The sequence below is a fragment of the Notamacropus eugenii genome, chromosome Y (genome assembly GCF_028372415.1).
Source record: "Notamacropus eugenii isolate mMacEug1 chromosome Y, mMacEug1.pri_v2, whole genome shotgun sequence".
Taxonomy (NCBI): domain Eukaryota; kingdom Metazoa; phylum Chordata; class Mammalia; order Diprotodontia; family Macropodidae; genus Notamacropus; species Notamacropus eugenii.
This window is the reverse complement of record NC_092880.1, coordinates 1,803,544-1,875,632: the sequence shown is the minus strand read 5'-3', so window position 1 is coordinate 1,875,632 and position 72,089 is coordinate 1,803,544. Positions and strand designations below refer to the sequence as shown.

Below are 72,089 nucleotides of genomic sequence, written 5' to 3'. Positions count from 1 at the left end.
GGAAGAGGGAAGGGAGCAGAGAAGGAAAAGAAGAAAAATCTAAGATTTATGGAAGTGATTGGAGAAAACTGAACACATAAATCAATTTTTAAAAAAATCAGAACCGATAGAATTTTGACCTTTGACTGTATAAAAAGAAAGCTGTCCAAGATAGGAAATGGCTGGAAAGTTATGCTATGTTGTCTGCTGAAATTCATGAAATTCATTTATTTAAAATGTAAATAGGTGCAAAACAAGTTTGATTGATGGAATGTCAATTTCTTGAGAGTAGAAGTTGTTCCATGTCTGTATCCTCTGAACCCAGCACAGAGCCTGGTAGGTACTCGATAAATAGCTTGTTGATGGCTTGGATTGGTTGTATGGATGTTTACCATGATTATAATAAGTTATTTTTTAGATTGCTTTACAGTCAAGTGTCCCAGTACATGTTTGAATTCATTGGTACCAGAGGAAAATGAGCCTGGTGGATTCAACTTGAGTTCAGATATTTTGAACTAAAGCCCACCTGGTGTCCCAAGAGTCTAGCATCAATACGATGATCCCCCAGGAGGGGTTAGGGTGGGCTGCCTAAAGAGGGGCAAACTGACCCAGGCTGGAGGCAGCATAGCTTAAAACTTCCATGCCTGTTGGCAGTGGAGTAGGACTTTTTGCACTTTCAGCCTTGGAAAGAGACAAATCCAAGCTCAAAAATTTAAAACAATCCCACTCCCCACCCCAAATAACCTTCACAATGTTAAAGTTTTTTCTAGAATATCACAGCAAAAAAAGGGTTTAAATGGGGGTCAAAGGCACCCACATAAAACCTAATAAAGTGATCTTTAGAAATTGATCTTTGTGTGTACTTAAACAAATTATTTTGAATATTAGGATTGCCAGAGGATGTAGAAGCAGAAAAGTTTGCTTCTCTTCAAGCACACACACACAACCCCCCTCCACCCCACTGCCGAGCCTCATAGTACATGTTTCTATATATACACATTTAGATAAAACACTTTATTATTTTTTTGAAAGCAAAAAAGCTTTTAATGAAATAACAAGTCAGGAAAAATGACAAAGTTTCCCCCATGGACACAAGGGTAAACTCACCTACAATTTACTACTCTACAAAGACGGGGATGATGCATACATAGGAAACACATATAACAACTCAAACATCAGTATGTAGATGCTGCAGAGTTATTGATGTCCTCTACTGATGTCAATAGAATTGACTGATCAGAGGAACAGTTTTCTTGGCTACATTTTTACAATTTATTTAATATTTAATTTTTTCTGAATTACATATAAAAAGAATTTTTAACATTCTTTTTAAAAAAATTTTTTTGAGTTCCAAATTCTCTCCCTTCCTCTCCCTTCTCATTGAGAAGGCAAGCAATTTGATACAGATTGTACTAGTGCAGGCATGCAACATGTATTTTCATATTAGTCATATTGTGAAAGAAAATAGGCCCCCCCCAAAAGCAAAAAAAAAAAAATATTCTTTGTGGAGTTCAGAATCCAATTCTTTCTCTACAGATGGATAGCATATTTTTTCATTCTTTTTTATTTAATTAGTTTATTTGTTTTCAGATTTCAACAATCACTTCCATAAGTTTTAAATTTTCTCCTCCTCCCTTCCCCCTCCCTCCCCAAGATGGCATGCAATCTTATATGGTTCTACACATACATTCTTATTCAACACATTTTCATATTAGTCATGTTGCACAGAAAAAATAAAACTAATGGGAAAAACTATGAGAAAAACCAAACCAAAACACAATATAACACGAGAAAATAGTCTGCTTCATTCTGAATTCCGATTCAATAGTCCTTTCTCTGGATGTGGATGGCATTTTACCTCAAGTCCTTAGGGAATGTTTTAGGTCCTTGCATTGCTGTGAAGGGCCAAGAAGCAGGAACATATGATCAGTGCATGGAAAGTACATTTTCAAACAAACAAATTTTCAAAAATGGAATGGGTTACCTCAGGGGAGTGGTAACTTCCCATGCACTGGTCATATGTTCCTGCTTCTTGGGCCTAGTTAAAAGTCTCTCTTCCCAGAAACAGAATTTCAGATATTTGAAGATTATTATGATCCCTCTTCTCATGGAATCCCTAGTTTCCCTGTTTTTATTGTTTTTCAGTCATGTCCAACTCTTCATGATCCAGAGGACCATACTGTCCGTGGATTTTTCTTGTCAAAGATACTGGAGTGTTTTGGCATTTCCTTCTCCAGCTCACATTACAGAAGAGGAAACTGAGGCAAACAGGGTTAAGTGATTTGCTCAGGGTCACAAAGCTCGGGGGCTGAGGCTGGATTTGAACTCATGTCTTCCTGAATCCTGACCCAGGGTTTGATTTATTGAGCCCCCTAGCTGCCTAATTCCCTCAGATAGTCATAAAATCTTAGCATTCAAAGGGATTGTGGAGGTCGTCCATTTTGGTATTCTCCCAACTTTTTTGATCAAGCACACCCAATCAGTAGAAAATTTTTTGCATGTACCCTAATATGTTTGTATAACAAATTATATAATATACCACTATCCTAATAATTGTGTGTATTATAAAGCTTCTTCAAAATAGATATTTTTATATGGATGAGATGGAGATTAATAGTTGATCTTAGGGCCAGGAGGTGGTGCTGGAATTTATAGAGCAGATGGTCAGGACTGTGCTGTAGGAAAATCTCTTTGAAAGCTATGTGGATGATAGATTGGAGAGAGGGAAGACTGAAGCAGAGAGACTAATTGAGGGACTGTCACAATAGCTTCAGTGAGAAGTGATGGGGGCCTGAAGCTAAGATGGGTTGTGTTATGAGAGAAGGTAGAAGCATTTGAAAGAGGTGGAGGTAGAAGTAACAGGACTTGGAAGCTAGATATCAGGAGTAGAGAATGACTCTGAGGTTGTATACCTGGGTGGCTGAACTTATAGTCCCCCAAAACTCCTGGATTGTTTTACATAAACCATTATCTACCTGACATCCCATGAGATACTGCTAGTCTGTATTAATTCCATGAACTAAAGTATAAAAACTTGAATTTATACCAAGCAAAATTTCATCTTACAAGATTTGGGCCATTGTCTTAGCTTGTTGAGATCTTTTTGGATCTTGACTAATCATTCAAAATATTAGCCATTGCTTCATATTGCCTTCTTTGATATCTTCATACTTTGATGAGCATATCATCACTCAAGCAATGCCTTTATTCAAGTGAGTGGGCGCTGAACAGCTTAAGACCATGGATAGTTCCTTGGAGAGCTATGATAATCTCTCTCCCAGTTTATTTTTTTTATTTTTAATTTAGCTTTCTTTTTTCTTCTTTAATGTTTATTTATTTATTTTTACTTTGCAACATTCATATCCACAAAATTTTGAGACCCAAATTTCCTCCCCATCTCTTCCCTCCTCCCACCCCAAAAGGCGGTGCATTCTGATTACCCCTTGCCTCAATATGCCTTCCCTTCTATCACACCCCTCCCTTCCCTTACCCTATCTTCTCTCTTTTCTTGTAGGGCAAGATAGATTTCTATACCCCCTTACCTGTATTTCTTATTTCCCAGTTCCATGCAAAAACAATTCTCAACATTCATTCCTAAAACCTGGAGTTCCAACTTCTCTCCCTTCCTCCCTCTCCACCCATTTCCACTGAGAAGACAAGCAATTCGATATAGGCTATCTATAGATAGTTTTGCAAAACACTTCCATAATAGTCATGTTGTGTAAGACTAACTATATTTCCTTCCATCCTATCTTGTTCCTCATTTATTCTATTCTCTCTTTTGACCTTGTCCCTCCCCCAAAGAGTTTACTTCTAATTACTCCCTGCTCCCACTTGCTGTCCCTTCTATCATCCTCCCTCACACCACTTCTCCTCTTCTCCCCTACTTTCCTGTAGTGTAAGGCAGATTTTCATACCAAATTGAGTGTGCATGTTATTCCCTCCTTAAGCCAAACGTGATGAGAGTAAACTTCACTTTTTCCCTCTCACCTCCCTCCTTTTCTCTTCCATTAAAAAAAGCTTTTTCTTGTCTCTTTTATGAGAGATAATTTGCCCCATTCCATTTCTGCCTTTCTCCTCCCAATATATTCCTCTCACCCCTTAATTTTATTTTTTTAGATATTATCCCCATCTATTCAAATCGCCCTGTGCTCTCTGTCTATATATATATATATATGTGTATAATCCCTCCAACTACCCAAATACTAAGAAAAGTTTCAAGAGTTAACAATATTATCTTTCCATGTAGGAAGGTAAACAGTTCATCTTTAGTAAGTCCCTTAGGATTTCTCTTTCCTGTTTACCTTTTCGTGCTTCTCTTCATTCTTGTGTTTGAAAGTCAGATTTTCTTTTCATCTCTGGTCTTTTCATTAAAAATGCTTGAAAGTCCTCTATTTCATTGAATGACCATTTTTTCCCCTGAAGTATTATACTCAGTTTTGCTGGATAGGTGATTCTTGGTTTTAATCCTAGTTCTTTTGACTTCTGGAATATCCTATGCCATGCCCTTTGATCCCTTAATATAGAAGCTGCTAGATCTTGTGTTATCCTGATTGTATTTCCACAATACTTGAATTGTTTCTTTCTAACTGCTTGCAATATTTTCTCCTTGACCTGGGAACTCTGGAATTTGGCTACAATATTCCTAGGAGCTTCTCTTTTTGGATGTCTTTCAGGAGGTAATCAATGAATTCTTTCAATATTTATTTTACCCTCTCATTCTAGAATATTAGGGCAGTTTTCCTTGATAATTTCCATGAAAGATAATGTCTAGGCTGCTTTTTTGATCATGGCTTTCAGGTAGTCCCATAATTTTAAAATTGTCTCTCTAGGATTTATTTTCCAGGTCATTTATTTTTCCAATGAGATATTTCACATTATCTTCCATTTTTCATTTTTTGGTTTTGTTTTGTAATTTTTTGGTTTCTCATAAAGTCATTCGCTTCCATCTGTTCCATTCTAGTTTTTAAAAAAACTATTTTCTTCAATGAGCTTTTGAACCTCCTTTTCCACTTGGCTAATTCTGCTTTTTAAACCATTCTTCTCCTCATTGGTTTTTTGGATCTCTTTTGCCATTTGGGTTAGTTTATTTTTTAAAAGGTGTTATTTTCTTCAGCATTTTTTGGGTCTCCTTTAGCAAGCTGTTGACTTGCTTTTCATGATTTTCTTGCATCACTGTCATTTCTCTTCCTAGTTTTTCCTCCACCTCTCTTACTTGATTTTCAAAATCCTTTTTGAGCTCTTCCATGGCCTGAGATCATTGCATATTTATTTTGGAGGTTTTGGATGCAGAAGGCTTGACTTTTATGTCTTTCTCTGATGATATGCATTGTTCTTCCTCATCTGAAAGGATGGAAGAAAATACCTGTTCACCAAGAAAGTAGTCTTCTATAGTCTTATTTTGTTCCCCCTTTATTGGGCATTTTCCTAGCCAGTTACTTGACTTCTGAGTCCTTTGTCAAGAGGAAGGTATACTCTGGGGACCTGTAAGTTCTCAGTTCCTCCACGGTGGCACAATTAAGGGAGAGGAGTTTACTCCTCTCCTGGCCTGTGCTGTGGTATGGGAGCAACCACAAGCACTCTTCTGTCCAGGATCTGCGAGTAGGAATCCCTGTCCAGAACCTCCACCGCCAGCGCTCCTCCTCACCCCAGGACCACCACTCAGGGCTGAAACCCAGATCAACTGCTCAGTTCCCCCAGGGTCTTTAAGCCAAGGGCTCCAAAAATGGCTGCTGCTGGTGGGGCCAGGCCACATTCCCTTTTCCCCGAGATGAAAGAGTTTTCTCACTGACCTCTGAAGCTGTCTGTGGCGTTTGTGGGTTGAATAACATGGGAACCGCAGCTGCTGCTGCTGGGGATTCCACCCCTTGAGGCCTGCTCCAATCCTATTCCTGTTGGTGCCCTGCGGCCAAGGCTGGGCTGTGCCTGGTGCGATAGACCTTTCCTGTCTGCCTTCCAGGCTATCTTGGGCTGGAAATCTCTTTCGCTGTGTCATTTTGTGGCTTCTGCTGCTCTAGAATTTGTTTAGAATAATTTTTTACAGATATTTTATGGGCAATGGGGGGGAGCTTCTACAGGTTTGTTCTTCTACTCCACCATCTTGGCTCTTCCTCCTCTCTCCCATTTTGACACCAACCCATACACTACTTTTTGGGTCCAGCCATTCATTTCGTTCTGAAAATCCACCTTTTCTCTTCTAGACCACATATCTCTTCACTTTATAATAGGTAGCATATATATATACCTATATAGGTAGCTTATATATACCTCTTGTATATATAAGGATATTGTCAAATATTTTTCTGGGTCTCTACTGTATTCTGATTTATTAGACTAGTAACCATGTTTTTTAAAAATTTTGTTAAATTTGTGTGTGTCCAAGCTTTAATTTCTCCCAAGCTGGCTTGACATGTATTGCATGGCAGTTACAGTGCACAACTGGGCCCCCCTAAGGGGACCAGTTCAGAATTGGCTCAATTTGGGATTTAGGGATACAGATTGTATGCCCTTTGAGTAACCCTGTTTTTCAAAAAAGCAATATTGCCTTAGCATAACTGATTTATCGGTGAAGCCGCAGTGGCTCAGAGATCACTGCTTCTGTCACTAATATTTTAATAGTTCCAGCATCTCACAGATGAAAGTACTCACTCTTATCAATATAATGTGCAGCCAGCTCATTGTCCTTTTCCTTCCCCCATGGATACCCTACAAAAGATCCACCCCAACATGCCAAAGGTTCCCCTCCTAGGTTTTTTCACATTGTGTAAGGACCACTGTAGCACCTGGGCTGTTGATCTGCTCTCTTTGCATTCCAGGATCTCCCTCCCCTTTCTTTGCCCACCTCTTTCCTGGACATAGATTTCATGGGTATAGTTGTTGCCACCTATTTCACATAGGTCCATCAATGGATATGTACTACAGCCTACTTTCACCCATTATATTTCTCTCCAATGCTTTTTTGGATTACCTGCAATTTTTCCTTTTATATATGGTGGTCCAAGGTGTATATCCACAAAACATCTCCAGGAAAATACCACTTAAAAAAGATTGTTCCTTGTGTCAGGTTATCCGCTTGGGATCATTAAAAGCACTGCATTCATCTCCCAAATTTGATTTAACCTGCTCTTTTTCAATTTAATTCTGGGCATACAGTAGCTTATTATCTTGGGCTGTATATAATACAATGGTACCCTCAAGGGCTAAGGTAAATATTTCCAACTCATTGGCTTTTATACTTCATTGAATATAGATTTAGAGCTTGAAAATGCCTTTGAGGCCATCTACTCAAGCTTCTAAAGTTACAGAGAGAGCAAATAGCAGGGATGGGATTTGGTCCAAAGTCCTCTCACTCCAAATCCAGCGTCTTTCCAAAACACACTTCTGTTGTCCTTTTCTAATTCTTTTCCTTTTGGTATCTGTTTTACCTTCTAGATGCTAGGATGACTGTTATTACTTTTCTAATCTACTGTCTTCTTTTATTGTTGTTCAGTCATATTTGTCTCTTCATGACCCCATTTGAGGTTTTCTTGGCAAAGATACTGGAGTGGTTTGACATTTCCTTTTCCAGATGAGGAAACTGAGACAAAGAGGGTTAAATGACTTGCCCAGGGTCGTATAGCTATAGTGTCTGAGACTGTATTTGAACATGGGAAGATGGGTCTTTTTGACTCCAGGTCCAGCACTCCATCCACCATCCCTACCTTCCTGTCCTTTATACGTAAGTCTAAATCGATGAGCTTGGAAATCTCCCCACGGGCGCCCAAGTCCTTGGACTGAGCTGTCAGCCGTCTCTCAGAAAGGTCACAGATCCCGGACGAGCCCCCAAACTGTGTGGGATGGCTCAGGTCCCTACATAAATCAATTACTCAGAGGCCTCTCAAAGTGATGACAGAAAAGTGATTTATTCGATTTTCGAGAAGCGGGGCTCACCTGTAGGAGTAGGAAAGCCGAAGACAAAAATAAGGACAGTGATTTATAAACCCTAACGCAAGTGCCTCCTCCCCCCACTGACCATTATCCTCATTAGCTGAGGATATGGTCTTACATTCTAGACACGAAATTTAACCAATCCCTTTGAAATGGAGACATCGAGGAATTACGCACGTTTTGTCCAATCATTGAGACCCCAGTACACCACACAGTTTTATACCTTATATGGAACTATTCTATTCCAAAAACACTGCAGCCCCGAGCCTCCAGGCCCCACCTCATCCTTGGGAGAAAACCACAATCTGAGGAGTCTTCACCAAGTCTATCCCACTCACATACATTTTATGATTTAATTAATTAATCAATTCCCCATTAAACATAACGGTAACATAATGCATTATGGAGCCAGAAATGTTCTGGCTACCCAGTGCAGAAATCTTCTGGCTTATATACATTTTGCCGTGAGAAAGGAACTCTCCTAGTTGAACAAATCATAAATTTAGTAGGACAAGACAATTAACAAAGCAATGTCAATCAAATGGTGAGATTCCAAGCTGGGTAAACATATGTCTCGGTGACAAGGAAGGAAATCCCACCACAGATAACTGACACAGGAAGGGGCAAACAATGTTCAATAGAAATTATGACCTAAGATGTCTATATTTTCTTTACCATTAATATGCCATAACATAGTATGTGTCTATAGATAATAAGATACAAAGGAAAGACCCATTATTCAAGATGTGTCATAGGTTAAAGGTCTCCAAGGAATGCAGAGTCAGCTTTGGCTGGCTTTTGCTGACATAGGAAGAAACTCTCTGAGTTTGCTTCAGAGAGAAGAAAGGGATTATTCCAAAATTTTATATTAAACATTATCATTCCCTCCTTTTGGTCAAAGGCAAGCCGAAGGCTTCGCCTGTAGACCAACAAAGATATGAAAAAACCTCTAAATAACCAGTAGTGTGAGAGTTTTACTCTTCATGCAAGTCTGGTCCAGGCTCTTGGGACAGTTGTCTATGTCTGATGGCATCTTCTTCAGGCCTCTTCAAAATTGGAGGGCATGATCCACTCAGGAGCAGGAGCAACGGAGGTGACAGATGGATCCAAGAGTCTATACAGAAAACTTGACAAGGTCTCCCAGAAAACATGATTTGATAATTGAAATGAAACAATACAACATAGTTTACTTGGCTAAAGACACTTAGTTCAGTTTCCCAGCCATGCAGGGCTAGGTTCAAATAACACAATGAAGTTTTTTTTTACAGTTCACAAATTGCATTTTTACATTAAGTCAGGTACAGATTAAAACTTAGATGGCTCACAATAGACTAGTTTTGAAAGGGAGATTTACATGTCACCAATATAAACAAGAAAATTAAACATGAACCATACAAATCAATGCAATTATTATTTCAAAGTTAATTAACATTAAGTTCCTTGTATCCCAGTAATCCATTCTTAATTTTCATTTAAATTTGAATCCCAGATGTAGTTACTGTAGATATCTGTAGTTATCTGTAGATATCATGTAGTTATCTGATACCTAGATATCTTTTCTTTGACAATAGGTTTTATTCTTGGGACAATTCAAAAAGAGAATTGTGCCTTTCTGGTTCAAATCTAGAAGTTCCCAGATACTTCTGACAATATAAATTAGTACAATTACTTAAAATTTGTTCTCCATTTTTGAAGTTTCAGAAAATTTCAGTTTATCCTATTTGCTGTTTCTGTTTCTACCTAAATCTTCTACCTGGAATAAGAATCTTTTAAAATGTGAGGGTTCAACCATAAAATGAACTCATCTGCCTTTTAAATGATTGGACAGGTACTTTAACAGACAAGAAATAATTTTACCACTATCTTATACAATCTTGTGCAAAAATCCAGATTTGAGATCTTATTATCAAAAGCATGATAAATTTTAGAAGCCAATCATATACTCCTGTATATAATTCTTAGAGGAATCAGTCTGATCCTGTTGCTTTTCCTCAAAATTTGCTCTTATTACTTGGTCTAATCATTTCCTTGATATTATCTCTATATTATATTTATTTATTTGGCCAGGAATATAGGTTAAAGTTGTAAGCTATTCATTCCTGCACCCCATTAAAATAATTCAGAGATGCTCCAATTTCCATTTATTATTTGATAGACTTAGTACTGTACTTTCAGAACTTCTTGATTATAAAGATTTGCTATAAAAGAAAAAGAGGGACAATGTTAACAGAAGGAAAGGATCTCCTTAGTTCTGGTTGATTCCAGGAATAAGCCATTATCTGACATGTAATCATGAGGTTACCAGGTGCTGAAAGCAGGGCTTAGAGGTAATCAGGTGGGGAATTTCCTTTATCAGAAAGGAAATAGAACATTTGGGAAATAAAGTTAGGAAGATCCTACCTAGGCCGTGTCCAAGGTCGTCTTCAAAACCTTTCCAAGCATCCACCATTAGCCTGCAGCACATGTCAATTGGCTTTATGATAACTTAGACAAGTATTCCCGTAATCAGAGCTTCAAACAATAGTAAATTGCAGTCCCAGTCTTATATAGCAAATCAATATTGGCAGGTATCCCTCAGATAAAATACTTCCTCACTCTTTAAACCATCTGAAACTGACACAAAAGTATCCAGAACAACTATCTAGGACCAAGAGGGGTTTGGATAACCAATATTTATTCCCAAATCTTATCTACCTTTCATAGTTTCAATCAGAACTTAATTTATCTTTCCAAATCTCTCAATCCTATTCTCCCACTTGCTTTTACATTTTAACCATAAGACAAGATAGCTCACAAGTTATTACTTTTTGCTAGCATAACTGTACTGGAATCTCATTCCAGCTTAAACAAAACAAAGAGGTTAATGACTAAATTTATAGTTTGATGGAATTATGTCTTTGTTTCACAAGTTGTTATTCTTCCCTAATTATACTCACTCTGGAAGAATGAGATACTTCAGGAATTAAATCTTTTACATAATAAATTCAAAAGCAAACTTTAACTCTGACTTAGGCCATAGAATGACTACATATTCAGATCAAAACAGCTTAATTTAACAGTATATTATTTTGAAACTTTAGTAGGCCTTCTAAGAATCACACATGATTTTCCAAAACATTTTCTTCTAAAAGTATTTCCCTTCTTTGAAAACAGTTTAAAATTTACTCTGATGTTCACTAAACTCTTATGAAGAAAACTAGTTGGAAACTCTTAAAATGCTTGATATCTCTTTCTTTTTTTTCTTAAGCTAAAATAAACCTTTAAAACTGGAATTCATTAAAGCTGAGTTGTTACAAAAATGTTCTTAAGTAATATGAATTTCCAAAGTATTATAACAAACTGAATTCTTAATTATTACAGTATTCTTAGATACGAGACCGACTCACAGAAAAATGCTGTTGCTTTTAAAATCCTTTTAAACAATGAGAACATCTTAAGATGAGTCTTAAGTAGTTTACATAAACTTCTGGATATATTCTAATTTCAGATAAAAATAATATTAGATTTCCCATTAAGATTACACAAAAGGCTCACATGTTTTGCTGGTCACTTGTTATTGACCATAGAAATTGCTATAGAAGGAAAAAGCAGGGACATGTGACATATAAAATATGGCAGGATAAAACATCCCTTACTCTGTTTGAATTCAGATAGGAGTGAAATTCTCCAATCATGCAGTATCTGTTTCATAGCCAGGCTCAGGAATAGTCAGGTGAAAAACATTCCTTTTTAAAGGAACACAATAGGAAAACTGAGTCAGGGGGATCCCATCCTAGATTGAGTCTAGAACTGTCCCCTTGGTGTTTCCTTTCCAGATACAAACTTCACCTGTTAACAGTACAGGATCACATTCCCTCTGAGTAGCTTGTGGCATTTGTCTCAGACACTGATTTAATGCAGACAACTATACCCAAATTCAAACTCAAAACCAAAAATAGTTACGGTCCCAAATGCCTTTTACCTTAAACAGCAAGTCTCACCAATCACAACTTAGAATCAGATAACAGTTATTTCCACTCTCTTGGAGTTACAATAAACAATAAAGATTTACCAGAAAACACACACACATAAGGGATTCCATTTAATATCTTTCCTTCTCAGATTTAAAACTTTACTGATGTAAAAGCCAATTATTAAAAATTCTCTCTATCTATTACAACTTCTGAGCAAGTAATATTCATTGTTTAGAATTTGCATTAACCAACCAAATTCCTTTACTAAGACTGATGATCTTACCCACAGGAATGGGAGGACTGTTCTGAATGAACAGAAGGAATTTAAATAAAGCTTTCACTCCATTCCCTCCTTTCCATACATAGGAATCATTTAACAATTTTAGGTTTCAGCATTAAAACAATAATCCCAAATAGCTTAGTTAACAATCCTACAACTTCATAGAAGATAGCCAAATTCTTTAGCTTTAACTTTTTTTTTTTTTAACAGACAAGGGTGAAAATACCTGGTTTTTTAAATGACAGTTACAAAACATTAAAAGACAAAGTTAGCAGGAGTGATAAAGTAACAGAACTGATGTTACACAATTTTCCCAACATCTTTTAGTTTCAACAAAATTCATATTAAAAATTGTTCTAACACTATTTCTAGATTACAGTGGTCACTCAATTTTCACAATCTAAGAGAAATTCAGAAATACAATCCTAGAAATACAGTTTTAACACAACAATAACTGCAGATGGTATCATTTGCATTTCCAGAAATTATTGATCTTATTACTTTTAGCAATTAAAACCACTTTGAAGATAACAATTACCTTGGAGAGATAATAATGTAACATATACCAGTCATTATGTTAAGCATTTTACAATCATTTTATCATTTTGATCCCATAACAACAAGCACAATTATTTTTACAAATCAGAAAAATGGGTCAAACAGAGATAAAATACTTTTTGCAACTAGAACAAAGAAGTGAAGCTTACCAAGAGCAGAGAAACTGATGTCCCAGTGGCGACTTTCGCAGGCAGAGTTTAGAGAATGCTCGCTACAGGCCTGATTCGTCCACGTTTACCAATCCCCCCCACAGCAGCAGAATTTACTGAGCCCCTAAGGCGATATGCAGGTGCTGGGACAGGGTGGGCGGAATGTCTAGGACCTAGAAAGGTGGGCTACTCACAATCTTAGGAGTAATTTCAAATGATCAGTTCCCGAAATATTTCTGATTAATTTCACAACATACAAATCTGCTAAAATGCTTTTACCTAAGATGATCTAACTTTCCATTGTAATTCCAGGTTGGCCAGACCAGAACAACAAGGAAAAGTGTTAAAGTTTTGTTTGTTAATTTATTACCCTAGCTGCAGCCCTTGAAGTCTGGCTGCTTGCGTTTAAATCTTACAAGATAACACACTCATTCACAGCACACATGATATGGACAGGGACATACACCAACAGACAAACTGACAACAGGACAAATACAAACGTAGCTCACAAAAAACAACCCAGAGAGAGAAGGCAATTAGAAGCTTGCTAAAAATCCCCATCATGAATTGGCTATTATCATTCTGAGGAAAGGATGTTGCAAGAATCCAAGGGGAATCCTGCAGCCTTTGCTCAGAGCACCCCTGAAGTTGTTGGAGGGGTGGGGAGCCTTGGTGCCCCAAAGTTTCTGACTGTCTTAAACAGGCCCCATGGGAATAGGTTCAGGCCTCTAGCTCTTAGGTGGATTGTAACTGTCCTCTTCAGGACCAGAGCCCTTACGGGAAAGCGGGGAGGGGGAATGGGGAGGAGGGAGGCAACAGAGGCTTGAACAGAGGCTGCCTTTCTCAGGTCTAAGGTAGGGGAAAGAGAGGGGGAAAGATTGCATCTAGGTGCCGTCAGTTTCCCCAGATCAGAGGCCTTCAAGGGGAGGGGGAGGAAGGAAAGGGGTGAGGAATAGGATGGAGGGAGTGAAGGGAAGGACAGACTGGAGCCCTTGAAGAAGAAAGGATTTTTGCCAGGATACGGCTAGGTGCTGAAGCAGCTCCCAACCTTAGAGGGAAGAGGCTATCTGTCTTTTGTTCTCGCTCAGCCAAGTCAGCAAGCCCAGGATGAAACCTCCTCGCTGCTGGCTAGTTGTTTTGTTGGCCTTTCTTAATTTGGCTGTAAGATAAAGTAACTTTGACCGGTCCAAAAGAGCCCTGTGGTGGCCAACGTCATTTAGGGCTATTTTTAGTTGATTAACACTAGTGCTAGTAATACCTGTGATCATCAGGTTGGTAACGGCTTGACACACAAGAGGCATGGGTCTTGTCAGCCAGATTTCTACTTCTAGTTTTTGACTGACCCATAGCTAGCTGATTACCCAAGATCGATCTTCAGAGGAGACCTAATTAATACAGAGGCGTTTTCACGCAGAGTGGTCTCTGTCCTGCGGTTATCTTTAAAGGGAATTTTTGAGTCCTTTGGAAGCTGGGAATGGAAGGACTTACCCCGACCCGTCAAGGCCCAGGACTCTAGGAAAAACAGTTCCTACTGGCACCGGAGTCCTGGCGTTGGCGAGATGAGGCAATGCCCGTCCTGTTCCTCAGTTCCAATCCACGTTTGGGCGCCATAACTGTTGACCTAAAAACTTAAAAAGAAAGGCAACAGGCTGAATGCATACATTTTATGATTTAATTAATTAATCAATTCCCCATTAAAGATAACGGTAACATAATGCATTATGGAGCCAGAAATGTTCTGGCTACCCAGTGCAGAAATCTTCTGGCTTATATACATTTTGCCGTGAGAAAGGAACTCTCCTAGTTGAACAAATCATAAATTTAGTAGGACAAGACAATTAACAAAGCAATGTCAATCAAATGTTGAGATTCCAAGCTGGGTAAACATATGTCTCGGTGACAAGGAAGGAAATCCCACCACAGATAACTGACACAGGAAGGGGCAAACAATGTTCAATAGAAATTATGACCTAAGATGTCTATATTTTCTTTACCATTAATATGCCATAACATAGTATGTGTCTATAGATAATAAGATACAAAGGAAAGACCCATTATTCAAGATATGTCATAGGTTAAAGGTCTCCAAGGAATGCAGAGTCAGCTTTGGCTGGCTTTTGCTGACATAGGAAGAAACTCTCTGAGTTTGCTTCAGAGAGAACAAAGAGATTATTCCAAAATTTTATATTAAACATTATCAATTCCTATCCAGGATCCCTGGAAAGCTCATTGAGTTCTCAGGAAGGATTCTGACCTTGACTAGGGAGGAGCCCAAGCAAAGCTTTGTGGAAACTACACAAAAATAATATTTTTATCTCTTGATGTAGAACATGTTGACAAGGTGGGACATCTGAACTGAGTCAAATGACGTTTCTTTTTTCTCCTTAGGCTACAGTCCCTGGACATAAAACAATCCTAAAGCAAGTGACCATACCAGAGAACACGCAAAACTTCAGTGCACTCAGGGTGGACTTTCATTTTCCATTCCAAGTGAAATCAGATTATAATGTGATCACCCGGGTTTCATGTTCTGAGGTTCCTCTTTACATGTATCTTAGAAGCCATTCTGATAGACTGACGTCACATTTTATCCCCTTATTTTTATTGACTTTTGTATCTATCCTTCACGTAAAGTAAACCATCAGAACTTCGCTCCCCACCCTCCACCCCCATTCCAGGATGTGTAATGAACAAGCCAGGCCAGTTCAACTTTGCCCACTGTGTCTTGTCAGCTGCCTGGTCTCCATGGACTTTTCCCTAAGATGGGGGCATCTCTTTCCTACAGAACTGGATATTCCTGAATCACTCAAAGTATCTGGAAAAGCCTCAATAATATTTTAGACACCCATAAAATCATGCCAGAATCATGCCAATAATGAAGCTGCTCAGAAATTCCAAAATGGAATTTCAATTACCTGTTAAGGTGGATCAGAAAACTCTAGGTCTTTCCTCAACTTTCACCAACAGAACCTGATGGCTTCATCACAGCTAAGCAGGGTTTGGAGGAGACAAGAATCATCTCCTGGTCTATCAAACCTGCCAAATGAGGTCTTGACCATCTGTCATCTGGTCCAGCAAAGTGTATTTCCATCTTGTCACTTGGGAGCTCTGACCTCTGAATGACTTCTCATTCTTCAGCCTTTAGAACAGAACGTCTTAACTTAGGGTTGACACACTTGCATGTTTAGATTTCAGGAGGTCATAAACTTGAGATGGGGGGTGGGGAAAGGATTAAATATTTTCACTGAACTCTAACTGAAATTTAACATTTACTTCAATTAGTTTTAAAAATATATTATTCTGAGATGGGGTCTATAGATATCATTATGTAACATAAAAATGAATAAAAAGTAGTTCCTCTAAGGAAAAAAATGGAACCCACTTTGCCCAATAAAATGGAAATTCCTAAGTGAATTCATAAGAATGAGATCAAAATCAATCAATTAACATTTAAGGTTGCCTGCAAGGCCTTGGCCCAAGTGGTAGAGGCTGGTGGTACAGAGACTACAAAGATTGTTTTTAGGGTTTAGAGAAATCAATGCTAGAATTATTGGTCAAAATCTAAAGTTACATTGGCTGACAGGGCCAGGGTAAAATACAGAAACAGGTTTTGGCAAGATTACTAGTCCCTACGTCAGGGTAAGGTCAGATGCTGTCTCACCGAACTCAGAACAATGGATCGGTTTTTGTTTTTCTTTTCTTTTCTTTTCAATGACTAGCCAGTCTTTTCTCCTTTAGCTTTCCTTAGTGCTTACAGTAGAGTCTTCGTCTGTCCTCCCAGTTTGGACCTGCTTCTCAGACTGTTTGGCGTGCTAAAATTATAGAGGTCAGGAATTCTGGCAGAAGATGGAGAGGTCATATGAAGGGTGCAGACTGTAGAAAAATACCAAGGGCAAGCTGTCTAGGAATTAATGCCATTAGCGGTGCTATGAGGAATGTGGTAGATTCACCAATGAATTGACAAAGGGCCTACAGTACCAAATGGAGCCATAGGGGTAGGATTTTAGGAGCACAATACTACTGTAGGCCCCTACTGCGAAGCTATGTAGGATCCTGGAGCCATGCCATCTCCATTCACAAGCAACTCAGTTGCACAGTGTTCATATTTAAGTCAGTAAATAAATCTAAAAGCAATGGCTTTACTGAGCCAAACATTCTTACTGCTGTGTTGTTATTATTGGTGCTTGGAAAATAGTATGTTAACCGTAAGTACCATTGCAGCTGACTTTATCCTAAAGGATAGCTTTACAATAAGGGAAATCTCTGTTGTAATATTTCAAGCAATACTCAAAACACAACACAATATTAAGCACCAGAAAAGTATCGTTCTGAATCCAGGTTTGTATCAGACTTGGGTGTGGCCCCTAATGGATTGTGGCTTTTCATTGCACACCAGTGTATTTTCAAAGAAATCTCATTTCAGAGGTGTGGCCAGGGTGTTCGGATCAAGTTCCCTAGGGTTACCACCATAATGGAATTTGATCTCTGTAACAAATGAGAAAAATACCACCTACTTCTGGTGAGCCAAACATCTCTGAGAAACTCAACACAGAAGTGAATTCATTTCTTTAACTGTTCTTGTCACATTGAAAAATGCTCACAAGGCATGGAGACCATGTTGAGTCTATACGATTGTGCCTTGAAACTGGTGAGTGCTTAAAAGCACAGAAAAAGAAAAACAAAAAAGGGGGCCACGTAGAAAGGAGCCAAATGATCTAATCTCCTAAGAGAAGCAATTTGCTTTTTCTGCATAACTGTATTCTATATCACTACACTGTAAAGACAAATGAGTTATCATGGTTCACTAGGAGATAACTCATGAAGATTCAAGTTTTGTCCAACAGGGCTGATTTTCCCCAGCTTTTCCTACTGCTGTTAGCACTTGATTTGAGGGTACTCTATGGTAGTTAATTGGCATGGAGGGGCACCTGTTAATGTCTCCATTTTCCTCCCTTTCATTTAAAGCAATAGAATGAAAATACATGTAGCAAAAATTCTTAAATCTTCATATCTGTATTTACAATATAATGTTAAGTGTCAATGTACACAGTTTATAAAGTATTCTTATATGCTCTGGTTAAATTCATTAAATGTTTTGCTATTTTGTGTTTTTACATGTATCTTGAAAGCACATTACAGAAGAAAGTCCATGGTGATTAAATTAAATTGGCCTTGTAATTATATAACATATGTATCACTAAATTTTCATTTGAATGTTTTTAATTTCTGGTCACCTTAACTATCTACAATATAGACATGAACAGAGTTAGGAGTGGGGGGGAAGCCCACAGCTATAAGGAACATGACTTTCACAAAGCCAATGCATTTTATGTAAGCTGAGTCAAGGCCTCACTTCCAAGCTCATCGATTTAGACTTATGTATAAAGGACAGGAAGGTAGGGATGGTGGATGGAGTGCTGGACCTGGAGTCAAAAAGACCCATCTTCCCATGTTCAAATACAGTCTCAGACACTATAGCTATATGACCCTGGGCAAGTCATTTAACCCTCTTTGTCTCAGTTTCCTCATCTGGAAAAGGAAATGTCAAACCACTCTAGTATCTTTGCCAAGAAAACCTCAAATGGGGTCATGAAGAGACAAATATGACTGAACAACAATAAAAGAAGACAGTAGATTAGAAAAGTAATAACAGTCATCCTAGCATCTAGAAGGTAAAACAGATACCAAAAGGAAAAGAATTAGAAAAGGACAACAGAAGTGTGTTTTGGAAAGACGCTGGATTTGGAGTGAGAGGACTTTGGACCAAATCTCATCCTGCTATTTGCTCTCTCTGTAACTTTAGAAGCTTGAGGAGATGGCCTCAAAGGCATTTTCAAGCTCTAAATCTATATTCAATGAAGTATTAAAGCCAATGAGTTGGAAATAATTACCTTAGCCCTTGAGGGTACCATTGTATTATATTCAGCCCAAGATAATAAGCTACTGTATGCCCAGCATTAAATTGAAAAAGAGCAGGTTAAATCAAATTTGGGAGATGAATGCAGTGCTTTTAATGATCCCAAGCGGATAACCTGACACAAGGAACAATCTTTTTTAAGTGGTATTTTCCTGGAGATGTTTTGTGGATATACATTCTGGACCACCATATATAAAAGGAAAAATTGCAGGTAATCCAAAAAAGCATTGGAGAGAAATATAATGGGTGAAAGTAGGCTGTAGTACATATCCATTGATGGACCTATGTGAAATAGGTGGCAACAACTATACCCATGAAATCTATGTCCAGGAAAGAGGTGGGCAAAGAAAGGGGAGGGAGATCCTGGAATGCAAAGAGAGCAAATTAACAGCCCAGGTGCTACAGTGGTCCTTACACAATGTGACAAAACCTAGGAGGGGAACCTTTGGCATGTTGGGGTGGATCTTTTGTAGGGTATCCATGGGGGAAGGAAAAGGACAATGAGCTGGCTGCACATTATATTGATAAGAGTGAGTACTTTCATCTGTGAGATGCTGGAACTATTAAAATATTAGTGACAGAAGCAGTGATCTCTGAGCCACTGCGGCTTCACCGATAAATCAGTTATGCTAAGCCAATATTGCTTTTTTGAAAAACAGGGTTACTCAAAGGGCATACAATCTGTATCCCTAAATCCCAAATTGAGCCAATTCTGAACTGGTCCCCTTAGGGGGGCCCAGTTGTGCACTGTAACTGCCATGCAATACATGTCAAGCCAGCTTGGGAGAAATTAAAGCTTGGACACACACAAATTTAAAAAAATTTTTAAAAAACATGGTTACTAGTCTAATAAATCAGAATACAGGAGAGACCCAGAAAAATATTTGACAATATCCTTATATATACTAGAGGTATATATAAGCTATCTACATAGGTATATATAAGCTACCTATATAGGTATATATATATGTATATATATATGCTACCTATTATAAAGTGAAGAGATATGTGGTCTAGAAGAGAAAAGGTGGATTTTCAAAACCAACTGAATGGCTGGACCCAAAAAGTAGTGTATGGGTTGGTGTCAAAATGGGAGAGAGGAGGAAGAGCCAAGATGGTGGAGTAGAAGAACAAACCTGTAGAAGCTCCCCCCCATTGCCCATAAAATGTCTGTAAAAAATTATTCTAAACAAATTCTAGAGCAGCAGAAGCCACAAAATGACACAGCGAAAGAGATTTCCAGCCCAAGATAGTCTGGAAGGCTGACAGGAAAGGTCAATCGCACCAGGCACAGCCCAGCCTTGGCCGCAGGGCACCAACAGGAATAGGATTGGAGCAGGCCTCAAGGGGTGGAATCCCCAGCAGCAGCAGCTGCGGTTCCCATGTTATTCAACCCACAAACGCCACAGACAGCTTCAGAGGTCAGTGAGAAAACTCTTTCATCTCGGGGAAAAGGGAATGTGGCCTGGCCCCACCAGCAGCAGCCATTTTTGGAGCCCTTGGCTTAAAGACCCTGGGGGAACTGAGCAGTTGATCTGGGTTTCAGCCCTGAGTGGTGGTCCTGGGGTGAGGAGGAGCGCTGGCGGTGGAGGTTCTGGACAGGGATTCCTACTCGCAGATCCTGGACAGAAGAGTGCTTGTGGTTGCTCCCATACCACAGCACAGGCCAGGAGAGGAGTAACCTCCCCTCCCTTAATTGTGTCACCTTGAAGGAACTGAGAACTTACAGGTCCCCAGAGTATACCTTCCTCTTGACAAAGGACTCAGAAGTCAAGTAACTGGCTAGGAAAATGCCCAATAAAGGGAGAAAAAATAAGACTATAGAAGACTACTTTCTTGGTGAACAGGTATTTTCTTCCATCCTTTCAGATGAGGAAGAACAATGCATATCATCAGAGAAAGTCATAAAAGTCAAGCCTTCTGCATCCAAAACCTCCAAAATAAATATGCAATGATCTCAGGCCATGGAAGAGCTCAAAAAGGATTTTGAAAATCAAGTAAGAGAGGTGGAGGAAAAACTAGGAAGAGAAATGACAGTGATGCAAGAAAATCATGAAAAGCAAGTCAACAGCTTGCTAAAGGAGACCCAAAAAATGCTGAAGAAAATAACACCTTTTAAAAAATAAACTAACCCAAATGGCAAAAGAGGTCCAAAAAACCAATGAGGAGAAGAATGGTTTAAAAAGCAGAATTAGCCAAGTGGAAAAGGAGGTTCAAAAGCTCATTGAAGAAAATAGTTTTTTTAAAAACCAGAATGGAACAGATGGAAGCGAATGACTTTATGAGAAACCAAAAAATTAGAAAACAAAGCCAAAAAATGAAAAATGGAAGATAATGTGAAATATCTCATTGGAAAAATAAATGACCTGGAAAATAAATCCTAGAGAGACAATTTTAAAATTATGGGACTACCTGAAAGCCATGATCCAAAAAGCAGCATTATCTTTCATGAAATTATCAAGGAAAACTGCCCTAATATTCTAGAATGAGAGGGTAAAATAAATATTGAAAGAATTCACTGATTACCTCCTGAAAGACATCCAAAAAGGGGAACTCCTAGGAATATTGTAGCCAAATTCCAGAGTTCCCAGGTCAAGGAGAAAATATTGCAAGCAGTTAGAAAGAAACAATTCAAGTATTGTGGAAATACAATCAGGATAACACAAGATCTAGCAGCTTCTATATTAAGGGATCAAAGGGCATGGCATAGGATATTCCAGAAGTCAAAAGAACTAGGATTAAAACCAAGAATCACCTATCCAGCAAAACTGAGTATAATACTTCAGGGGAAAAAATGGTCATTCAATGAAATAGAGGACTTTCAAGCATTTTTGATGAAAAGACCAGAAATGAAAAGAAAATCTGACTTTCAAACACAAGAATGAAGAGAAGCACGAAAAGGTAAACAGGAAAGAGAAATCCTAAGGGACTTACTAAAGATGAACTGTTTACCTTCCTACATGGAAAGATAATATTTTTAACTCTTGAAACTTTTCTTAGTATTTGGGTAGTTGGAGGGATTATACACACATATATAGACAGAGAGCACAGGGCGAGTTGAATAGATGGGGATAATATCTAAAAAAATAAAATTAAGGGGTGAGAGGAATATATTGGGAGGAGAAAGGCAGAAATGGAAGGGGGCAAATTATCTCTCATAAAAGAGACAAGAAAAAGCTTTTTTTAATGGAAGAGAAAAGGAGGGAGGTGAGAGGGAAAAAGTGAAGTTTACTCTCATCACGTTTGGCTCAAGGAGCGAATAACATGCACACTCAATTTGGTATGAAAATCTGCCTTACACTACAGGAAAGTAGGGGAGAAGAGGAGAAGTGGTGTGAGGGAGAATGATAGAAGGGACAGCAAGTGGGAGCAGGGAGTAATTAGAAGTAAACTCTTTTGGGGAGGGACAAGGTCAAAAGAGAGAATAGAATAAATGAGGAACAGGATAGGATGGAAGGAAATATAGTTAGTCTTACACAACATGACTATTATGGAAGTGTTTTGCAAAACTATCTATAGATAGCCTATATCGAATTGCTTGTCTTCTCAGTGGAAATGGGTGGAGAGGGAGGAAGGGAGAGAAGTTGGAACTCCAAGTTTTAGGAATGAATGTTGAGAATTGTTTTTGCATGGAACTGGGAAATAAGAAATACAGGTAACGGGGTATAGAAATCTATCTTGCCCTACAAGAAAAGAGAGAAGATAGGATAAGGGAAGGGAGGGGTGTGATAGAAGGGAGGGCATATTGAGGGAAGGGGTAATCAGAATGCACCGCCTTTTGGGGTGGGAGGAGGGAAGAGATGGGGAGGAAATTTGGGTCTCAAAATTTTGTGGATATGAATGTTGCAAAGTAAAAATAAATAAATAAACATTAAAGAAGAAAAAAGAAAGCTAAATTAAAAATAAAAAAAATAAACTGGGAGAGAGATTATCATAGCTCTCCAAGGAACTATCCATGGTCTTATGCTGTTCAGCGCCCACTCACTTGAATAAAGGCATTGCTTGAGTGATGATATGCTCATCAAAGTATGAAGATATCAAAGAAGGCAATATGAAGCAATGGCTAATATTTTGAATGATTAGTCAAGATGCAAAAAGATCTCAACAAGCTAAGACAATGGCCCAAATCTTGTAAGATGAAATTTTGCTTGGTATAAATTCAAGTTTTTATACTTTAGTTCATGGAATTAATACAGACTAGCGGTATCTCATGGGATGTCAGGTAGATAATGGTTTATGTAAAACAATCCAGGAGTTTTGGGGGACTATAAGTTCAGCCACCCAGGTATACAACCTCAGAGTCATTCTCTATTCCTGATATCTAGCTTCCAAGTCCTGTTACTTCTACCTCCACCTCTTTCAAATGCTTCTACCTTCTCTCATAACACAACCCATCTTAGCTTCAGGCCCCCATCACTTCTCACTGAAGCTATTGTGACAGTCCCTCAATTAGTCTCTCTGCTTCAGTCTTCCCTCTCTCCAATCTATCATCCACATAGCTTTCAAAGAGATTTTCCTACAGCACAGTCCTGACCATCTGCTCTATAAATTCCAGCACCACCTCCTGGCCCTAAGATCAACTATTAATCTCCATCTCATCCATATAAAAATATCTATTTTGAAGAAGCTTTATAATACACACAATTATTAGGATAGTGGTATATTATATAATTTGTTATACAAACATATTAGGGTACATGCAAAAAATTTTCTACTGATTGGGTGTGCTTGATCAAAAAAGTTGGGAGAATACCAAAATGGACGACCTCCACAATCCCTTTTAATGCTAAGATTTTATGACTATCTGAGGGAATTAGGCAGCTAGGGGGCTCAATAAATCAAACCCTGGGTCAGGATTCAGGAAGACATGAGTTCAAATCCAGCCTCAGCCCCCGAGCTTTGTGACCCTGAGCAAATCACTTAACCCTGTTTGCCTCAGTTTCCTCTTCTGTAATGTGAGCTGGAGAAGGAAATGCCAAAACACTCCAGTGTCTTTGACAAGTAAAATGCACGGACAGTATGGTCCTCTGGATCATGAAGAATTGGACATGACTGAAAAACAATAAAAACAGGGAAACTAGGGATTCCATGAGAAGAGGGATCATAATAATCTTCAAATATCTGAAATTCTGTTTCTGGGAAGAGAGACTTTTAACTAGGCCCAAGAAGCAGGAACATATGACCAGTGCATGGGAAGTTACCACTCCCCTGAGGTAACCCATTCCATTTTTGAAAATTTGTTTGTTTTACAATGTACTTTCCATGCACTGGTCACATGTTCCTGCTTCTTGGCCCTTCACAGCAATGCAAGGACCTAAAACATTCCCTAAGGACTTGAGGTAAAATGCCATCCACATCCAGAGAAAGGACTATTGAATCGGAATTCAGAATGAAGCAGACTATTTTCTCGTGTTATATTGTGTTTTGGTTTGGTTTTTCTCATAGTTTTTCCCATTAGTTTTATTTTTTCTGTGCAACATGACTAATATGAAAATGTGTTGAATAAGAATGTATGTGTAGAACCATATAAGATTGCATGCCATCTTGGGGAGGGAGGGGGAAGGGAGGAGGAGAAAATTTAAAACTTATGGAAGTGATTGTTGAAATCTGAAAACAAATAAACTAATTAAATAAAAAAGAATGAAAAAAATATGCTATCCATCTGTAGAGAAAGAATTGGATTCTGAACTCCACAAAGAATATTTTTTTTTTTTTGCTTTTGGGGGGGGCCTATTTTCTTTCACAATATGACTAATATGAAAATACATGTTGCATGCCTGCACTAGTACAATCTGTATCAAATTGCTTGCCTTCTCAATGAGAAGGGAGAGGAAGGGAGAGAATTTGGAACTCAAAAAAATTTTTTTAAAAAGAATGTTAAAAATTCTTTTTATATGTAATTCAGAAAAAATTAAATATTAAATAAATTGTAAAAATGTAGCCAAGAAAACTGTTCCTCTGATCAGTCAATTCTATTGACATCAGTAGAGGACATCAATAACTCTGCAGCATCTACATACTGATGTTTGAGTTGTTATATGTGTTTCCTATGTATGCATCATCCCCGTCTTTGTAGAGTAGTAAATTGTAGGTGAGTTTACCCTTGTGTCCATGGGGGAAACTTTGTCATTTTTCCTGACTTGTTATTTCATTAAAAGCTTTTTTGCTTTCAAAAAAATAATAAAGTGTTTTATCTAAATGTGTCTATATAGAAACATGTATTATGAGGCTCGGCAGTGGGGTGGAGGGGGGTTGTGTGTGTGTGCTTGAAGAGAAGCAAACTTTTCTGCTTCTACATCCTCTGGCAATCCTAATATTCAAAATAATTTGTTTAAGTACACACAAAGATCAATTTCTAAAGATCACTTTATTAGGTTTTATGTGGGTGCCTTTGACCCCCATTTAAACCCTTTTTTTGCTGTGATATTCTAGAAAAAACTTTAACATTGTGAAGGTTATTTGGGGTGGGGAGTGGGATTGTTTTAAATTTTTGAGCTTGGATTTGTCTCTTTCCAAGGCTGAAAGTGCAAAAAGTCCTACTCCACTGCCAACAGGCATGGAAGTTTTAAGCTATGCTGCCTCCAGCCTGGGTCAGTTTGCCCCTCTTTAGGCAGCCCACCCTAACCCCTCCTGGGGGATCATCGTATTGATGCTAGACTCTTGGGACACCAGGTGGGCTTTAGTTCAAAATATCTGAACTCAAGTTGAATCCACCAGGCTCATTTTCCTCTGGTACCAATGAATTCAGACATGTACTGGGACACTTGACTGTAAAGCAATCTAAAAAATAACTTATTATAATCATGGTAAACATCCATACAACCAATCCAAGCCATCAACAAGCTATTTATCGAGTACCTACCAGGCTCTGTGCTGGGTTCAGAGGATACAGACATGGAACAACTTCTACTCTCAAGAAATTGACATTCCATCAATCAAACTTGTTTTGCACCTATTTACATTTTAAATAAATGAATTTCATGAATTTCAGCAGACAACATAGCATAACTTTCCAGCCATTTCCTATCTTGGACAGCTTTCTTTTTATACAGTCAAAGGTCAAAATTCTATGGGTTCTGATTTTTTTAAAAATTGATTTATGTGTTCAGTTTTCTCCAATCACTTCCATAAATCTTAGATTTTTCTTCTTTTCCTTCTCTGCTCCCTTCCCTCTTCCATCTCCCCTCCCTGAAGCAGCATGTAATTTGATATGGGTTCTACATATACATTCTTGCTAAATACATTTTCACCTTCATCACGTTGCATAGAAGAATTAAAATGAATGGGAGAAACCATGAAAACAAAAGAAAACAAAACAAAATATAACACAAGAGTTTGCTTCATTCTGCAATCCAATTCCATAGTTCTTTCTCTGGATGCGGAAGGCTTTTTGCCTCAAGAGTCTATTGGAAATTTTTTAGGATCTTGCATTGCTGTGAAGGGCTAAGTCTACCAGAAAAATTCCTTGCACACTGTGGTTGTTACTGTGTACAGTGATCTCCTGGTTCTGCTTTCACTCAGCATCAGTTCATATAAGTCCTTCTAGGCCTCTCTGAAGTCTTCCTGTTCATCATTTCTTATAGCACAATAGTATTCCATTAGATTCATATTTCACAGCTTGGTCAATCATTCCCCAACTGATGGGCATCTCCTTGATTTCCAGTTCTTGGCCAACACCAAGGGAGCTACTATAAATATTTTTGTACAGGTGGGACCCTTTCCCATTTTTATGATCTCTTTGGGATACAGTCCTAGAAGCAATATTGATGGGTCAAAGGGTATGCACATTTTTGTAGCCCTTTGAGCATAGTTCCAAATTGCTCTCCAGAGTGGTTGGATCAGCTCACAGCTCCACCAATGAGTTAGTGTTCCAACTGTCCCACATTTTCTCCAACATTTGTCATCTTCCTGTTTTGTCATGTTAGCCAATCTGACAGGTGTGATGTGGTACCTCAGAGTTTTTGGATTGCATCTCTCTAATCAATAGTGATTTAGAACATTTTTTCATATGACTATAGACAGCTTTAATTTCTTCCTCTGAAAACTGTCCATATCCTTTGACCATTTATCAACTGGGGAATGACTTGTATTCTTGAACATTTGACTCAGTGCTCTATATATTTTAGAAATGAGGCCTTTATCACGGACACCAGTTGCAAAAATCCCCACTTTTCTGCTTCCCTCTGATTTTTTTATTTTGCATGACTTCATAAGAGTCCTTCCAGATTCCTATATAGTTTGCGTATTTGTGTCATCCTAATTGCAATGTGGTGTTTCATTCACTATCTGTTAAACATTTAGACTGTTACCAGTTTCATTTTTTTTTTTTTTGCAAAACTGTAGATCTTTGGATAGTTATAAAAAAATACTTTCAAGTTGTATATTGTCAACAAAAGAATGGGTCAAGAAGTACAATTGTTTTTAAGCTAGTACAGCATACTGCCCTTCAAAATTCTCTATTTTCAGTTTTCCACCAGCAATGAAGAAGTAAGTCTGACTAGTAATTTCATTGCTTTTATTTTGGGGGGCCTATTGGAAAATGTGAGATGATGACTCAAATTTGTTTCAATTTGCATCTTTATTAAAATTCTTAAATTCTTCAAAGATTACCATTTTTTTTCTTTTAAGAATTATTTGTTCAAAATCTGTGACCATCTATTTATCCATTAGAGGCTAGGAATTGCTTTTGAAAATTTTTACCAGTTCCTGATATAGTTAAGATGAAAGTTTTATCACAAATTTTACATACTTTCCCCAGTGGTACTTTCATGTTTTTCTTGTTAAAAAAATGCTCAAAATAATCCAACATTTATGATGTTGCTAATATTTCCTGTTTATTTCTTTTTTACATGTTTTATATTATCCAGTTGGAGATCATCAAGGTAGATATCTAGGAGATATAGGTCTAAATTCATTTCCCACCCATCATGAAAACAGCCTTCCCAAATAATCTGTGAAATAATGGATTTTTTTCCCCTTATCCTAAAGTGTATTGGGTGGGGCACCTGGAATCTCTATTCTGTTCTATTTATTTATTTTTGGACTTTATTTATAGTGCTGTTGAAAGACTACTTCTACAAGTTTTTTTTTTAATTATTGTAAGATAATTTTAATTATCATTCTGAGAAAAGTGCACAGTGCTATTGAGTTAGCATGCTTCAAATATCTGAGGTCAGAAATTATACTGTTACTCTGTCCTTTATTTAGTCTTTACTATATAGAGAGTATTGGAATGGAGATAAAAGAGAAGACAATCTAGGCCCCAAGAATCTAGTTGGAGAAATACAAATATATACAGAAGATTTCTGAAGTAATTTTCAACCTAGTTTGGAAGTAGGTATATAGATGAATTTAATGTTAGAGCTAGGTGGCTCAGTGCATACTCAGCTGTGTGTAGACATAACTGTGTGACCCTGGGCAAGTCACTTAATCTGTTGGCCTTAATCCACGGGAGAAGAAAATGGCAAAGCACTCCAGTATCTTTGCCAAGAAAACACCATGGACAATTTTGGTGTGCTACAGTCCACAAGTTACAAAGAGTCAGACAAGACTGAAAGGAGTGAACAGTGTGGATGATTTGACAAAGAGAAAGGAAATTCCACAAAGACAGGTGCAAAGGTAAGAATAATCTAGGCATATGCATGGTGTGGAATCACAGACTCTCAAACAAGATTTAGTTCAATCCTTACTCAAATTTTGACAGGCTTCTCAGCTTGGCTAGGGCAGTGAATCTAAGTCAAGATGGACCTTATAAGTTTCAGGGGCCGGTAGAATACTCCAATGGATAAGTCCAAGACACCACTGAAAATATGTTCTTCCTGTAAGCAAAGATCTTAAATTTCTTTTGCAATCACAAAAAATCAGAGTTGGAAGGCATCCCCGAAATCATACAGTCCAATCCACAGTTAAAGATGAAGCATTAAAAATAGCTTTTTAAGGAAAGCAGTGTTCATTTTTCCAAATTTAAAAAGAATATAAATATAGAAGAAAATGACAAATGTTGGAGAGGTTAACAAGTTCATTAATGTACTATTGGTAGAACTTTTTCCAGATCAGTCATAATGGAAAGTATTTTGGAACTAAGTCCCAAAAGTTACTAAACTGCATCCTCTTTGATCCAGCAATATGACCACTAAGTCCATATACCAAAGAGATAAAAGAAATAAGGACCCAAATGTTCAAAAATACAACAATCCTTTTTGTGTTAAGAACTAAGGAAATATTCACCAACTGAGGAGTGGCTGAACAAATTATGGTATATGAGTGCATAATGGAATTGCAATTGTGCTATAAGAAATATTAAAAGGATAATAAAAGAAATGATTTCAGAGAAACCTAGGAAGACTTCTATGAAATAATGCAAAGTTAAGTGACTAGAACCAGGAGAAAAAATTATATATTCACAACACTGTAAAGACAAGTCTGAAAGACTTAAAGCGCTCCTATCAACATAATGACTAAACCCACTTCCAGAGGACTTTATGATGAAACTGCTACCTAACTCCTGGCAGAAAGGTGATGGACTTAGGGTGCAGACTGAGACCTATTTATTGGACTTGACCAATGCAAGATCAGTTCTGCTTGATTATGCATAAAAGGTTTGCTTTTCTTTTTTTTCTCAAGGGGGAAAGTGGGAGGAAAGATAACTTTAATGGAAAAAATTTTTTTCTAATTTTCTTAAAGCATACTGTATTTAGCTTCAAGTCAATTACAATCCCATTTTAGCCCAATTCATATCATGCTATGTCTAGAGAGAGAAGCTGGTAAATATTTAATAAATGACTCTAAAAAACAAAAAAACTGTGCCTAAACTGTGTATGTGCATATGTTTGTATTCATACATACATATCATACCATGTACATGCATACACACGTGTGTATACACACACGTCTTTTTGACCATTTTATATTGCAGTCATGGAATTACAAAGCTCAAGCATCATCTCCAGCCATGAAGAACTCACTACAACTCCAGGTAGTCAAGTCTGACTTTTAGACTACTCTAGTTGTTAAGACATTTTCCTTTCTGTTAAACAGAAATCTGCCATCCTTTAAGGCATCCCTAGTCCTGCCTTAGTTCTGCCCTCTGTGGTTTAACCACTATCTACTGGCATGCAGAGATAACTGAATCTTAATCAAGTAATACCTATAGTAACAAGTTTTTTTTTTTTAAATGTGAATTTCACTTCCATCTTTTCCAACAGTCTCCTGTACCAAAATTTCAAATTCAAAAATTTATGCAGGCATTTAAAAAAAACCATAGTAGTACCATTTGATGCTTACAGCTTAGCTTTTGTATCAATAAGAACTTCTCATGTTTAAAAATTACCCTGAAAAGAATCTGGAGATATTATCACTGAATACTCCTTTGTACGAGCAATCTAAAGCTGTCAGGGAAAGCTGAGAGGCATGATGCATCAAACAAAATAGAGCAAACTCCCACGTCTTCAGCATCCAACCCCACCCCCACTAATTCTAGTAAGTCCTAGGAGTTTAGAATTACTTCACAGTACCAACAGTGGTGACAGACATTTATAATAATGCTCCTAGGCCATTCCATAAAGTCTGGAAATACATCTTCTAAATCAAAGATTAAATGAAGCGTAAGCTCCAACTTTCCAGCTTTATTTCACAGTTCTCTCCTTAATCCATTCAATGCTCGGTTCTACATCAGACTACATCCCCACCCCAATACCCACCCACCCATGCTCTCACAATTTTATACCTCTTAGAATCCTCAATGCACTTCAGATACCCTTATCACGTCCAATCTCTCATGCTAATTTGCACTAAAACTTATAGTGTACCTGTCTCATCCACTGGACTAGACTGTAGAGTCCGTTAAAGAGAGAAACTTTTATTTTTCAACATATCTTCTCACTGTCTAAAAAAGTGCTGTGCAAATCAAAATATTTAGCAAATGAATACTGAATTGAATGCTCCCCTGGCCAAGATCCTTTAAATACAGTTCCCACTCCTATCCAGTCCTTGCCTGCTTCGCCACCCTGATCCCAGCAGCCCGACTGCTGCCCAACATCACTTAGAGTAGCTGCCTGTCTGGCACAGGACTCAATTCAGATGTTACCTTCTGCAAGTGGTTCTAGTTTTCCTAGATGAGGGCACAACACCATGATTTTCTTCTTTCTGCTTTCTATGTACATTTCTTATTTGCATGTTTTCTCCCATTAAACTGCTGGCTCCTTGAGGGCAAAGATTGTTGTTTTTGCCTTTCTGCGTATCCCCAGCACTTAGAAGTGTTCTAGGCATTTCTAATAAATGCTTGTTGACCTGTAATTGACTTTCTTCTGGTTTCAAAACATGAGTTGATACTTCCTGCTTGGAACAACTCCTTTATTTACTCTCTTGATCCCATCCTGGGGCAGCTAGGTGGTGCAATGGATAGAGTACCAACGCAGGAGTCAGGAGGATCGGAGTTCAAATCTCACCTCAGACACTTGACACTCACTAGCTCTGTGACCTTGGGCAAGTCACTTAACCCCAATTGCCTCATCCTGGGTCATCTCCAATCATCCTGATGAATATCTAGTCACTAGATTCAGATGGCTCTGGAGGGGCAGTGAAGCTGGTGATGTGCACAGCCCTCCCTCACGCAAAACAAAGTCAAGTGCAAGTCATGTCATCATTTCTCTGATGACATGGTCTTCTTCAGTAACAAAGGACGAACACATACACACACAACTGCCACTTTTAGCACCACAGCAAGTGATCACCAACAGTGAGCCCAGCATGGGGCAGCACCACTGAGTGGTACAAGCTGCAACACTTTGATTCCAGTCCAAGTTGGACTCAACAGCATTGTCACACACACCAGGCTGGGCAGCCACGGGGGTTGAGTAGGCCCAGTCTGAGCAAGAGTTGGAGCAGACATTCTAGGGAAATGATCCAGATGTACAGCTATCTGGTTCACTACCAGTCTTCAATACAAGCAGAAATGGACTCCAGTTTATTTTATTTCCTTATCTTAACTTGCACAAATACGTTAGTCACCTAAATTGGTGCAATAAAATTTCAAATTTAAATTAGCTTTCCAGTCAGCAAATAATCTGCAGTTCGAAGAATTCACAAACTAAGCAACAATAGTTATGAAGGTAAATCTGCTTCCAAAAAAACCAAATCATAATCTATTTGCTTTGGAGGTGCCCCTATGCAAAATCTTAAAAATGGATCACCTTGATTTGCATGGAAGAGCAGAAATTCATGTTAATATCAGTTTTATGTAATTGTGACTGATGTCCCCAACTTTTAAAACATTAAATTCAAGCATGTACCAATGGTTTAACTACATCTAGTAAATATTTTGACAGCCTAAAAAAACCAAAAGATTCTTTAAGAACATGCTTTCATTTGTGTAATTCCTGAATTTTTTTTAAAAACTGGACCTGGTTGTTGAAACCAAGACACCTACCTGGGGCCATATGTCCAGATTAAGATAACATAATGAGTTACATCTGAATTATGTTCAACTTGGTAGAAACAGATTTTCCCAATTCTAATCCTAATTTGAAGTGTGAAAAAGGTCTGGGGTAAGCTATCATTCATCCAAAGGGGCATTGCTACATTGTACTTGAGGCCCTTAAAAAGACCTGCCTGGTATGGTCCTGGTGGCAAAGGAGTATAGAAAGAATTATGATGGCCCCAACGATACCATTTTTAGGGCTGTATCCCAAAGGGATCATACAAATGGAAAAAGGACCCACATGTACAAAAACATTTACAGCAACTTCTTGTGGTGGCAAAGAATTGGAAATTGAGGGGATTGTCATCAATTGGGGAACAGCTGAACAAGTTGTGGTATATGAAAGTAATGGAATACTATTGTGCTATAAAATAATGAGCACGGGAACTTCAGGAAAACCTGGACTTAAATGAACTGATGCTAAGTGAAGGGAGCAGAACCAGGAGAATATGCTACGTACAGTTACAGTCATATTGTATTTTGACTAACTTTGATAGACTTGGCTAGTCTCAGCAATGCAAGGTTCTAAGACAACTCCAAAAGGCTCATGATGGTAAAGGCTATCCACATCCAGAGATGGAATTAGAGTCTGAATGCATAGTATTTGTTCTCTGTTTTGTTTCTTCTTTCTTGTGGCTCATTCCATTCATTCTAATTCTTCTTTATCACATGACTAATGTGAAAATGTTTAATATGAATGTATATATAACTTATATCAGATTGCATGCCATCTTGGGGGAGAGGGGAAAATTTAAAACTCAAAAGCTTGTGGAACTGAATGTTGTAAACTACAAATAAATTTTAAAAATTTATAAAAGAACTATGATGGGCTCTAAAAAACATAAAGCCACCCTTTCTTTTGTATTTGTCTGTGCAATATAAAAAGATCTCTAAATAACAAATGAAAACTATCAGGTTTTTCCTAGGAGATTTTCCCTAAGATTCTTGGAAGTAAGGACAGATAAAACTTCAAAGAATCAGAAACCTGAACTTATTTGCAACTCAAAAACAATCATTTTCATGAATCATCATCACATTTCACCAACAGTATGCAACTTAAATAATATTTATTAAATTTACTATTTACACAATTTTTTCAAAAAATTTCACACTCCCAAACTAGATAAGGAAATTACTTAACAAAAAGAAAGTCAATCTTCAAAATAACTAGTGATTCTTAACAGATGCAAACAGTAAAGGATCTATAGATTCAATATAACCCAGTATGAGTGTTTATGACTTACTCTCAAATGATCTGACTTGGCACATAAGTTTTGGGAACCAACTAAAGCACAAAGAGGTTAAATGATTCATCCGGGGTCAAACGAGCTGTAAGTGTCCCATGCAGTATCTGACCCGCACTCTATCCACTATACCTGGCTGCCTCTATAAATAATACAAATGAAAACTAATAAAAATGCAAAAATGGAAAAAATAGTAATTAAAATGTTTTTTCCCAAAGGAAGAGAATAAAAAAATTCTTCCAAAAAGTAAATTGCATGAGATTTAACTAATATGGATTAGAAGTCATCCCAGAAAAAAATGTACAAAAATAAAATTTTAAATAAAGTTCACAAGTCGTGTGAACATTCTTTAAGAGTTTCATACACAAGGTTCATACATGGTTCCATTTTTAGTACATCACATTTAGAGAAAATAAGTTAACACAATCATCTGAATTGGCTGCCTACACACTGGACAAGGCTTATTTCTCTTTTTCAGCTTCTTAGCACATGTAAAACATGCCATAAGATGTCCTGTCCTTCCATGAACAATGCATCCATTTTTAGGTCGGCTCTGACAGATGACACAGGGCTCTACTGTACTAGGGGGAAGAATGGATTCCACACTTGCTTCTTTGTCTTGCACTTCTTCCCTCTCAAATTCTCCAGCATCTTCCTGACTACTACAGATGATACTTTTAGATGTCGATGGCTGAGAATAATCCTCACTTTCTTGGGAGTCTGACATCTGTACTATTTTTTCATCACTTTCCTCAACACATGAATCTTGAGAGTCATTCATTTTATTTTTCTTACAATCTGGAACATCAAAGCCCTCTTCCTCCCCTTGCGTGGGGCGTTCTAGTCTGCCTTTATCTGACACGTCACCTTTCCCCTCAGAAAGCCAATTCTCTCGCAAAGCCCAGCATCTATGGCAACGTGGTGGAAGTGGAGGGTTCATTTTATCACAGGAAGTACACTTCCAATAGTCCTGCAATGAAAAAAGAAGTAGAACTAGTTTCAATAGTTCTTAAATAACCAGAAATAACAATGCTAGTCATGCCAATTTATTCAGCTTGTTTGTTAAAAATCAGGTTTTGCAATAAAAAGATTTGGTAGCTTATTTTGTAAAACATTTCAAATTCTACCCCATCTTTAACTCTTAGCAACTTCTCCTGAAACCTGAAATTGTGGGTAAGTGGTCTTTTCACCTTTTGGAGATTCTGACGTGAGGCATTCTATTTCTCTTAGTTGTAGACCTTTTTTTAATAGGAATCCATCCTTATCCGTATCTGTCAGGAACCATCTGCTACCATGTCTATTTTGATTGGGTAGTATTCAGAAGAATCTGTTTTAACTATTGCCCCCCCCTCCCCCTTTTTGTAAAATAGAGAGTAATGCAATTTATAGGAAACTAGCCAACTTACATTTGTAGCCAGTTCCCACCTTACAAATGATTTTTGTTATTTTACAAATCAGGTTTTTTTGAAAGTGAAAATGAATGTCTTCATAGAAATATTGCTAGAAACAGAAGTTAGGTTCCCAGGCCAAACTCAGAAAAGTCTACTTTATAATACAGCCTAATTAATAATACTAGATATTGAGAACACTGAACAATGGAGAGGTGGAAAAGGCTGAGAGGATGGCTGGAATTATGAATGAAAATCATCTAATGGATCCCCCTCTAGTTCTCTTGCCCTGTGGAGAAGGTTAACCCTAGATGAAACCTGTCTTTGACATCTTCATTACCATTGTACTTTCTCTCATTTCTCCCTCTATGTATCCTAATGTGATTCCCCCTTAGCATTTCCTTATATTATCCTCAACTCATATGTGCCCGCCAATGTTCTTCATGTCCCCAAATTACCTATAATCCTTTCACTCTAAACAAAATTCTTATTTCAAATATCAAGCTGTGTTAGGAAGAAAACCTAAATTAAAAGAAATTAATTCTGAGCCTCAGCAAACCTCCCAGGAGTGATAGCTCCATTTTTTTTCAAAAGGCTTGCAAATTCAAACGAATCCCTGGTAGTCATTTCAGGGACAAAGTGAAATGAAAATATTTAGTAAGCATACGTTTGGAAGAGAAAATATTTTGGAATGGGTACAGAGGTTACTAAACAGTCTGTTATCTTTAAGTTTGTCAACTGCTTAGCTCTAGAGAGCTAAACTAGAGAAAGAAGCCATAGTAATTCAGCAGTCTCTCTTCTTAACACTAAGCCTAACTTTTACTTGTTTCTTATGCCTCGAAGATCTATGATTTCACTCATGTGAGCATATTCTCACTGTATTGACGTACATATGCTGCACCTTAGCACAGGGTTTCCGACTTATCACTTCTGGTGATAAACTTCTCTGATCTTCAGAGATCTTGGGTTGATCTTGAGAGAACAGACTAATAGTGCTTCACTTGGCCTAGACTTCTCACCTTGGTAGGAATTTACTAAATTTGCTAAAAAGTCTGAGTCTCACTGGAATAACTTGAAAATTCAGGATTACCTGAATTATATAACAAGACATTAAGCTAGGATTTTAGTGAAGGTCCCTCACTACCATCTTATGAGAAACAATACAGAAAACAAGTTTCAGTAAAAGGCTTTGTCTGCAGGTTTGGTGTTTGTTGAGATGGGGTCAAAGAGAGAAGCAAGAGAGAAACAAAAAGCAACCTTCCCTCCTGACTCTTTTGTTTCTGCTAATAATACCAAACTCTCAAAGGAGTGGAACCACCTCTGACTCCCCCCATTTCCTTCTACCCCCAAATTCAGTCATTATAGTCTCCTCATACTTCCTCTGAAACACAACATCCAAAAATTCTTCCCATTCTTATTGCCATTCAGGATCTTTATTATCTAGAGTAATGAAATGATTTAAACGAGCTTTCCACCAATCCATCCTGCACATTAGAGCCAGTGTTTCTCATGTCATTTCCCTATTCAAAAGCATCCAATGGTTTTCACTACCTACAACATAAAAGTCCAGACTCCTCAGCCCACCATTCCAAGGCCTCCACAACAGACAATATTTAATAAGTGAAGTATTAACAGTGAACACAGCATTGTGCAAGATCCTGAGGAAGGTATGAAGTTTAGAGAAAACATAGCCCTCACAGAGCTATTCTAGAAGAGGCATAAGACATACATACTACTAGAATGCAAAAAAGTACATAAAACACTTGTGTATTAAGGAAAGATTTCATAACCAAGTGCTATGTAAAATTTGAGGGGAGAAAGTCATTGAGGGGAAATTAGAAAAATCTTTATGAATGATGAGCATTCTAAACTGAATTGGAAAGGATAGGTAGAAAGTCAAAAGTGAGGAGGAAGGGAAGGGAAGAGAATAAGCATTTATACAGCACCTACAATACGCCAGGGGCTGTGCTAAGCACTTTACAAATATTATCTCACTTGATCTTCACAACAACTCTGCAAGGTAGGTGCTATTTGTTATCCCTATTTTAGAGTAGGGGAAGACTGAGGCAAGCAAAGATTAGGTGATTTACCCAGGGACACAAACCTAATAAGTGTTTGAGAATGGATTTGAACTCAGTTCCTCCTGACTCTAGTAAACCCTCTATTCACTGAGTCTCTTAGCTAGATAGACATGCTAGGTAGAGAAAATGGCTTGAACAAAGGCAATGAGGTACAAGACACATTCAAGAGATACCAAATAATCCAGTTTAGCTGGAGCATTGAGTCCATGAAGGGAAACAGTATGAGGTACAGGTAGAAAAGTAGGGTGATCAGTATATAGATTCATATTCAGCACTTTTTGTGATGGTAAAGCAGAGTGTCCATCAAACGGACAATGACTAAATTGCAGTACATGAATGTAATAGTATAGTGTTACACAATAAGAAATAGTAACTATGAGAATAACTTAGGAACAACTGCATAAAATGATACAAACAGATAAGTAGAACCATACATACAACTACAACAATGTAAATTAAAAGAAAAAAAAAAACCTGAACCCTGAGTCACTAACAAACCAATAAGGCTCAGTCTGAAGAGAAGCTGGAGATAAGGGCAGAATGATGCAAACAATGTCAAATGCAGTTATAACTGATGGGTGAAAGCAAAATTCTTGACCAGTCAGGCTTAAGGACCAGAGCAGAGGCATCAAACACAGAGTTCACTGATGCACCACAACGCTTCCAAGCACTCCCTGGAACCAGAATAAAATGTGCCTGGGAAATGTTACAAAATAAATAAATACAATAAAACAGAGGTAACATAAGTCAATAAGTAGCCCACAGGGATCTTGATGTAAAAATCGGTGGCCCCTATATTTAGTCTGACACCAATGGACTTTAAAGCACATCATCTCACAAAACCAAGCATGCCCAGTGTCTACAATGCTATCTTATAATATTAAAATGGAAGTCATAAAAGAATGTTAGGAAATAGTTTTCACTAAGTTCTTTTAAAATCATAACGGTATATGTTACTGTTTCTGTTAGGATGAGATAAAACTATTGCTAGATCTACTATGTGACTATGTACTTCAAAATTTTTATATACAGTATGTTATATGAAACAGCTTACTCAACTTGACTTCAACTATATCAACATTATGAAGTCATTTTAATTTTCTAGTTTTTGTCTTCCAACATTACAATGAAATTTAAAGTTTTCTTTTCAAGTCACACAGTATTATGGTGTTCTTACAGTTCTCAAATACCTTTGATCTCAATGATTTGGACATTCCCTCTAACAGAAATGCACATCACAACTCATCCAGGCCTTGCACCACATCCTTCCCTAAGTTCACCATGGGGGGACAATCTTCCTTAGAAGTTGTTTGGCACAAGGATACTGAGTGCTGTGTCATCCCCCTGCCATCCTCTGTCCTCAAAATGTAGCACCCAGGCCACCTTTTTTAACCTTTTTTCTTATTCTACATACAAAGAGAGTATTTGAAGTCAGGTAAACACAGATATCCCCATGGTGTATACCTGATTTTATAATCTTTTCTCTTCTTTAGCATATGAAAATACACTTTACTACTAATCTATTCTTAGAAGGAAAGAATAACTAGCAATATTAACCAAATAAGAAGCTAAAACAATAGTTTAACAAAATCTTCCTCAACATCAGTTAATTAATGAACAGGAAATCCTAAGTGTGTGGCATAAATGTGAGCATTTAACAAAAAAATATTAATCACATTCCAATAAACAACATATATGTAGCAACAGATGACTGCCTTAAGTCATTAATGTATATTGTAATGTTAAAAATAAAGTAAATTCCACAAATTTTTTTACTTCTTACAAAGTGGATATACTTTTCTAACCCTACTCTAAATTCACATCTCACTGTCATTTGCTTTTGTATCGCAGGAAATCAGAATTTTATACTTACAGCTAAGGATATTTCAGGATCTTCATCAAACGAGTCAGTGTCACTATCCTCTGCCTGATATAAGGTTACCTGGGATATCTAAAACAAGGCCCAACAACTCCATTAATACAAACCTATTACTTCATTTTATCTAAACAAGTTCCCTAGATTTACTAGAAGTGGAGTTTCGAAAATGAAGAGCTGACCCACAAGCAAACAGAAGCACAGCACTGGAGCTGAGCAGAGCCCAGACAGGCTCCGCAACTTGCCAAGGGCAAGTAACTTCACCTTTCTAAACTTCTATCTACAAAATGAGAATGATACTGCTTGTGTTAGCTACCTCTCAGAATTACAAGGTAAACAGACTTTTCTTTCATGCGTGAAGGGTGATGAAGACAAAGATAAAGAAATTTCTGGAATTTTAAATGAACCAATACATTCAAAAATTGGGATTAACATTTCAATTTGCTGTACAGAATGCACTAAAAACAAGGAAAACACTTCACTTATTTCTTAAGCAGGTATGTTAAAAAAAAAAAAACCCACCTCATCATCTTCATCTGTGAGTTCTTGTCCTTCTTCATTGTGGCTATAATCTTCTGAATCAATAGACTCAACTTCAAACTCAACACTGAATTGGTCTGAAACTGAATCATCTGAATTTTCACTTAATACACCAGTATCAATATCCTAAACAAAAGAAAAGGAATTTTAACTCAAGCAAAAAAAAACGATCCACAATTTCCTAACTGCTCTCCCTTACTTGTCCAATCCCGCCCCCACCTTAAAATCCAATCAGCACATCAAACTAATTCTTCCAAAAACACTTTGTCATTTCCTTACACAAAATTGGACAAAACCTAGACTCCTTATCCTGACATTCCAGGCCTTCAAAAACGCTAATATTTAAAGCTCTTCTTACACTTGATAACCTCAAAATGAACCATCCTCTCCAGGCAGACTGTCCCTACCTCCAAGCCTTTGCTTTAACCTTTCCTCCTATTTGAAATGTTTCCTTCTTCTCCTCCCCAACCACATCCCACTCCTCCACAGTCCTTGAGGGTCAGCTCAAGTTCCATATTCCTGGAAAACCTTCCCAATCACACATCTGAAAATTATTTGTCTCCTTTGAATTACTGAATTACAGATGTACTATCTAATTTTCCCAAAAGATTATGTATTTGAGGACAAAGACTGTCCTCTATACTTTCTTAAGGCCTCCCCCACAGAACTAGCACATGACTTGTGCACACTTGGGTCTTTAATCTGTTGACTTAGAAACATAAACTTTATACAGCTTAATAAACAGGATTACAGGTTGAATTTGGAGAGGTAAAAGAATGGTCCAATTCACATAATTCTAGCACTTACCAGAGGGCTTGCCCAGAAAATACAAATAACTGGCTATGTAAAATAGTCTAAATTTGAGACTATTTATAAAAAATCCTGCTAAAGGTTCTCAATTTTGAGACAACTGCCTTTCCCAGCTATCTCTGAACATTTCAGAAATCAGGAGAAACTAATGTTCATCAGTATTATGTGCCTTATACAAGGTACAGCTTAAAGATGAGTTTTTGGACTCTGAGCCAAAGAGCTATTAAATTTGTTAACCAAGGCAGGTGTGACAAAGACCCTTACTGTGGAATGAGATCTAGTCACATAGCTGAGTGTAAAGAATTGGAAGTCAGAAAAACTGAGTTTGAATCTTAGGTCAGTCATTAACAACCGAGTGACTGTAGGCCAATCACTTAACTGCTTAGGTTTCAGTCTCCTCATCTGGATTATGAGGTCTACTAAAATATTTCTAAGGTCCCTTCTTGCTTCTCAATTCTATCAACTATGAAAAATGCAAGTAACATCTTCTTGAAGAAATCAATGGAAACTATATGACACTCATTAACCACCACAGCTTCCACGGATTTTGAATCTTTGCACAGAAAATGCAAGGATCACACTTAAAGAAAATACTTTAATGAGATGATCAGCCAGTCCCTAGCGGATGCTGCCATATCCCAGAGAAGGCAGAGGTGGAATGGGTAATTGTTTTCAGTATACCACTTCTTTAATCAATCATCCAGATGTGGCCGGAGACACGCTAGAAGCTTGATTATAATTACATGGCCATATGCTATTAGAAGTCCACATTCTTCATTTGTAACACAGTCTGATTATGGCACCAGCAGCTATACAATTCAATAATATAGCACTGGCACTTATGAAAATAGTACCAAGTTTGTACAGCTCCAGTCCTAAGTGCAGCAGGTGAGGACAGCCAGTTCAGTAGCCAGCATGACTGATGTCACATTTCCCTAGCTTGGGGGAGAATTCCAACCAATGAATTTACCAACCCTCCCTCAAAGAAAGCCTTTCCTTCTTTTCTCTTCTCCCCTCCCCTGCCCTTTTGAATCACTATGATTTGTCTGTTATACAGATGAGTTAGAATTCACTTCTAATTTTTCCCTGACAAAAATGATTCCAGCCAGGTTACAAATTTTGAGTGTGTAGCCATATAAAGAGAGTTTGAGGAAATAATCTTTTTAAACTTCTTGCATATTGAGAGAATTTTAGCCCTTAGTTAAGAGAATAAAATATTTTAGGCAATTTAATCCTAGCCCCTTTTCTACACTACAAATTTTGGAAGTAGAAATGAAGGTTTAAATGCATAACAAGGAAAGAATGCTGCTATGCTCTAATCTGATTATTTTACTGGAGGGCAAAGGTGAAGATGGGCAGCAAAACATTTGCTATTATTTCCTAAGTTCTTTAAGAAAAGGCAGGAATTAAGAAATTTTAAAGAAGTGCCTCTCAGGAGACTGGCCTGCATATTGGACTTACAGCTGATCGCATGTGAAAGGAAAAAAGGAGTAGCCAAACTCAAGGTAGGATGAGTTTGCTGATTCTCCCCAGCTAACATCCACCTTAATAGATCAGCCTAATTAGATACCTACCTTACCAAGGAATGGAAGAAAAACATTTAAATAATACATAAATGTGTTAAGCTAGAAACTGGATTACTGTACTTCAATTATTGCCAGAATCGTAAGGTGATTCTTAGATGTCAATTTAAAACCATATATTATTTTCTACGCTATCTGAAATGCTGTATCTCAGCTACAAGGTGGGTGCTACATATGTCAATCATACTAAAAGGAATCAACAGTTTCCAAATGTCTCATATATACAAAAATATTGACAACAGTGCTTTTAGTTAGTAACAAAGAACCAGAAGGAAAGAACATCCTTATATCTTTTTATTCAGAGATTTTAAAAAGATAACAATGGTTCACTGAAGAACTCTGTGTATACCTTTTTAATCTCTGCAGTTTTATAACTGAGCTGAGTATTATTTCTCAAATATTCTTTTGAAACTCAGCTTTTAGAATTTATAAAGCATTTTAAAAGGGAAAGATTCAAAACGACATGCATTCAATTCACTATCTATTTGCAAGCTGGTAGGCATTTCCTATTCCTAATGAAGTATGCTGCCTATGTGACTTTCTTTGGCATAAGACATAAAGGGCAGACTCTCAATCTGGCAAGAAAAAAATTATGCTTTATGTCTAACGCCCAACAAATTGACATCAGTGGGAGAAACTGAAAACATCCACTTTGACATTCTAACTATTAAGTATGAATAGAATACATAAAAGAGGTCACAACTACATGGATGAGCAGCTTATCAATAAAAAAGCTGGCTGTGTTTGGTTTCATTGTATACTCAAATTATTTCAAAAGATTCTCAAAATCAACATAAGCAAATATACCACCATGAAGATAACTAGCTCATGTCGCAATATCTACTACAGAGAGTAGTAGAGAAATTCTACTTAAGAACTTGACAACGTTCTTCAAGATAAATCAATATATACTTTGAAATTCAACAACTTCAATACACAAGTGAACACGGGTAGAAAGTGAAAACTACACTGGCAAATATGGCTTATGATCAAAAAACTTAAAAGCCAAAGTGAAAGTAGACTCCTAAAAATTCTCATACAAATCTTAAGTACAGTCGTTTAGAAGAGCTGGAAAGGCACTAAACAGGGCAAGAAACATTAAAAATTTAAATTTGCCATTTTTCAACAGACAGGAAACAAATCACATCAAATCAGCTGTCTGTGGAATCAGCTGACCAGATAGAGCAGAGGCTGAAGTAAGCATCCAAAAAGGATAAAGGTATAGACACTGCATACAATTACAGTAGCTCCTACAAATCCAGAACATATACAGTAGACTTAAGAAATTGGATATCACCATTTCTAGCCCAATCTCTCATCTCAATTCTGGTCTTTCCTTAATTATATTTTATTAGCATTTAGGTAAAAGGGATAAAATTGCCCTTATTTCATTTTAATCCGATTCCAACCTTAACACACAACAATCGCACTCAACAAACAGGCTGTCTTTAAGTTCTATTAGTTTTCTAAAAATTCCAGTTCCCTCTTCCTCCCCTTTGAGATCAGTATTAAGAGTGCTTACCCTTTCTCCTCTCTTCCTATTCTTTGTTGTTTGTTCTCCATTTTCTTCACCTTTGATGCTTATACTCAATTTCTCTTCTTCCCTCCTCCCTTCTCCCTCACCCCTAAAACGATCTCCCTAGAGTGATTACATTGAGTTAAACTGTAAAACTCACTTTGGTTTTCATACCTTGACAATGATCTGCCTTCTTGTTGCAAAGCTGCCTTAAGACTGGCTCTCTCCTCCACAAATCCTTGAAATCCCCGTAGACTCAAAATGACCACCTTTTTTGTCTTCAAAAAGATTCTATTAGAAACTTAGCACAAATGGAAAACTAAACTGGATTTGGGATGAAATTTTATAGCTTTAATTTTTTAGAACTAAACTATTTCAGATTCTGTCCTTTTTCTTGTTTTGCTAGAAATGTTATATAATTCAAACTGATGTTTTCTGGTATGAGATGCTTTTCTCAGTGACTTGCAAAATCATCTCTTTATCAGGGCAGTCGTGAAGTCTAACAATGATGTATCTAGGCAAGATTACTTTAGGATTAACTGTTCCGTTAACTTATAATCTGTCCCTCATTTTCAATATATTCTCAGATTTCCCTATATAGTTTCCCAGAATGTCATCTTGGTTTCTTCAGCTTCCAGAAACTGAGAATTCTGATATTCTTTTGCCTTGTTCTGGCTTCCAGATACAATTTATCCAACTGTTCTAAATCTTTGTCCAGTTGTGAAATTTTTTGACCATGTTTCCCTTTCTTGGTTTCTTCAATTTTGTCCTCCAGGGAAATAATTCTATTTTAAACATGTTACCTTTTTCTTCAGATACTTCTAAGCTGTTGTTTCAGAAATCTCAGGAAAGTTCTCATTCAGTTTCTTTTCATTTTATTTCAGCTCCTCCATGGCATTTTTCTTAAATTCATTTCTTCCTTAAATTCCTTTACTACATCCACTGTTCCAATATCCATTGTGTCCTAAAAAGATTAATGCTTCTGTTTTGTATTTTATACATTCTATTTGTCTGATGTTTATGTCTCTACTCTTATATTCATTTTGATTGTATCAGAACCTTTTCTCATGTTTATTAAGCCTTGAATTTTTTCCCCCAAAATTTTTCTCTTGAAAAATGATAGTGTTTTTCACTCTTTCAGGCATTTATTGACACAATTTTTGGCTCATTTGGGATACTGAGAAGGTTCTCCATGGATCTTTTACTCCTCCATCTTCACAGAAGTTCATTAATCACATTTCTTAAAATTTCAACTCCTGTACAACAGTCATCACAACAAAAAAGTGGGGAAAAAAAGCCCATAAAGTATTTCAACCAGCAAATACTACCTCATTGGCAGGTATATACTACCTCAAATGGCAGCCAAGGGCAATACAAGTTGAATACAAACTCAAACTACAGAAAAATGTTGGAAAACTACAAGCAGTATTACCTCAAAACAATGAAAAGTTGTTAAGAAAACAATCCAACAAAGATGTTGTAAGATCCAGATTAAGCCAGTTCATCCTGAATGAATTTGCAGATAAAACCAGATGGAATCAAACACAAGTAAAATAGCAGAATTGTGAGGATTTTTTATGGTAGTATATCATTCCCATGAAAAAGATAGAAATCATCATATTCAATTCAGGCTTTGTGAAGAAGTGACAACTGTACTTAAACCACAAGTTGGGAGCCATCAGAAATGGCCAATTAGACACAGAAAAAATCCATGCTACAGGAAACAATTCCTGAAGCACTCAAGGATCAATTAGCAGATAATCAAAAGAGGTGAAGATTCCTAAAGACTGAAAAAGTTACGGATTTTGCTCTTACCCCGCTCCCAAAAAACAAAAAGCAAAAATGGGTAGGGGAGAAAGGAAAGGAGGGAATTGAGAAAACAGCAGCAACTAGCACCCCATTTATTCAAATGGTCACAACAGTCCATGCTCACATCAACAGTAACCTCAACAAAAACCATTTAAGCGTTATTTTCTTAGACAATTTTCTACAAAAGACCACAACTTTACAGTCAACTCTATTGACTCAAAGATACAGAGAACACAATACACCACTATTTATTTTTCACTGATTTTCTTCTTTGGAGAATGGGTCTCCTCAACCAGTCCAAGATGGAGAACATACAGCAGCCACTAAACAAGCCTGATCCAAAACCGACTGTTATGGAAGCTTCACTCTGCTCCGTCTACGACCTGCGCCACTTTGCTCCTCCTTAGGCAGCCTGGTGGTCTTCCACTCCCAAAGGCTGACCACACTGGTGCTGCACTTAGCACATACCATTAGCTTCAGCCATACTGCAGCTCAGCACTCCCGAAATCAAGGGGATCCATCAACCTACCCCAGTAGCAAGGATGATAGATGTGCATCATCATGCCTGGCTATTATTCAGTGATTTAAAAGAATATGACTCAAAAAACAAAACAAAACAAAGGAGACTTGAAGTCTCCTCAGAAGTGCATCTGGGAGGCACATATCAAAATCACGTAAGACTCACAGCAAACAAGACATCATGAAAAATATACTTTACATCAAGTCTGAATGAAGGATTCCTTATCAATTACAAGCCTATCCAAATGCTTCTAATCAGATGACTGTACTTTTTGCATCATCCCCTGTAACACTACACAAAACTTCAAATAAACTCACACAAATGTGAGGCTGGTCTAAAAATCCACAATTGGAAAAAAATAGTGGATTAAAATATTGCCTAGATAACGCCCGACGGCCAATCAAATAAGTTTGCCAATGTTTGTAGGATAGGCGTACCAGATGGAGAATGAGCTTGGGCATGAATTGGGTAGGGATGAGACTGGGATGGGTTACATTTGGAAATCAACAGCATGTATTCATTAGTTCTAAATTACCTGATGATGCAAAAGCCTGTTTTAACACCAATCAATCACAGATACCAAATGGTTCTCAATCATAAAACAATGATCAGGCATAAGAAGGGAAGTTATCAATGGGAAAATTCATTGTATTCAATAGTTCATAAAAACGAGATGTCTGTAAGATGCTTTGCAAAACTTAAAACACCATGTAAATGCTAGCTGCTATTATCATCATAATCACAAATTATCTAAAGAGCTGTTACCCAATAGTTAAGCAGTCAATATCAAGTTTTCAAAAGAATTACAAACTGTGAACAAGCATACAAAAACATGTTCCAAATCACTATTAATAACAGAAATGCAAAGAAAACAATTCTGCAGTTTCATCTCATACTCAGCAAATCATCATAACAAAAGATGAAAATAGTCAATGCTGGAGGATCTATGAGGAAGACAGCACTGCTGATGGACCTGCAAACTGGTCCAACCATTCTGGAAAACAATGTGGAATAAAATGTAGGAGAAAAATTCTCCTAAATTGTTCATAATCTCTGATTCAGAGATCCCAATGCTTAAGAGTATAGTCCTGGGGGGTGGAGAGGGAGACAAACAGCTCTCACATACACAAAAACAATCATAGCAACACTTTTTGTGGTTTCAAAAACTGGACCCATTTAGCTGAGGAAACAGTTGAACAAACTGTGGTGCATGAACATATAATATATTATTGTAGCATAAAAATCAATAAATATGAGAAATTTAGAGAAAAAACACTAGATAATGAAGAAATGCAGAGTATGAAATAAGTAGAAACAGGAAAATAATAAATTGCTGTGGTCCAGTTGTGTCCTATTCTTCTTCCTGACTCCATTTGGGGTTTTCTTGGCAAAGATACTGAAGTGGTTTGCCATTTTCTTCTCTAGCTCATTTTACAGTTGAGGAAGAAACTGAGGCAAGTAGGGTTAAAATGACTTGCCCAGGGTCACACAGCTAGTAAGTGTCTGGGGTCAGATTTGAACTCAGGAAGACGAATCTTCCTAACTCCAGGCCTGGCACCCTACCCACTGTGCCACCTAGCTGCCCAAAAAGCAATATATATAAAAATGATAAACAACGTAAATTGAAACTACACTAAAATAAAGCCAAACACAAAAAATTTAATGATCAGTATGGGCTCCTCCCCTTCCCAAGGAGAAAATAAATATATTTCTCTTCTTTCTCTGAGAAGATAAGGAACTGTGGGTTTGGAATGATGTAGACTACTGTCAAAAAGTTGCTGACAGTAGTTTTATTTACCCATTTTTCTTTGTTACAAGGCAGGGCTCATTGTATATATGTTGGGAGGGAAGAGGAGCTATAAACTGAAATGGTGGCAATGTAAAAACATAAAAAATCCATAAAAGTCATTATTCAAAACAATTCAGCTGTACTTCAAGGCAAGGTTTATTTGGTTTATCCCTTTACTAGTGAAAATGGATTCTTCCCTCAGTTGCCATCCCCCTTCTCCAAACAGCCCCCATGTCTCTTTCCCCCAATAATGTTTTCACAATACCTAGATTAAATCCCTATTTGCCCTAAAAATCAGCCCCCCCCTTCTCTCAGTTCTGACCCAGGAAGGCTGCCCTACTCCTCCTGTCTTTATTCTCTCCAACCCCTAAATCTAGGAGTAAAAAGGACCTTTGACAGGCTCAGCATACACCAATAATCTACAACCCTTTCCTTTTTCTCACAAGGCCTGCCCCTTGAAGCGAGGGTAGAATTTTGGGATCCAAGTCGGAATGGGTAAATTTTGAGCCCAGCTTCTAATAGTTCAATGAAGGTAGCCTGAGTTTGAATGGAGCAATGAGGGTTCCAAATTCCAACAGACTGATCAAGGCTCTGAGTTCCAATAGACCAGCTGAAGAACAGAAAAATAAGTCATAAAAACTTCCTACTATCAGTGAAAGGAAAAGTATCCAAGGAGAGGTAGCATGGAACTTCTTAACCTTTTTGTATCATGCCCTCCAAACCCTGGCAGTCTAGTGAAACCCATGGACCCCTTCTCAAAAGAATGTTTTTAAGTAATTAAGGAAAATGCTAAATTTCATTTGGAAATTAGTGAAAATAAATATGTAATTCTTCCCCCATCTAAGCTCATGGACAACCTGAAATTTATCCATGAATACCAGCTTAAGAATCAGTAGTAGACAGAGTTGGTCTCAGAACTCAGTGTCCCAAGCAATTCCATATGATTTTAAGTTATAGAACAGTTGCTAATCTGTATTAATAGAGGAAGCCTCCTCACCTGGGACTTTACATCAATAAGATCACAGGGTAAGACTACAAAAAAGAAAAAAAAGACCCAAGTGTCCTGGCACAAGGAGATGATAATTACACTATACTATGACAGACATGTCAGACTATATTGGAACTACTATATCTAGCTCGGGGTATGACATTTTTTGAAGAAATGGTGAAAAGTTAATATTCAACCAGGAGTAGAACTGTAACAGGAGGAGTACTCTAAATCATTGTATTTTTCATTAAAGGAAATAGGAATGTTTAGCCTAGAAAAGATAACATTTTATAGGGGATATGATAATCTTCAAACACATGAAGCATTGTTATGTGAATGCAAGATCATAATTGTTTTGCTTGACCCCCTAAGACAAATTGATAAAAAATTACAGAGAGGTCATTTCAGTACAAACTAAGGGAAAAAAAATCTCCTAAAAATGAGAATATTTAAAAGTAAAATGGGCCAACGTAAAAACTAATGGATTTTCTGTCAGAGGAAATCTTCACTTAGGCTAAATGATCAATGATTAGGCATACTGGAAATAGGATTCATGATTTGGAAAGGAGTTAGATTAGAGGATCTCTAAATTATTTTTTAACTCTCAGCCTATGGTCCCCTGATAAATAGTATAAAAGACTGTGTCAAGGATATTTATTATAGTTACATAGTGAGACAGCCAGGAAAAGTTAAAATAACACAGCTAATTTCAAAGATAAAAGACACTGGCCTTCAGCTAGATGGATAAATCGGATAAAGTGGAAACCAAAGCCATGATTTATATCTCCCACCATGCTCAACACACAGTAGGTACTTAATGAAATGTGATAGATTTCAATAAAAACCAAGACTGATACTGTCCTACCATACATAATGTCACATCCGTATTTCCTTCCTTCCAGTTAAATCTGCCCTTTTTTACTTCCAAACCTACCACGTCACCTATGTGGTAGGTGTTGAAAATAATGGACAATGACATACTTGCTGGTGGCTGAAACGTATAGGCATTGCCTTAAATTATGATTAAGCTTTCCAAGAAAATACGCAAATTCTAGTAACTGAAAAAACTAGGAAATATACCAGTTATGGTGCTCAGACTCATAGGAAGAGCTACAAATATCTAGGTTAATGAAATTTGGGGGGTTCTGCCCTGGCTTTTTTAACTTTTACAATCACTAAAGTAGAATTGCTACAAGTTTCTAAAACCATATAAGCTTGATTCTCTTAAGTATCTTTCATCACATTTAATATTAATTTTATCATCAAATCTCTAACTCTCCATCCCCAAGACTGCATCTAAGTGGATGTTATTACACAGTCGCTCCCCTTAAAGGGAAAATCTTATCACAAATTCAGAAGCCCATACTCCTGTCCTTTGAAAAAGAGTTTCTTTCAAACCCCCTTTACCTACATTTCTGCTGACAAGATAGCTAATCTATCTGAACAAGTGATGATTACCAGACTTGAAGGGATTTCTGTTGAGTCACTGCAACCGCTTCGTTCACAGCATATCTCACTTATGACACACAGGGCACAGCTTTCATCAAATGTAAGGGAAATACTATCTGACTTATGTCGTTTTCTGTGTCTTTCACCAGGCAACTCTTCCGAATTTTCTTCTTTTGGTGAAAAAAAGAAAAAACTGTTAATTTATACAATTATAATAATTCTAGAAAGTGTTCTGTGTACCTTTACATTGACAATTTTTTCACCAAAAAGTTAAAATTATAGGCATATGGACTAAAAGGTAACAGTAACATACAAACACGTCTGAAAAGAAACATCTACCAAAACACCTCCAAATGAGTCTTATAAAAGTTCATCACACATATCATTTTTGCAGACTTGTATCTCCACAAGTAATGATTTATAAAATTCACTAAAGAGATTTTCTTCTTTCAACTCCTCTGTATGTTGATAAATATTGTATTCTAGAATATGAACTTTTATCACTGGCATCTCAAAAAATAAAAAAAAATTATTGCTAAGGTGGCTTTAATCATTTCAACTTCTTCAGAATCCTATTTCTTCAGCAGGATATATCAATATAAGTGAGAGCTACTTTTAAACAAAAGATTACCTCCATGATTTAAAACAGGCCAAGATAGTTGCCAATGACTGCAATGACTTGTGCGCACAAGACAAACCATTGAGATGTAAAAAATGTTAAAGTTACTAACATTTATTTATACCTTAAAAAAGCAAAATTAAGCTTTATTAACATTTAATAAACAACTTAGTACCAATATCCTCACTCAGATGGGTCACATATCACGATATGTGTGGTGTTCTAAGGGAACAGTGAGAGATATACCACACAGAAGGGTTGAGATTAGTGCCCTCATTCACTGATTTGCTTTCCCCATTATTACAACAAATTGCAGTTTGTTTTCCTGGCTGAGTGGATTTACAGTATTATCTAGGTTTATCTACGCTAACCTTTGCAAAATAGACAAGTGATTTAAAAAGATTTCTGCAAAGAAACTATGGATTGAGGATAACATTAATAATGCGGGAGCACAAATGAACATGAATATGGCAGGGATGTCATTTCTCTTACTCCTTCATCAGCCAAATTACAAAATAAAAATGACAGTACAATGAACTGTAATTAAATAAGACAGAAAATCAATCAAAATCCTTTGAAATTATTCGTAATCTTTAAAAGATGGACCTCAATCCATTATCATTCATGTTTTACCTTGAATTATCAAGATTTTCAAAGATAATAAAGCACATATTCAACTGCTCTCACTCTAAGTATTGCAATTTTATGTACCATTAATAAAAAAAGTTTAACTATTGTCCTTTACCTGTCATACTTTAACTTCTATTTTTGTGTTTTTATAACGTATGTAACATATCAGTGCAATAGTTTCATGTAGCAATTTATATGACAGTGTACTACGCTGAGGGTATATACTCAAATGTTTTTACAGAAGTACAATAACAGAAGTACAAAATCAATAAAGCATAAGTGTTGTATAAGCATATTTGTGATTCAACACATTTCTAATTTTCTCCTTTTACATTTTCTATTCAAAGATATCTTCATTTTTCATTTTCTCAAATGAAAAGTTACCTGTCACTGGGAAAAACTATACTTAAGATGTACTGCAGTAAAAATAAAACATTTTAATGAGAAAAAAATGAGAAAGAATTTAAAGAAAATAATTAGCCAGCCTTAAATAAATGAGCCCATATCATATATCAACAGAGAATGAAAAGAAAGAACAGAGATCCATCCACTTAACAAAGGAAAAAAAATCCTTCAAGCAACCACCATCAATACAAAAGTTAATTTCAAGGGAGAAATGAAACAAAATTTTGAATCTAAGTTAAATATCACCATGTACCTGCTTCACTATGTGTTCTCCTTCTGGATGAGGTAGTTGGTCTAGTATTCAGATTTGGTGATGGTTTCTCTTCCTGCCATTCCTGAATAGACTCCTAAGTATTCAACACAGATGCAAAATAAATACTAAGCTTAAGAATACCAGTCAGCTAGAAGTCAAACAATTTCCGGGGCAAATGAATTACTGTAGTAGAAAATGAAAGGTTAAAGCTCACCTTTTGATCACTTCCGATTTCAAGCTGACAGCTGGCTTCATTTGTTGATGTATCTGGACTAGCAAATTCTTAGGAAAAAATATATAAATTAGGTGTTTAGAAAAGACATTGAATTGGGAAATGCAAAACATGAACCTCTTACAAAGTTGAAATTCTTGTCAAATATGCTCCTAAGAGCTGGCACAAATATATTTCTTTAAAATAGCATTTTTTCCCCGGAAAATTTAGAAATGAAAAATTCGATTAAGATTTTGAGTTAAATTTCAGAGGTTGTATGACCATGGAAAAGTTATTTAACCTCTCTAAACTTGTTTCTTCTACTAAATGGGGATAATAGGATGTAAAGTACCTACCTCACAATGTTGAAAGATTAAATGAGATAATATGAGACACATTTTAAGGGTCAGTCATTATTATTATTAACACAAACATGAAGTGAAACAGCCCACTATGTTCGCATAAATTTACATGTTTTTCTTTGAGAAAACAAGAATATTTAAGAACTCAGAAAATAATATCTGAAGACAACAATCTCTATAGCTCCCTACAAAGGCTTTAAAAATTATTAGAGAAATAAAAACAAGAGAAAAATCATTCCAAATACTAAGGTTTTTAATGCATTAACATATTAAATGTATTTTCGTTTGACAGATGAAAAGTTCTAAAATTTATATTACACAGTGTAATAATTATTTTTGAATTCCTGTATTAGGAGACAGTACCACAAATCTCTATTCTGAGTAACTTTCTTTCAGATAATTGAAACGTGAGGACAGATGGATGGCTACTTTATCTACATACAGGCAATACTGGACCTCTCAGCCATGACAGTAATCAGAGGATATGGGGAGAAAGCTCAGGCTGCAAAGAAGAAAAGTTTGGGAAGATGGAAAGCAGTAGAAGCTCTGGTAAAAGGAGATAGGGGCTGCTGGAGATCCAGGTTGCTTCACAGAAAGAACTTGGAGGTAACAGTCAGGTTCTGACTTACAATAAACCAAAGAGAAGATATAACTGTAAACATTTAGGAAATCACTGATTAAGACTCATATAAATTCAAAATGAATTTAGTAGCTCAAATTTTAATTTTAAAGTAAATTTTCTGATATTTTAGAAACAAGATTAGGCCCAAGCATATGTAACCATCAAGTTTGTTTTGAGTGACAATTTTACTGAAGTTTTTCAAAGCTATTTAAGTAAAAAGACTGTGTTATAAGGAAGGAATGAGGTTAACAGATAAAGTAGTATGGTACAGTGAGAAGAGGGCCAGGTTTCAAGTCAGAGGACTTTGGTACAAATACTGATTGTGCTATTGTGACCCTAAGTAACTTATTGCATTTCCTTGGGCCTGAGTTTCCTGTAAAATGAAAGGCATCTACCATGCCTTTGTGGTCCCTTCTGGTTCTAAGTATACAATCCCATGATCACAGCTTCAGTGAGCTTTTGGTGATAGCTTGTATCCTAGTAGAAGAAAGTAGTCTTCTTACTTCCTCTATTTCTAAGCCCTATGGAACTGCATAAATAATCTAGGCCTAGACCTAAAAACTAGTCTGCTTTTAAGAATCTGAAACTGAAAGGAACTCCCTATTTTTTTTTTAAACTTGAATTCTTTTTTATTAGATTTGCATGAAAGTAGGCAAATACAGTGTGACTAGCCTTTTAGATTGCACTCCCATCTTCAGCCAGCATTTCATTCCCATTTATTTAAGATATTGTAAAGAAATCTGAAGGCAACTGTCAGATTTCATATTCTTAATCTTGTGTTCATACCCTGAACATAAATAGGAGAATTTGGAGTCAGAACTTAGAAAGGAATATGAGTTTAGTTTGGAGCATATTGAGTTTGAGATGTCAAAAGAACATTTAAATGGAAACATTAATATACAATTTTGTCCTTCAGGTAAAATTGTTACTATTACCTCCTCTCTACTCTATAAGGAGGTTGGATACACTGTAGATTAAAGACAGACACTGAGAAGGCTGGAGATAAACTATTCAGTGGTCTCTTACAGCATAATAACTATTTTCACAAGATCCTCTTAGACAAAAGGTATCTTTACTACTCTAACTGGGACTGGCATATAACCAGAGTGACCCTGACAGCATTTCTCCAAATGAAAAAGCTGATGAACCTGCTTCTTGAGAGCCATGATGATTTGTCAGGGAAATACCTCATAGAGATCTTCGAGTATATGTAGAGATTCCTGTCTCCTAGTTTTTGGATTGGCTATGTACCTAGGAACTCCCTATTTTACACACAAGAGACTCACACAAATTTCACTGGCCAAAAAACATCCTTGCCCTACAAATTAAGATTGATTTCAAGGTAATTTCCACTCCTTATACAAGACTTAAGGAGTTATGTCTAAATTCTGTTTGTTTCACGGAACAGGAAATTCCCTCATCTAGAGATGCCATATGCCCAAGGTTTCATTTAACTTCCATAACTTTTTCTGCCAAATATGACAGCACTCGAGGGTAGCACTCCTAACCTACATGTTCTTCTGAGATGAAAAATGAAATTGATAGTTATAAAGCCACCAATAGCTATTTGGAGAGTTCACTGTAGCTTCTATATTATAGCTACAAAGAATCTGGGAGCAAGGACAACACACAGGCAAATATGTATGCAAAAATCGAACCCAGGAAAACTCTAGTTCCAGGCCAGCCCTAATGAAGTGGGCAGATTCAGTCACAAGTAATCCCTGAGCAACTTATAAGTTTCAAAGGCATAGGCAGCATGGCACAACAGAAAGTACACTGAAACTGGAGTCAGGAAGACCTAAATTTAAATCCTGTTTCTGCCACTAAGTAGAATGTGGTCATGGGCAATCATTAACCCGTCAGACTTCATGGCCAAAGACAGACCCAGGCACATGCAGAGCTACTGTGAGGTTTAAATGAGATAACAATATTTAAAGTGCTTTTTAATCTCAAGCATTATATAAAGATCTCAATTATTATTATCATCTTTGTATTCTCAGAGCCTCTCCCAATGCCCTTTTTTTTTCACACAGTGTGCTTAATATTTGTTCATTTTAATTGAACATAGAATATGTCTTCTCTTGCAGCTGTGTCTTCGGATGACCTGGGAAGAAGCTTTGGTTTCTTCTAGATAGGAATTTCAGGTAGAGGCTGGGGAGCAGGTATAAGGCAGAAATTCAGGTTTAGTGATTCCTAATTTCTAGTCAGTGCTAAAACCAACCTGATTTCCCGGGAAAATCTTGAATTAACAAGGCTATGCTGAAATAGAACCACACACTGGGGACAGAGAAGCAAGTTATCATTTACTCAGACACAATGATCTATGTGGTACTCCGTTAGTATACCAAAAAGATACATACTTATTCAATGGTCTCATCCAGGACCACTGATTATTATACTATTAACCAGGACATAAAATCCACTTTTCAGTGTTCTAAGTTCTAGCTATATTGATTACCTCTACAAACCAAGGACTTCTAAATTACTCAACTTTCAAAATAAATCAATAATTTCCAACTTAAAGAAGGTCATGGTTAATTTTAAATTTACACATAACTGATTTAGAAGCTATAAAATACTACATAAAAAAAGTTTCTTTGTACTGTTCCATGAAATTATTCCATCAAATTATTAAAACTACTACTCCACATAATTAATTCTGCATTTAATGAAAACTAGTTATGAAATGCTAGAATGTAAACAATTCAAAAAATACTTTGGAATTCTTTCAAAATCAACTTACCTTGTTGATTGACTACTATCAAGTTTCTAGAAATCATTGCATACAATCTCCTGGTGGGGGTGGGAGAGAGATAAAAAAATATGTCTGTGATGAAAAATCTGCATAGTGGTTGAATTCAAATTAATATAATCCAAGATTTAAACAGTTTCAAACGGAATCAACATATTAGGGCCGACAGAGCACGCAAGTGACAGAGTTCAATGCTCTCTTAATAAAGAACTGACCTCTCTTAATTAGTACTAAAGTAAGCCAACAAAGAAGACAATTTTATGAGTCCTAAGGATTTAGAGAACTATATCCTTCTTAGTACTATTTCTTCTCGATTTGTCAAAACAAGGAAAAAAACATAATCTTTCTCACAGAGAAGAATCCAACCTACAAAGGAATTGTATTCATTTCTATTTTATCATTCACATTAGGCTAATCACTTGATGTTCTTGTTTTATTAGTTTAACATCTACAGAGGAACCAAGGATCACTTTAGTAACTAGGCACATGTAAAGAACAGTTGGTGACTACCATGCATGTCATTATTACATATTTTCTAGTTCCCAAAAGAGAAGGAAAATTAGCATTACCAGCTAGTTGCCTGCTAAAATGTTTCTATTTACTTCCATTTTCCTAATCAGTAATTTTCTTGAATGTTCAATCTCCTTCTATATATGAAACTTCTGGTCAGAAATCACTTAAAAATTGAACTGTACACAACAGCAGCTACAGCATCAAACATTACCTAACATGAATATATCAGAAATCATGTACAAACAAGGTAATGAATTTCAACTCTACAAGAAAACACTGGCTCTAAGTTACATTTAGATGTCAAAACAAAAGTTTCACAGCAGCATGTCAAAACGGGAAATAGGCATTTTCAAAAGCTATTTACAGACTTAGTGATCAGTAACCTGTTATGGTACAGACGGGATAATGCATTTGGAGAAAACAAAAATGCAGAGCTGAAGAATTAAATTTCAAGAGTTTTCATAAGAATACAAGTTTCTAAGACTATCTCATGACGTTTAGCATGACATATAATTATAGAAAATCTTTCACTAAACAAAGATGATCCTACAGGTTAAAAAAAGAAACAAACCTGAAGTCATAACGGGATTTCTAAACGAAGTCAACAGAAACAGCTTACCTATGCTCTTTCACAGAAAAGCTTGGTACCCCAAACAGATCTCCAAGAAGGTCATCTGAACAATAGACAATGTGCTGTTGCTTTTTATCATATAATTGTTTTGACATAATATACTGGCCAAGGTAGAATAAAACCTGAAACAGAAATGAAATCTATGACTAGAGAGAAATCAATGCCACAATCTGAAATATGTATATAGCAAACAGGCTATAAAGTATTAGTATCAACCTCTGTACCATATCTACCAGGAAGTTCTCAGGAATAGGTTTGATGCCACCTAACACAGAATTTGAGAAGTGGGAGCAATAGGGCAGCTCTCTAGTCCAAGTTAGAGACAAAAGGAATCCCAACTGTAACATACCCAACAAGCAGTCATTCAGTCTCTGCCTGAAGACCTCCTGGGAGTGGGAGTCTGCCACCTCTCATTCCACCCTGGGAGATCAGTTAGAAACTTTTTCTTAAAGCTTAAGTTTGCCTCTTTGCAATTCCCCCCGCCCCGCCCGCTGGTCCCTGGTTCTGCCCTGTGTGGTCCAATGAAACTAAGGACTGTGCCTCCTCCACGTGACAGTGCTTGAACTTCACTGTCACATCCCTCAGGTGGCTTCTTCTGGATAAACACATCCACTTCTTTCCACCAAACCTCAGCAGTCATGGACTCAAAACTCTTCTTCCTGACTGCCCTCCTCCTGAATACTCTCAAGCTTATCACCATCCTTCTTCAAAAATTACTAAGAATCCAATTCACTAAGTAAGGTCTGACAAGGTTAAGAGTGGTGAGATTTTAATCTTTCTATAAAAACATGTTTTTCAGAGAACTGTTCCAGAATGATGTGTAGTTAAAGCTGATAGATCTTCTGGATTCATGTCTGTGATACCGCCATCAAAAGTAACTAAATTACAAGAGCTTTCTAAACTACGATGACTTAGCATCTTTCTCCTGTGGTAGTCAGTTTCTGTTCCTTTGCAATCACAAAGCTCGAGAGCCTACGAACACACTACCACGAGACAAATCATCTGCTCACTAACAACAACAGAGAACAACCCCAGGAGATCCCAGAGACAGGGCAAGTTAAACTCTACCCACATCCAAGGGGGCCTTAAGAGTACAAAAACTGATATTCTCATGAGTCATCAAAACATTCATGTTCTGAGAATTGAATTTTGTTCTGACAAAGATGGCTAAACTAAAAACTTGACCACGGACTTCTAAAGTCCCTATCTTCTCACTCCAGTTACCACAGGACAGACATGTCTAAAGAATTCACTGCTTTCCTGGATTCCCACAATTACTTAAATTCCTAAGTATGAGCTCTCCCTCTCCACCTGCAAGGCTATAGCTGTGAATAAACACCCTATGATCCACAGTCTCACTAGCCCAGCTACATTTCTTCCCTCCATGTTTTTTACTTACAGCTGCTGATGCCCCCTCCTCTTATGTAATCTCCTCTCTGTCCTTCTGTTCCTGCTCTTTTACGGTTCTCCTGCCAGTCTAAATAATCTTCCTCAATTTTCTTTGCAGGATCATCACCCACTAACATGATAAAGTCCCCGAAATTCTGTCCTGAGTGCTCCTCTCTTCTCCCTTTGACCTCTTTCAGTCATCTCATAATCTCCCATGGATTCAGTTATCTCTGTGCAGATGACTACAAAATCAACATCATCAGAAATAGTCTCTTGGATTCCATACAACATTTCCAACTGAATGATGTCCAAACATACAGAAGAGAAACTCATCTTTTCTCTCCAATCTGTCCTTCATCCAAATTTCTCTTTCCGTTGAGAGCTCCATCCTCCTTACAGTCAGCCAGATTCACAATCTTAGATATCTTTGATTCTCATCACTTTCCACATCCAATCAGTTGTCAAGTTTTGTCAATTCTACCTCCATAAAGTCTCTTATGTCATTCCCTTCTTTCAGACACACATAGTCAGCACCTTATTTCAGACCCTTATCACCTATTACCTGGACTATTCCAGTAACTTCCTAAATGGTTTCCTTTATTCCAATTTCTCCCCTTTCCAAACCACCCTCCAGGTAACTGCCAAAATAATCTTCCAGCAAAAGTCTAGCCATATCATTCCTGTGCTAAATGCTCCAGGTAGATGAACTCCTCAAACCTGGGAATCAAAACCCTTTCCAGTTCCTACTTCCCCATCTCTCTTCCAGTTAAACTGGTCTAATTCTGGTTCTCTAAACTTAGCTAAAGCCCAGAAGCCTTAGACTCCTTCCAGGTACATCCTAAGTGCCACCTCTTTCTGAAAGCCTTTCCACTTTTCCTAATTACTTTTGCAAGTAGTTAATTAAATAGGGTATTTCCAATCTCTCAAAAGAAAGCTCTTTCTTCAACATCAAGGATTATTTTCACTGTCTCTGAAACCTCAAAACTTTGCATGTTTAAGAAATGTGCAATGAATTGAAAACTAAAATTCCCTTGGAGGCAGAATATGAAATGGGAAAAAAAAAGTAAAACTCACATTATTGGTCCCGAACAATACCATTTGACTTGAAGCTTAAAAAGAAGCACGCAGGCTGGAAGTACACACTGCTGAACGATTCCCCTAGTTGGGGAGGTAAAAATGGTAAAAATATTCTAAGTTTCTACCCTCTTCTTTCCTCTTCCTAGAGAACAAAAGCTAAGAAGCAACGCTTCACTTCAAAACTGGCCTTGAAGGAAAAGAAGCACCCTAACCCATGCTCAACCAACTGATATGATCATCCTTTCTCTTTGTCAGAGAATAGTGAAACCTATAATAGGCATAGAGTAAAAGGAAAGGCCTCTCTTCTACCCATCAACATCCCAAAAGACATCCTTTTGGACTAAAAAGATCTTTTTTTTTTAAATTAAATTACTCTGGGAAGGAGAATAGTGTAATGATCACATTAGTGCCAAATTACGATGAGAATAAAAATGCTGACTTAGGAAAAGGGAAAGAATTCTAGAGCAGAGGAGGATTTGGGAAGAAGTAAGGCCACAACTTTGCATATGATACCACTGTAGGCAGAGTTGAAATGCTTCCAATATAATGCTTTCTATTTTATTTATAAAGGATAAATCATGAGTTAAAACATAGTTCACATTATACAAAGTGCCTATAGGTAAGCTAGCTCAATAGTACTCCAAGTACATACATTATCTTCTCTGTGACCTCCCTGTCTCTTCCACTTGAAACCTGATGCTAGTATTTTCCACTGAGTAGTAGCATCAGTATATTAAAGTAGTGTTACGCACCTACAAAAAGAGTCAAATTCCTTCTACTATCTCATCTCCCTAGCAGCTGAACAAATTCCTCCACAATGTAACTATTTCACCATGACTGTAAGTTATATTATGCTGAACAAAAAAAATTTAATTGTATTTCATCTCAAAATACAATGTACTTCTTTCATAATTTCTGAATATACCTTACCTCCTTCAATGTGAATGTTTCTTTCTGTGCACCAGCAAACTTCAACAACTTCAAGAGCAATGGTTTTGGTCTAACCTATAAAGTACAAACATCATCTATAACACTTGGAAAATCTTTCTACAACCAAGAGTTTCTTAGTATGTAACCACGTAAAATAATCAAATACATGAAATCATAAAGTGTGGTGTGGCAGTGCTAGATTTGGAATCATAGGGCTCAGGTTCAAAACCTCTTTCTGGGTCTCAGCTTCTTCATCTGTAAAATGAGGGAGTAGGGACTAGATGGCCTCTAAGGTCCCTATCAGTCCTTAATCTACCATCTACCCAAGACTATAGATTACCTACATTTAAGTTTGATCAAGCCACATCGTGGACTGTCATGGAAGTCTAAAATAGGCAGGAATGAAAGAATCACAGCATCCAGAATCCTAAGATCTTACAAAACAATCCTCTTAATTTTACAGATGAGGAAAAGGAGGTCCAGAGAAGTAAAGCAATCAGTCCTCATAGTTATGAGCCTGTACGAGTTGGAGCTAGAACCTAGCTCTTCTCCTCCAGATCAATGCTCTTTCCATTATGCTACAATGCTTCCTTAGGGCCTGGGCACTTGATTTCATAGAGGACCAAACCTGGGAAATACAGGACTTAAGCTCAAGTCCCTGCTTTACAAGTTGCTATCAGCTTAGACCTTGGGCATGTCACAACTTCCGTGACTCAGTTTCTTCCTCTGCAAAATGAAAACGTTAGACTAGATGACCTATAAGGTCCTTTCCAGCTACAGAGATATCAGTCTATGTAAACTATTCCATAAGGGTGTGACTTAAACTCCTGCCACTGCCAAGTCAAAAACTTAGCCAAAAAAACAGCCTTGTGGATTTAGTTTAACCTAATGTAATAACCCCCAAAACATAACTTTCACGTGGTTCTTCAAGGCCTGAAATTACTTTTTCAGGACTCCCTATCTCAAACATTCAGCATATCAATGTCTACTAGATTGTGAATTATGAGGGCCGAGACCTTCTCTTTTCTATTTTGTATCCCCTACAGCACCTAAGACTCTTGCAAACAGAACGTACTCCACGTCTGTTGAAGAAATATACTTCATACTTCACCAGAAAGTAGTTCTAATTTAAAAAAAAAAAAAGTTGTTCTAATTCTTACCAACCCTTTGGTTCACGATTAAACAAAGGTACACTCTTCTAAACAGAGAGCTTCTGGGGTTTTTCCACTCAAATACTAACAATTACACTGCTCAATTTATGCAGCTACGATGAGGTAACAGCTTGAGATCCAACCCGAAAAACCTGTACTTATGGAAATAGCTATTCCATGTTCAACTAAAAGGCAAATGTTCATTCCGAAAAAATCAACTTTAAAATAAAATATAAAAACAGAGTAAGTACAAACTTTCATAAAAAGATATCTGTAATACCTTTTTTTTTTTTACCAGAAACAAAGCACGTAATAATAATGATAGAATCATAAACCTCTGAAATTTCCTATCAACTCTTTTTATGCCAGGCGGCCAGTTAGCATTTTAGCTCGTGTCTACTACGTGCAAGAGGCCCTGTACCCTAGGTTCAAGGACCGACTTCTCAGGTAAGGAGGAGACAAAGACTTCTCTTATTCAAAATGTAAACTTAGAAAGAAAAAGTGCTCCCAAAGGTCCTTAATTTCCCTCTAAAGACTCCATAAACCACATCTTGACCAGTCATCCTAACCTGAAAACTTCAAGACTTCTCAGGACAGCTCAGAACAGGACAGAAAGAGAAAGAATAAGACTTAAAGCCTAACTTTCAGCGCCTTCGCTAGATTTGGGGGGGGGAACCTCACTCTGCTAATGCTCCCGTTAGGAACAAGCCTACACGGTCGGATTGGAACTTCTCTTTTCGGCCTGAGGGGGACAATCGGATCGGGGTCCACTTTACAAGAGGAAAACCCTAGGAAAGCGGGGCTTCGTCACTTGTAGCTGAAACCCCCACGGATGACGGGGCGCAGGGAGGCAGAGCGCTGGGGACAAGCAGACTAACCAGGGTCTCTTGTTCCGAAGCTGGCATGTGTGAGGTGCTTAAGGCACCGTCTGCATCGGAAGACATTCTGGTATTGCACACTTGCCTAAAATCGGGAAAAGAAGCACAGACGACACAAGCGTGAGAAAACCGACGCCATGGCACCCGAGGCCCCAAAGTGGACGAGGCGTGAGAAGAAGCGAGAGACCCGATCAGAGAAGCCCGCGCCCCTCACCTGGGTCAGCACGGGAAGAGCTCGCCGAGGTCCGCCGGAGGACAGCTCCTGAAACCCAGAGGCCGGCAGGTGGCGGCTTCCATACCCGCGGCCCGCGGCCAAGTCGGGCCTTAGCTCCCCAGCACGGCCGCCGCCTGACGGGGCCGAACATGACCACCCCGAAGAGGAAAAGCTCGGTCAAGCCGCGGGCTGGCCCCGACCTCGCCCGACGACTTGCCGAAGAACCGGCCCCGGTTCGCCTGCTCTGCCCCCCACCCCCACGGGGGCCCGCCGGCCCCGACTTCCGGCTACCTTTGTCCCCGGATGCGAAGACCCCCTCCTCAACACCGTCCGCTTCTTCCTTTCCCTTTCCCGCCGGTGGCCGCCGACCCGCCCCTTCGTTCGCCCCCCTCCCTCCTGGTCCGAGGGAGACGTGGCGGAGCCCCAGAAAAGAGGGTCCGCCGGGAGGGCGCCCCTCGACCCCCAGGCCAGGCGAGGCCCCCCGCGGCTCCGGCCTCACCTCCGGCTCCAGAGCTGAGGGGCGCTTCTGGCCGTGCTGGCCACGGCCCGCGCCCCCGGCGGAACGGGGCCCTACCGCCCTGGAAGGGCGGTTTCGGACTCCAGACCCCGCTTCGCGGACCCTGGCCGGGCTCTGGGGGGAGGGGAGAAGGCCCTCGGCGCGCTAAGGCCCCCGAGGGAAGCCCAGAGCGGGCCCGCGCCGAAAACCGCATGGGGTCTTCGGGTGCGCAGCCGGGCCTCGGGAGCGAGCACGCACCCCTCCCCCTCCAAGGGCCCGCGCCGGAAGCCGCAGGGATATCTGCGCGTGCGCACACCTCCCTCAACCCCAAGCTACCTTCTCGAGCGCGGCGGTCCATCCGGGCCTCTGCGCGCGCCGCCGAGCGTTCTACGCGCCTGCGCAGCGGCTGCCGTTCGAAGCCGATCCAATCTCCCTCGAGCTTTCTTTTCGCCCTTCACGTGTTTTTATTGACGCTGCTTCACCTCGTCAGTAGGGCGCCAGGGCAACGAACAGCTCCGTCTTGTGAAGAATTAAAAACAACATGACCCTCAGTAAGAACGATTTTTTAAACAGCGGAGAGCAAACTCCAGAGTTCCCCAAAGTGTTCCCAGTTTCCTGACCGAAGCTTTATTTAGTCATAAAGTGAGGAGCGGCCCTCAAAATGGGCTTCTTCAGTCAGCTTTTTACCAAAAAAAAATACTAGCACGCTATTTTAAAAGGTACAGAAATCAAAACCTTTTCGGGCTTCTACAGTTTAACGAGCTCCTGGAGATGGCAAAATTAAGGTTGGCCGGGCCTCCTATCGCGACTGTCACGATACCTGGGGCGCCTCTCACGATGCCTGTCGCGACTCAACACCTAGGCGTAACCCTTCCGCCTCAGCGTCCGTCCGCATTTACTGGCGTGGTTCTCAGACCTGTGTGAGCTCGGTCCCAGAGACTGTGGTGGAGGACTTGGGGGGCCCCCTGCGCCCCTGGGATCCCCAATTGATCCCGTCTCCATCGTGCTTGTACCTAGCTCTTGGAGCGTAGTTGTTCCCCCATGGGAGGGTGAGCTTCTTGAGGACAGGAGCTTTTATTTTCCTTTCTTTGTATCTGCGGTGCTTAGCCTAGACGCCGGTATACAAGAGGTGCTTAATAAATGTGTGATGGCTGACCCGACCAAACAGCCACTCTCACTGAGAGAGACTTCTCCCTCCCCTCCCCAACAAGAGCCTGGTGGAGTGAACATGGAAAAAACCAACCCGTAACAAAACAGCACCAAGGGAAAAGGCTGGGTGAGACACCTTCCCGAATTCCCTGAGCCCGAAGTAATCCCTCCCTTCTCTAAGCTACCGTAGGGAAGACTTTGTCCTTCTGTTAGGGCGTATTCTGCGTTATTGCATAATTCTGAACATGCACACTCCGTGAGGCAAGGTTCGTGTCTTACTTCTTTTTGTGTGTCCTCAGAAGTTGGTACAAAACAGGCACTCCAGAAATGTTGATTGAATAGACTTTGGTCAGACATTTTAGCACCGTAGCCATAGGGGAAGAAAGGAATAATATTCTCTTTTCTTCTGGAAGAATGCCCTCCAAAATCCACTAGGGAGTTAGGGAGGAGTCCCTTCTATTGGCATTGTGAATATTCAGTATAAATTGTAGACTTTAATAAGGGCCAAAGTTGGAATTAAGAAGAGTCTGGACCTAATAGTCTCCTTTGTTTAGAGGAAAACACAGATACCTGGGCTTGTAACTTCAGCTTTTGTCAAACTCTGTTAAGGCCTGTTTAGGACAGGATACCTGTTATCTGGGTGATGGGACCTTTTCCTTATCTTAAATCACAGAGATATGCTACAGAATGAAGATGCCCATAGCTTGGGATCATAAAACCCAACTGCCGCCACTTTTGTTTACAATGTGTCCATCTAAGAGAATTCCTTTCTCATGGCAAAATGTACTGAAGACAGTCGATTTCTGTACTAAGTCAGCCAGTTCTGATCCTGGCTCCATAGCGCTATGTAACCGTTTTCTTTATGGGGAATTGATCGATGAATTAATTAAATCCTAAAATGTGTGCATTTAGCCTGTTGCCTTTTCTCTAACCAAGTTTTCAGGTCAACAGCATCCATTATCTCTCCCACCCTGACCCTTCATTGGTCAGGGAGTTGCAACAGTAACTTTGCCATACAGTTCTTTCAGTCAATTACAGTTCATGGACAGACATTTGTCAAGGACCTGTGTTCCAGGCACCCTTGGGAGGCTTTGGGGATACAAGTGCCAAGTACAAAAAACCATCTCTATTCAAAAAGAGCTTCCATTTTAATGGAGAAGACAGCAAGTACATATATAAGCATATACAGAATAATCAGAAGCGAATACGTTCAAAGAAATAGAAAGCGGTTCAGTATGGGTGATTTGGAAAGAAGGGTACAGCCAGCTGCAGCAAGAGCACCGTCTGCTTATCTGGGCTTTGGTCACTGTCCAGCAGAGTTATTTCATCCATTTGTATCGTCCAATCCTGATCTGTAATGACAATCTCATTAACTATAATCTTGTTTGTCTGAGAGAAAGGTACAATTTATTTTTGCAGTTTACTGCCAGTTTGGGTATTAGAACTCTATCAATTTTCTTCTTGCTAAAAAAGACAGTCACATTTCTAGCTGATCTATCAACTCCTGTTGTTCCCCAGCATTCCACAGCTGTGCTATGTATATTAGGCAACAGTGCTCAAAAGTTGCACTTGTTGACCTGAAAACTTGGTTAGAGAAAAGGCAACATGGCTGAATGCATACATTTTATGATTTAATTAATTAATTGATCGATTCCCTATAAAGAAAACAGTTACATAGAGCTATGGAGTCAGAGGTGACTCTGACTATCTAGTACAGAAATCATCTGTCTTAAGTACATTTTGCCATGAGAAAGAAACTCTCCTAATTAAGCAAATCATAAATTCAGTAAGACAGGACAATTAACAAAGCAATGTTAGTCAGGCCTTGAGATTCCAAGCTGGGTAAGCATATGTCTTGGTGATAAGGAAAGAAACCCCACCACTACTAAGTGGCAGGCTTCCACCCTTAAACAGATAATTGACATAGGAAAGGGTAAACAATGTTCAATAGAAATTATGATCTAAGATGTCTATATTTTCTTTATCACTAATTCGCCATAACATAGTATATGTCTATAGATCAAAGGAAAGTCCCATTATTCATAACATAGTATGTGTCTATAGATAATAAGATTCATCAAAGGAAAGTCTCATTATTCATCAAAAGAAAGTCTTATTATTCAAGATATAGTGTCTTAGGTTAAAGGTCTCCTTAAGGAGTGTAGAGTCGGCCTTGGCTGGCTTTTGCTGACATAGGAAGAGGCACTCTCTGAGTTTACTTCAGAGAGAACAAAGAGATTATTCCAAAATTTTATATTAAACATTATCACACTTTAAAATGTCAGTACTGTTCTGAGATGAGCTTCTCTTACTTATTGCACAATCTCTAGAAACATTCTTTTGCTGCAAAGCAAACTTCACTTTTTCTTATAATACTCATTAACTCAGCTCCTCAATCACATCGAATGGACGCTGATCACAGTCCAATGACATCTTTCCATCTGGCTTAATTTGTGATAACTGGACTAATCTTTACAGAATGGTAGGAAACAAAGTTAATGAGGGAGGGGGAGACAAGATGTTTTGCAATACATTTTCCAATAGTCATCAAAGATAAAAATTCCAAAGATAACCCCAATTTCATTATAACCTTTGAAATAACCAGATATGAATAGTTTTAAAAGAAAAATCCCAGCAGTTATGGAATTAGAGTAAATTTGTATAGTCTTCACACTTTTTATTTGGTGAGAGCTCTATTATAATCAAGATATTTTGTAAGAGTGCTTCAGTTGAAAGAACTAAGATCATAGTACACAAACAACATGGATCACCTAAATTCTATAGCCTTTTTAGTTTGACCAGAAATTTTTAAACTTTTTGAAGAATATTTTCATTTGTCACATGTGGGTATTCCCTGCAATGGTGCAGGTCTCAACCCATCCATGTCCTTTCATACTCTGCAACTTTTGTCCATTAAGCTTTTCCTTTAGATTTCTAGATATTGCAGGAATGCCAGTTGAGTATATGGACTTTCCATTAGACATCTCTAACTCTCATCCAAGACTTTTTGTGGGGTCATACAATTTTCTGATGTAATCCTTTACATCCTTTATCCTATAAGTTCCTCATGTGTAATGTATAATGTTGCTAACTCACACCCACTATCTGCCACCTTCAGCTTCTTAGAAAGTGGCATTCCATGACTTGCAGCTATGTAGAATCACTGGAAGAATATTGGTGCTAAAAAGATAAGCCTTTCTTTCAAGAAATTTGAAGTCATTAAAAGAACCATGAAGGCAATCCATTCTGCCGTCCTTCTCCAGTTCACCTTAGGGACGATCTCATGATTCCTTTGCAAAGTCCGTCCAAAATATTTATACTGATGATAAGCTCTTGTCATGTTAATTATGTCAATGAGAGTTAAAGATCTTCCCTACACATTAAGAGAAGCTTGATTAGGAGAAATTCATCGGAAGGCCCACACCTTTTGTTAATTTCTAACGAGGCACTGGTTCTCAAGGGTTGTGCCCTCTGGCTTTGCAAAATGTATATATACTCTGAGGTGAGGCTTTGTTTTGGGGCTTACTCACTGGAAGTGTTTGGCCAGACAAGACTCTGGGTAGCTGCTAGGGAGCACCATGCATATGCACACTTTTAAAACTGAGAAGCTGATGCTTCTCTCTCAGGTAACTATGTATGTATATAGTGTTAACCTGAAAACTTGGTTAAAGAAAAGACATTAGACTAAAGGCATGCGTTATTTATTAATTAATTGATTCCCTCTTAAAGATACCTAGTACAGAAATCATCTGTCTTAAATACATTTTGCCATGAGGAGGAAACTCTCTTAACTACCCAAATCAGAAATTCAGTAAGACAAGACAATTAACAAAGCAATGTCAATCAAATGTTGAGATTCCAAGCTGGGTAAACATATGTCTTGGTGACAAGGAAGGAAATCCCACCACAGATAATTGACACAGGAAGGGGCAAACAATATTCAATAGAAATTATGACCTAAGACGTTTATATTTTTTTACCATTAATATGCCATAACATAGTATGTGTCTATAGATAATAAGATACAAAGGAAAGACCCATTATTCAAGATATGTCATAGGTTAAAGGTCTCCAAGGAATGCAGAGTCAGCTTTGGTTGGCTTTTGCTGACATAGGAGGAGGCATTCTCTGAGTTTGCTTCAGAGAGAACAAAGAGATTATTTCAAAATTTTATATCAAACATTATCATTCCCTCCTTTTGGTCAAAGGCAAGCCGAAGGCTTCGCCTGTAGACCAAGGAAAGCTTCACATTTCTTCAGGAAATGGGAATGGGAGTTCTAGAAATTCTTCCTTAATGGAACAGGGAGATGCACTATTCTGTGCATCTGGAGTAGGTTGGGGGAAAATGATCTTGGTCAGCATTATTTTGTTCACCAAAGTGGTGGAACATTTGTGGACCAAGGCTAATCCTATTCGGATACCTGGGAAAATAAGGACCAGAATAGCAAGTACTCCCGCAGCAGAAAGGAGGATGGATCTGAGTAAGCCACCCACTCTTGGGGAAAGGGAACTAAACATATCATACCACTGGGGTGCTTCAGCCCTTTTCCGTAGCTGAGTGGCATGAGAACGAAACACATCTATGCTATCCTGTATCTGTTGGGATTTGTTAACATAAAAGCAACATTCTTCTCCGAGAAAGACACAGACACCCCCCTGAGCCGCAAGGAGGGCATTAAGTGCTCTTCGATTTTGTAAGACCACTCCGGCCAAAGAGCCAAGTTCAGTCTGCAAGTCTCCCACCACCTGGGTGAAATTGTCAATCAGGTCTGCAATTTCGTGAGATAGATCCTTATATACTTCATTTGTAGCGGCTAGCCCTACTATTCCTACTCCTGTGGTTGCCAGGATACTACCTCCTATGATGAGGGGCAGGAATTGGATGGCACGCCTGAAGCGGAGAGGCTTGGCAGGGGAGTTGGGGTCAGCAATAATTAGGTCTTGAAGTGGCATGGGTATCGGAGTTGAGCCTGGGATATATCGGAGGTCTGGCACTACTCGAACAATGGTACAGAGTCCTGTCCACTGAGGAGGAAGGGTCTGATAAAGGGATGTACCACACAGGAAGAACATTCCTAAGGAAGATGGTAGTGTAAGGGAAATAGTAAGGGAACCCGGGAACGGTCTAATACTATTTCTAGATCCTCGGTAAAAGTAAGTTCTAGTATCGTTGTACAAAAAGCGTGACTGAGAAAGAATGAGGCCCATAGAAGGGTTTAGGCAGGGGTTGTTGGTCATTCCGTTGGAAACAGGGCCATACCCTTTTTCTGCCCACAAGTAACCCCGATAGTGGTCCAGGTAAACTGTTTCATCTCCTGTTTTATCAGGCCACAGCTTTAGGCAGGATCCAGGGGTGAAAGTGGCATTGAGGAGAAACCAGTCACTGCCACAGACATAACCATTGGGTCACCCTGCACAGTAGGTGGAAGTAGAGTCTTTTTGAGTTGTGTTGGTGCCTAGAATCCAGGCAGAGGGCAAGGTTACAAAGATAACACTTGATTTCTCTCCCGTAGTTGAGAGCATTCTACCAGGGCGCAGCCAGATTATGTGATTGCACCGGGCAGGGTCGAGGTTCCCTACAGGGGTTCCAGAAGTGTGGTTGGATAAGTAGCAAAAAATAGCAGGGGCTGCCGTGGAAGCCCAGGCTACCTTTGAAAAGACAGGACCCTTAGGGCTAGTTAAGGCATTAAATGGACTCTGGTTTTCTTAAAACGCTTTCGGAAATAGGGGGCACTAAGGAGAAGGTCATATTCCTCAGTAGACTGTGCCTGATTTGCCTTTTGAACCAAGATCGGCATTCCAGGATGCCCATCTTCCGAGAACCTAATGCCCTCCATGGGGTGAGCCTGGGACTCCACTTCGACAGACCCCCAATCAGAGGCTGATATAGGGTGTGCTGAAATGCGTGTTAGAGGGTCAAGACACAAGCAACAGTTGGACAGATTAAATAGTCTGGCCGCCCCCTGGCTCAGCTTCCGCATGGGGTAAATTGGGAAGAAGGAATCACCTCCTCCCCATTCTTGATCATCCCCAGAGATAGGCAGCCATTGCAAGACAATGACAATTAAGCAGAAGGAGTAAGTTGTAAAGGAAATCAAAGTGGATAGTGGGAGGTACATAGTGGGACACAAAGCGATTAAGCAAGAGTGGGGAGGGAGCTGTTGCTTTTCGCACAGGCCTGGTCTGGACTCTTGGGAGAGCTGTCTACACCAGATGTCGTCTTTTTCTGGCCCTTTCGAAGTCGGAGGGCAAGGTCTCCTATCGGTTCAGATGTCGACGCTGGAGCAGGAGCTAATTTCAGATGCGACAAATGGATCCAGGAGTCTATTCCTTGGAGCTTGGCAGCGGTGGAGGTTGTGAGCAGCACCTGAAAGGGTCCCTTCCACCGTGGTTCCAGAGAGTGTTTCCGTAGATGGCGCTTCCAGTATACCCAGTCTCCAGGGGAGATGAGGGAGCTGGTTTCCGGCAGTGGACCTAAAGAATAAGACTGAGAAACAAGGTCCTGAACTTGATGAATCTGCTGACCAAGTTTGACACAATATTCCTGAAGACAATGCGAAGCGAGTGGGGAGAGGTCTGCCGGGGTGAGAGGCATTGGTCTCCCAGTGACAATCTCATAGGGGGAGAGTTTAGTCTTGCCCACAGGTCGAGACCGGAGGGCAAGGAGGGCAATAGGTAGCACCTTAATCCATGGTGCCTGGAAATCTGAAGTTAATTTTCCTAGTAGCCCTTTCAATACTCCATTGGTTCTGTCTACTATCCCTGAAGACTGTGGGTGATAAGCACAATGCAAGTGCTGATGAATTCCCCAAGCTTCCAGAATGGTTCTGAGTTCCTTGCCAGTAAAATGAGTTCCTCGATCACTATGAACTTCACGGGGGACTCCCCAATAAGGGATGATGTGTTCACATAGGATTTTTCCTACCATCCCTGAAGTGGCTGCTTGACATGGGAAAACCTCTACCCATCTGGAAAACATACAGACCATAACAAGGGCAAACTTATATCCTCGGCAGGGAGGCAGCTGGATCAAGTCAATTTGCCAGATCTCAAAGGGTGAGAGGGGGAGAGGAAAGCAACCCCGGGGAGGTCTAAGGGACTTGGAGGGATTATATAAAGGGCAAGACTGGCATCCGGATACCACCTCTTCAACCACCTTCTTTGATATTCCCCACCAGTGCTGAGAGGCGAGTTCATAAAGTTTATCTGGTCCCCAGTGACTCAGATGGTGCAAGTGACTTAGTAATGGTCGATGCAGTTGAGGAGGTAGGACAACCTGCTGTCCATGTTTCCAAAGTCCAGTTTCAGAGTCCCGAGTGCATCCTTGTAGTTCCCACTGACGCGCTGTTTCAGGAGAGATAAGAGCTTGGGCTTCAGTTAAAGCTACCAGATCAATAGGCGGGGGAGCAAGCAAGGGGGTGCAGGAAATCATCACAGGAACCGGAGGTAAGAGGGCTGCTTCCCTGGCTGCTTGATCAGCTAGTTGATTCCCTTCAGCCTCAGGGGTGGATTCACTAGAATGGCCTGTAGTTTTGATAACAGCCACCTTCCTGGGGAGTAGGAAGCATTCTAATAACCTAGAGACTTGCTTACTGTTCTTTATGGGCTGTCCTGTGGAGGTTAAAAATCCCCTTTGTTTCCACAACATTCCAAAATCATGAGGCACCCCAAAAGCATATCTGCTATCTGTATAGATGTTAATCTTCAGCCCCCTCGCCAATTCACAGGCCCTTGATACAGCTTCTAACTCTGCCTGCTGCACAGAGTTAGCCCAGGGGAGAGGGCCCAACTCCAATACCTCAGTTACCGTAGTGATACCGTAACGGGCTACTGCTTGCCCTTCGGAGTTCCTCAGACAGGAGCCATCAGTAAAGACTGTGAGGTCGGCATCTAGGATGGGTGTTTCCTGAAGGTCGGCTCTTGGAGTCAGTAGGTGATCCAGGATTGTGATGCCGTCGTGATTGGAGGGGTCAGG

General features: G+C 38.5%; 1 protein-coding gene across 4 annotated transcripts; it reads right to left on the bottom strand.

Moving 5' to 3' along the window:
- Positions 1–33,289: 33,289 nt before the first annotated feature.
- Positions 33,290–62,602, bottom strand: LOC140516604 (E3 ubiquitin-protein ligase Mdm2-like). 4 transcript variants are annotated; one of them, XM_072627608.1, is made up of 10 exons: positions 62,470–62,602; positions 62,256–62,340; positions 60,227–60,301; positions 56,819–56,952; positions 55,678–55,727; positions 51,954–52,021; positions 51,740–51,833; positions 49,842–50,002; positions 39,351–39,494; positions 33,290–34,453 (listed from the first exon to the last, which is right to left on the bottom strand). In XM_072627608.1, the coding sequence occupies exons 2-10, from the start codon at positions 62,319–62,321 to the stop codon at positions 33,887–33,889; spliced, it is 1,359 nt and encodes a 452-aa protein (XP_072483709.1). In that variant the 5' UTR covers positions 62,322–62,340; positions 62,470–62,602; the 3' UTR covers positions 33,290–33,886. The 4 variants fall into 4 exon arrangements, with proteins under 4 accessions (XP_072483709.1, XP_072483710.1, XP_072483712.1 ...); XM_072627609.1 differs by lacking the exon at positions 62,256–62,340 and adding an exon at positions 38,826–38,903 and having other exon boundaries at positions 62,470–62,564; XM_072627611.1 differs by lacking the exon at positions 62,470–62,602 and adding an exon at positions 38,826–38,903 and having other exon boundaries at positions 62,256–62,347.
- Positions 62,603–72,089: the final 9,487 nt, after the last annotated feature.

Excerpts from the sequence above, each read along its gene's own strand:
- LOC140516604 (XM_072627611.1), bottom strand. The coding sequence starts at position 62,321 with ATGTCTTCCGATGCAGACGGTGCCTTAAGCACCTCACACATGCCAGCT. Across the intron at positions 55,728-56,818 it reads TTTTCTGTGAAAGAGCATAG|GAGATTGTATGCAATGATTT; the intron begins GTAAGCTGTTTC and ends CACCCCCACCAG. Across the intron at positions 50,003-51,739 it reads GAGAACACATAGTGAAGCAG|AAGAAAATTCGGAAGAGTTG; the intron begins GTACATGGTGAT and ends TTTCACCAAAAG.